Source organism: Canis lupus, chromosome 19, assembly GCF_003254725.2.
Source record: "Canis lupus dingo isolate Sandy chromosome 19, ASM325472v2, whole genome shotgun sequence".
NCBI lineage: Eukaryota > Metazoa > Chordata > Mammalia > Carnivora > Canidae > Canis > Canis lupus.
This window is the reverse complement of record NC_064261.1, coordinates 42,911,503-42,983,591: the sequence shown is the minus strand read 5'-3', so window position 1 is coordinate 42,983,591 and position 72,089 is coordinate 42,911,503.

Genomic DNA, 72,089 nt, shown 5'->3' with positions numbered 1-72,089 from the left:
TTATCTGTACAAAAAGGGTGAAAGCTAAAATGAAACTGATTATTTGTATTTTTCCCGACCCCTAATTTATAAGCTATGATTTGCCTGATGCTATCCTAGTTTTTAGAGAGGTAGCATGAGTTAAAAACATCATATAAACCTAACAATTTTATAGAAATAGTCTGCAATAGAGTTGACATCTGACCTCTTTAGTTTTTAAACTTCTGTAGTCAGTAGGCCAACTACATTTCCCCCCAAAGGAATATAAAATGTATTTTGTGAACTGATAAAGCACACAGGAATAGGTGGCAAATTTTGGGGATACTGTGTTATGTACAACCAAAAAGGGAAAATAATAACAGCAGTTATCTTCCGTTTTTTAATTTTTTTCTTCTGTTTTTTTTTTAAAGAGAAATAAGAAAACATATAATATTTAATGTGCTCCTACAAGGTATTAGGTCCCTTCACATAATTTGCTTCATGTAGATCCTCACAACATTCCTGTGGAAGAATGTTGTCACTGTTTTACTGCTGAGGATGCTCGAGCCCAGAGAGCTCAAATAGCATGAGAAAAGCAAATAAAAAGAAGGAAAAGGAGGAAGAGGAGATGGAGAAGGAAAGAAGAAAAAGAAGATGAAGACAAAGAGGAATAAAGAGAAGAAAAAGAGGGATGGGGAGGGGAAGAAGGAAGAGGAGGAGAGGAAGAAGAAATAAAAGAACAATGAGAACAAGAACAACAAGAACAAGAATCATCACCATTACCACCTAAGTATGGTGTCCAGATGTTATCGCTTGTGAATAACCACACTGCTCTGAATGCCAATGAATTCCCAGTCTTCTATCCTTCATATTTCTTCAAGATCTATTCCTCATTTCCTATTAGCTATTTCCTTTGGATTTATTTTTCACTCCCTATTCTATTGTTTACTCACCAGGCAAGTGGGGTTAAGCCAGTTAACCTTGATCCATTCATCCATTCATTCTCTTTAGAGAGGTGCCAGGTGAGGGGAACAAAACAAAACAAAACAAAACAAAACAAAACAAAACAAAAAGGCAGTGACCAAGTCTAATCTCCTTGTTATCTGGACCTTCAGGTAAATTGACCAATAATATTTGCTAGAAAGAAGAGACCTTAGTGGGAAATGCCCCTAGTAGGATCTCTCTGGGGGCACCTGGGTGGCTCCTTTGGTTAAGCATCTGACTCTTGATTTTGGGTCAGCTCATGATCTCAGGGTCCATGAGATCAAGCCTCGCATTGGGTGTGAAGCCTGCTTAAGATTCTCTCATCCTCTCCCTTTGTTCCCCCTTCCCCTCACCTCCCTTTCTAAAAATAATCTCAAAAGAATAAAACAAAACAAAACAAAAAACAGGATCTCTCTGGCTACCTACTATCTTTAGTAAATAGGATGCAGGAACTAGGAGCACAGCTTTGAAGAGAATGTTGTATAAGCTCTCCAACTTTCTTTAGATTCCTTCTGCTGTCTGAGGGGCTTCATGAACTTGACTTAGAAAGCTCATCTTTTCTGAGTCTGAAGCACATTTTTGATATAGGAAGAGATGATGTGAGAATCTGCCTTTGAAATTCAAGATTTCTTTCTGCTTCATGTGAGCTTTTTTTGTAGCCGATAGTCTGGCATTTTTTAAAGTAAAACAATAAATATTTATAATTTGCATTGAGTTGATAATCTGAACCCATGTGTTAGCTTACTCACCAAATTGACTATTGTTTACATATACCAATAGTTGATAAAGAGTAATTGGGAAAAATTAATAGATTGGGAACTCTAGAGCAGTTATACAGATTCTATAATTATAGATGACTGGTGTGTCTGCGTCCCTGTTTCCATGTCATCCCTTGACACCAAGAGTAGGTCTCTGGAAATTCAATTCATAAAATTCTGTAAGGCAGCCACCATTGGATTGCAGGCTAGGAAGTAGCCTAAGAAATTGGTGGCATATCCCTATCAACAGATGGCAGAAGAAAATGAACATTGTGGAGTTAAACTCCAAGAAAATTTCCATCAGGCACCTTAGATCTGTTCAATTTTATAGTAGTGGGACAGTGCTCATGGTCTTATTTTGATTGCAAGATGCCCTTCAGCATCAACCATCAGGAAATTTTGAAAAAAAATAAAAATATATTACAGAACCTGAAAATTACATAGCACACCTGAAGCCACACAGTGAAGTTGCTAGTTGCTTGGAAGGAGAGAGAGAGACAGAGAGAGAGAGAGAGAGAGAGAGCACAGGCCTGTGGTTGTGCTTTTATTGGGGTGGCGGGTATGGACCTGGAGCTTTGAGGGTTCACTCTTCATTGGTAAATTTAAATTATAAGCATGGCAATTTAACCTCCAGAAGAGAGAGGGGAAAAAAAAAGAAAAACAACCCTCCAACAAAACAGATATAAAACCATTGGTCCAAATGGTCAGGTATCAAAATTAACTGAGATCTCTAAAACAAAGGATCCTCAGTGGACTTGGCTTTCTAGTTAGTTATGTGGTTGGCAATGTGTTCATTTGAGATAACAGTTTTTGAAATGGATGCCTCTTTGAAATAGATGCCTCAGAAAAGAAAAAGAACAACTGTCAGGGCTTACGTTACACTCACCTTCAACAAGTCATTTCTGAAGGTTTTGTCTTTACATCTATTGCTGTAAGCTTTCAGATTTCTAAGCCATGGAAGGCAGTAATAGTTTTGAAAATCAAAAATAGCAAATGCATTATATATAAAGACTGAGACCAGCTTAGCCAATAGTCTATTTTGATGTTTATCACACTATCTTTACCATTCGGATCCTCTGAGAAAGAGATGCCAGGACGGAATTAGATGTGCACAATATTTATTGGGGGAGACACTTGTGGAAGAAGCAGGAGTAAACAGGGAGTGCTATAAGACTACAATAGGACTCTAACTCCTGTGAAGAGAGAAAGGGAGGGAAGGGTCACTGCTGTGAGTTGAATAATGTCCCCCTAAGATTCACATGTTGAAGCCTTACTCCTCAAAGTGGTTGTATTTGGAGGTGGGTCCTTTGGGAGGTACTTAGGTTTAGAGGAGGAGGTCATGACATGAATGTGTGGCCCCATGATAGGATGAACGCCTTTATAAACAGGAAGAGACCACAGCCTTCTCCCTCTATAATGTGAGGATAGTTAGAGAAGGCATCGCTCTGTAAGACAGGAAGAGGGCTTCACCAGGGCACCAAGGTGCTGACCTTGATCTTCAACTTCTCAGCCCTGAAACTGTAAGAAAAAATTCCTGTTGTTAAAGCCACCCAGTCTATGGCATCCTGGAATGGCAGCATAGTATGATCAGGGAGGAAGAGATCCAGGCTGCAGCAAAGTTCTGAGAAAGCTTCACTCACCATGAGAGTAAATCAGGAAGCAAAATTCATCCATTAGCATCTCTCAGAGGCCTGTAATGGGCCAGCGTCGAAACTCTGTTTGGCCCAGTTCGGCTGGAAAGAGTCTTGGAGAAAGCTGGTAATTATTTCTATTGTTTATTTATAATTTCCTGTTACCACATTTCATCTAATTTTTCATTATATGTCAGATATGTGGGTTAGAGAGAAGTTTCCCTAGTCCTTAACCACGGCCCTTCTGGGTTTTTGATTGTTGAGTGCAATGGTCTTTATCTCCTTAGCTGTGAATACTTCCAGATTTGGTTCTGCCTTTTGGGGATTTAGAGTTTAGCTCCTTAGCCTCCACCCACAAGGCTTTTGAATCTGGCACATGTCCCAAGGAGACTGTGTACTTGAAGCAGGTACCCTTGTCTACTGGGGCGTTGATTCCTAAGCACCAAGGCTATGGAGGATTTTACTTTCTCCTTTTAGATGTCTTAGGCCTAGTCTTCCATCTTTCTGCTATACCACAGATCTCAAGAAATCTCTTATGGAACAAGCCAGGTATGTATTTGGGGCTCCTTTAGTAAACGGTCTGTTATGCCAGCTCTTACAACCATCATAGATCCCATTGTTCCTCTGTTCCCTAGCAGACTCCCACTACTTAATGTCATGTCTGATCCTTAGTCCCTGCCCAGATCTGACAAATGCCTCCAGTGTAGAGAGTGGTTGGCTATTGTCATTACCTAGAACAAGTTGAATTTTAATTTATCTAGTCCTTTCCCTAGATGTGTTTTTAAGTGCTTATGAAATTTGATTTTAGTAACATATCCATTTTTTTCTAGTTGTTACAGAGAATCATGGTCTCAGTAAACTTATCAATTTATTATGTTATCCTTTCTGGACACTGAGACATAATTAGAAATAACATCTCTCTGTCCCTCTCTCTGAGATCATAGAGGAATTTCCCCATGTTTTTTCCCATATTTAAAAAGACTTGTTATTTTTACATTTAAATGTTTAGTCTAAGTGGAATTTGTCCTGTGCAAAGTGGGACATAGATCAAAATCAGTTTTCTTTTTTTTTAAGATTTTATTTATTTATACAGGAGAGAAATGGGGAGAGAGAGAGAGAGAGGGAGAGAAGCAGAGACACAGGTGGAGGGAGAAGCAGGCTCCATGCAGGGAGCCGGATGTGGAACTGGATCCTGCGTCTCCAGGATCACACCCTGGGCGGAAGGCGGCGCTAACCTGCTGAGCCACCGGGACTGCCCCAAAATTAATTTTCAAATGGCTATTCCAGTTTGTCAACACTATTTATTAGATAACTATAACATTTTCCTACCTGAGTTGAGTTGCTGATTTATATTATAGTAAATATCTATATATATTTTGGTCTATTTTTAAATTTCTATGCATTTACATGGACTTTTCTGTTTGCTAATGAAAGTACACACTGTGCCTTAATATGCATCAGTATCTTGAAGGTGTATTCTCTCTAGTTTCTCTTCTACTTCAAAATTTCCCAAACTTTTCATATTAGTCTATTTTTCCATGTGAAAAGTAGTGATTTATTGTGGTCTCATTAAACATAAAATAACTTAAGGGAAATTGAGACCCTTATGATGGTGAATCTTCTTATCTAAAAATATTATATTTATTTCTATTTGTTACAGAATTTTTTGATGTCCTTCAGTAGTGCTTTAAAATATTCCATGCGTGTATCTTTCACTTTTCTTATTTACTATGTTTCTAGGAGTCTGATTTTGTCATTGCTGTTATGATAAATGGTGACTTTCATTTTTCCTTCTAAATGGTATATGGAAAGGCTATTGATGTTTGTGCCAATTCAATAGTTGAGTAACTAGCATGTTAAGTTTTTAGGTTCTTCTCTTGGGTGTCACACCTATAGAGTTATAGAATCCATACAAATAATAAACATTTTAATTTTTTCTGCATTTATTTTTAATTTTTAACTTTTAAGTGCTTTGTATAAAACATCATTGATAAGAGGTTAAAAAATAATAGTGTTAGGGTCCTAAGTTTCTTGTTTTTGACTTAGGAAATGTTCTACTGTCTTCTCATTAAGCATGCTGGTTTGGCAAGTGAGATAAATATATTTTATGGATTTAGAAGGATTTATCTATTTCTATTTCTTGAAAATTTTATATTTTTTATTATTGAGTATTACAAATATATAGGAAGTACAAAAGCATAAATATATGTGCTGGTAAAGGGATTGCCACAAAACAAAACCTATATAACTATCAGCAAGGTCAAAGGAAAAGTAACTGCCAACTTTTAAAAGCACTACTCGTATAGTCTCTCAATCACTACAACTCTTTTATTACTGAAGTTGAATACTATTCTTCTTTGTGGTTTAGTATTGCTTGTAAGTAATTTTTAGGGTTTACTCTTTTACTTGATGTTAAATTTGTAGGATTCATCCATGTGGTTGAGTTCATTTTTATTGCTCTATAATATCGACTGTATACATTTACTGGAGTTCATATACCTCATTTACTGTTGATGGACATTGGCGTTGTTTTCAATTTGAAGATATTATAAAAATGCCACCATGATTATTCTTATATACATTGTCTATGTAGATGTGTGTGTTGAGTATATGTCAAAGAGTAGAACTGCCAGACCATAGGGAATACATACACACAGTCTTTAGTTGGTCATTCACATATATATATATATATATATATATATATATATATATATATATATAGTTTCCCTAGGTGGTTATAAAATTTTCAGTCTCACCAGCAGTTTATAAGAATTCCAACTGCTCATCACCATGGCAAAACTTGCACTTGTTAAGTACATTTTAAAAAAGCTGAGGAGAAAAAAGATCATTCAATAATGAAGAAAATAACAAATGGTCAGGAATATACATTTGTCCTGTAAATGCAGTATATAACCATTTAGTCTTAATCATGTGAAGTAAACACTAATGGAATTAATATAATTGATACATTGCAATGATAGGGTGATATTTTTAACATGCTCTTCATAAAATGATAGGTCATAGAGCCTAAAAAGTGAGTAGTAGTAGAGAAAATGTTAATAACATGATTAATGAGGTTGGTCCAATAGACATGTGAAGCCCTGGTACTAAAATATTGACATCCACCTTGTTCTCAAGCCCATTTGGAATACGAACAAGTGAATTTGAGGCATCATATATACATACTTCCAATGTAAATACTAATTAATAGTAAAATGAAGAAAAGCAATTTTAAGTGTAAATATTTCTTATTTGACCAAAATGTAAAATTACATACAGAAGAGTGAAATGTCAGCAGTAAATATTTCCTGATTCTCAAATTCTGACTCTTTATTGCCATGCCTCAGAGATTACTAATAGTGGTAGTTCATACTGTGTTTTTTCTGGAGTTAGTGCAAAATTTTTTATGCTAAGAAACAATATAACACATTGTAAGGGTGTTTTTTAAAGATTTATTTATCTTTTTTATTTTAGAGAAGGAGAGAGAAAGTGAGTGGGTATGGGGCAGAGGGAGAGAATCTCAAGCAGACTCTCCACTGAGTGTGGAGCCCAATGCAGGGTTTGATCCTATGACCCATTAGATCATGGCCTGAGCCAAAACCAAGAGTTGGACGCCCAACCTACTCAGCCACCCAGGCACCCCAACACATTATAAGTTTCTATTGATTCCCTTTGTTTTTATAAAGATGGGTCACATTATACAAATGCTTATTTAGTTTTATATTTTTTTTACCTAAGATATATCTGTTGTAATTATGTATGTGTGCATTGTATATACATATATAATCTCCTCATGTACATTTATTGACATTTCATCTTTTTTTTTTTTTTAAGATTTTATTTATTAATTCATGATAGTCATCAGAGAGAGAGAGAGAGAGGCAGAGACACAGGTAGAGGGAGAAGCAGGCTCCATGCACCGGGAGCCCGACGTGGGATTCGATCCCGGGTCTCCAGGATCGCGCCCTGGGCCAAAGGCAGGCGCCAAACTGCTGCGCCACCCAGGGATCCCTTATTGACATTTCAATGTGAGATCTCAGATTAAAGAAAAGCAATTTGCACAATATGTTTGTGTGTGACACGCATTATTGTTTTTATTGCTGAATAGATTTTCATTACATTTTATGCCATAATCATCTACTGTAGGGTAAAGGATGGGGAACACCTAAATCAAGCTATTTAGAGAGCAGTATATCCATTTTGTCACTTAAAATATTTCTCTCAGAATTCAGGAAATAAATTTTTTAAGGCAGAAAATCAAGGGGAATATCTTTACAAATGAATTCACCTTAGAGCTTAGATAAGCTACTTATCATGAATATATGTGAAGTAGTATTTATGTGGCACATAAGACAGGACAAAACTACAATTTGCTTATTAATTCTCCGCTTAAAATTTCCATTGACTTTTTGACACAACTTGAAAAAATGCAAACGTCTTATAGATTTTTCAGAATTGAATCTGGCATAAGTTTCCATCTAAGTTTGTGTAATTCTAGAACCATAGCCCTACTGCACCAGTGATATTCCCCTGGGTGCATCATGGCTCTGTGACTCTGCATAGTTTTCTCCCCCCACTGATTGGAATGCCTGTTGGAAAAGTTTCCTCTTGACACATTCCTATAAACCTTTCAAGTGACCCCTGTAAAATCACCCGCATTGACTCTGATGTGTCCTCAAAAGACTTTTATTTTTTTTCCAAGATTTTATTTATTTAAGAGGCAAGGAGAGCCAGAGAGATCACAGAGGGAGAGGGAGAAGCAGACTTACCACTGTGCAGAGATCCAGTCGTGGGGCTCTATCCTAGGACCCTGATATTTCCTGAGCTGAAGGAAGATGCTTAACTGACCTCTTGGTCAGGTGCCCCCAATTTCTTTTTATTTGTTCCATCCGAGACCTCCATTGTTATTTCTTTATTATTTACATGGCTGTATCTCAGTATTATCACTATTATAATGTAAATTTTAAACCTGTCCTTCTCCCTTGATGCTGAATCCTTCCTTACAGCGTGGGAATTGCCTCTTGTTAATCTTTGTATCTGTATTGCCTAGCACAGTGCCTCGCTAAAACATTGACAAGACATATGGAATTGGAATGAATAATTGAACACATTTACACTTCTGGTGTAATATTTCATGCTCCCTGATGTTCTGCTCTTTCCTCAACCAGTATCGATTGGGTGGTCTCATTAACAATCCCGTAAAAAAAAAAAATCTCATTTCTTAAAAATGCGTCTTAAACTTCATACTTCAATCATATTAGAAACTCTAAACACTTCTGCAATATCCTCTTTTATTCTACGAACAATCTTCAGTAATTTCCTTCCTTAAAATGCTAATTGGTTTTCACATCCTATAAATCAGAGTTGCTTTTCTCACCTTACCATCAAAGTTCCTCACAGTTTCTTCGATAAGGAATACATTTCCAGCCTAAAAGCATTTGCCACTCTCCAATGTGCATATTCCCTCTCTGCAGTGCCTTCTGATACAAGAAGTATCTTGCGTTTCTCCATTCAGTGAGATTCTTTTTCCTCCACAAAGCTTTTTTTAAATATATATAAGTCCAAACATTCATTTCACAACGCCGATAAACAAAATGCTATGAGCAATGTATATCGTTCAATGATATAAAAGAATGAAAACATAATTTTGATTATTTTATAGAATGTTACTGCCACTTGGCAATACTTAGTAAGAGTCAAAAATACTACCTTAGGGCAATAGTCTAATTCAGGAAACAAACAGGATATATGGATAAAGATGTGTATTTAGATGTTCGGTGCAGTGCTCATTATCATAGTGAAGAATTTAGATACAGCTCAAACATCCAAAATAGGAACAGTTCAATACCATTGTGGTTGTATATGTGTTTGTGTATGTCGCATAGACATTAAAAAGCAGGCTTTGAAAACCATGCATCATATATCAGACACACACAGTATGATGCAAATTTTGACATATTAATATATTCTTAGGAATAAAATCAGAAGTGAACAAACCAAAACATTGTTCATTCTTGAAATATTTACTTGTAGCTTCCCCCCCACTTTTATTTATTTTTAAAATATTCTCTAGTAAAGATGTAATTTTTTATAACTAAAAGAAAATCCAATTGTAATTTTAAAATAACATGAGAAAAAAATATGTCATTAGTAAAAACACACAAAAACAATTTTGCTCATAATTTTTTGGGCTTTGACAGATGCATGATGCTTGTTTATTCGTGGTGTATGAAGTATATTTTTATAGACACATGCGTATCATCTGGGCTATTTTCTACAGTTATTCAGAAATTGCTTCATCTTTCACTTTCATCATGACCTCTTGGGTGTGTAGTGCCAATGACAAAACATCTTTGTAGTGAATTCACTTTACATTAAAAATCCAAACAGGTCACTGTCACCAAAATGACCAACAAGCGTTTCCCAGTTTTCTTTCTTTTTATTTTATCCTTCAAATATTGCTCAGTTAATTTGTGACAGCCTTTGTCAAATCTGTTTTATTTTAGAAGATTCCAAACGTTTAGAGATAATCAATTTGTGGGTTGTCTTTATTCGAAAGATACAAAAGCAGCCAAGGAAAGCCCAGTTTGGTGTCTAGACATGGGTGTTCAAAGTTGAAGCCCCACAGTTTTTGAGATTTCAGAAATCTATTCCTGTGACTTTAAGAAATCTACTTTAAAAAACGTTAAGTGCCTATGCAGAGCTTGCAAGCAAGGTATTTCTCTAGCAAATACAATTCTTATCTTTAGAAATACTATTACTTAGTGATAGCTGAGAGTTAATGGAGGTTAATGAATTATTAAGAGTTATTATTTACTAAAATAAAACCAATCCCATGATGCTCAATTATAAAAGCCATTGATATTTTTTTGCATACTTATTAGGAAGGAGGATAATATGTTTCTTCTCATTAAACATAAGCTCATTTATATTTGTGTACTCTTCTCATTCTAAAATAGGTTAACTTCTGCCTATATTATGTTCCAGCTATGAATTTCTTTGTTAGGATTTTATTGTTTGCTGTAAAATTCTGTAAGATACAAAATTGCCAGGCTGGGATTTGGCCTCCTTGAAGCGGTACAATCCAGATGGCATAGAGGAATTGATACTCAATTATCGAGGAAAAGTAGAAATTTGGTACTCACTGAATATCCTTACAACTAGATTGGAGCTATGTTATTACTCCTGGCCATTGAACTGTGAGCAGAATTAATGTGTCACTTCTTGGCAGGTGTAGTTAAGAACTTCCAACATCTCTCTTTCTTCCCTGCTGCCATAACCTTGGAGGCGGCATGCTTCAGATGGCAAAGTTAAAAAATGGGGAAAGACTGGTTCATCTATATAAGATTTGAGAGGTTTATTTGAATCCATAGTAGACCAAACCTGATCTGATATACCCTTCACTTTAGAATGAATATGATCTCAGCTATTCCTTACCGTAAGGGGTACATATTCAGGTAGTGACAGTCATTAAATTTAACCAAGGCTCTGCCCAGATATCTGACTAGAAAAACACATGTTAAGGTAAGATGGAACCATTTCTCAAAATTGGATGCAAATATACATATCCCACCAAAAAACTATTCAACTATTTTTCTTCATTTTCAACACCTTAAGTCAGTAAGAGTCCCAAATGAAGGAAATATAAGAAAGCAATCCAGTGCATGGATAAGGGTACCAATGGAAATAGAGGAAAACAATAATGTGTCTCTAATTTGAAGTGAAACTAAAGGAAAATACCGAGAAAGGACACTGTCACAACCCAGAGGGAAGGAAAAGCTTTTGCAAAGTAAATTGACATAAACCCCTGCAAAACAGAGACGACTGTTTCCTTTTCACAGATGAAGACCTTCAGGATCAGAGGAGTCTAGAAATTGGCAAAAACCATACAATTATAAATATATCAGTTTGTCCTATGTATTTAAGCTAATTATACCCAGTGCAGATAAGGATCTAGTTGAATCAGAGCAACCAAGCTCCCTCCAAATAGCAGGTAAAACCTCTGGCAAAGTGATAATATGAAACTCAGAGGGAGAACAGATGTGCTGCGGGAGAACATGCTGTTTTTATAGGCACTAAAGTTTTTCTTAAAATAAATACAGTCATTTAAAGTCTTTGAGTCATGGCTGGAGAAGCACCACATGGAGGTGCTAGAACAATTAAGAGTCCTGTGGGAAAAGAAAAGAACCAGGAGAGATTCTCTGTGGAGCAAATCTTGAATACACAAATTAAATTGTCTGTGAATAGTAGATGGAAACTTCTCTGAAAATGGCTCCTTAATAATGCAGGTTTTATAATATATAAATCCCGATCTGTGAGTAAGCTTGATCAAAGGAATGAGGAAAGTAAAAGTCATGTTTTAACTCCCACTCAATAACCATCAGTCTTTCTCAATTTAGTATTAATGGATGGCTTATTTCTAACTCTGCATGGCTAATTTCATCACTCTGTGGGCAGCCAAATGGGAAAAGTTTTAGTAGCCTAGTTTCAAAAATTATAAGGGCCCTTGGATTTGAATCTTATCTCTTTTTGTTATTTGCGTATCTTTGGGTAGGCCTCTTAATTAGGGAAAGGCTGTTTCCTTACCTTCAAACAGAAATAATAATTTCTTACTCACAGAGTATGTATGAAAATTAAAAGCATTTGGCTTCATAAACTATCAGCCACACAGTAGGAGCTCAACATTCGTTGTCTTTTTTCTCATATGCAAGAAAAACAGATTGTATGGTCAAGGTAAATGGCCCCTGGAGCTAAGTTCTGATGTCATTTTACAAATTGAATATTTAGGTTCTATAAATATATATATTGGACAGGTTGTAGAGTTCCTAGTAAGAGATGCTTTGGGGATTGCAATTCTCTTTAGATACTTTAATATTTTATTGAAAATTTAAAACTCTATTTAATGTCAACCATGCTGTTTTGAGAGGTTATTAAAATATTTACTTCTTAAATGGATATGTAACCTTTTCAGGATAAAGTCAATGCACTCTTGTATCTTCACTTACATGTCTAATATCATAAATCTGAAATGTTCCCATACTCAAAAACCTACCCCCTTTCGGTCTTTGTAAATGTGAACTTCACTGTACCAGTTACAACGAAGAAAATTTACTGTTCTTTTTAATCTCATATTCCAAAACCAAACTAAAAGTTTATTCTTTTAGTTGCCTTCAAAATATGTTAGAATCTTACTACTTTTCATCAGATCTGCTGCTCCCATTAAAGTACAAGCCATCAGTGATTTTCATAATTGTTACCTGAGTGGTCTTGCTTCTACGTAGACTCCTTTTACAGTCTATGCGCAAAAGGAAAATCAGGGAGATAGTTTAAAACAGGCCACTGCCCTGTGGAGAACACTTCTTAGCCTCCCACCTTGTTCTGAATAAAAACTGTTGTCATTGCAATGGGCCTAGGGGACCTCTACTGATCTGATTCCTCATTAATTCTAGATCTCATCTACCAAATTCCTTTCCTTACTGGGTCCAGCCATTCTGGCCTTCCTGATGAACCTCAAAACAAAACAAAACAAACAAACAACAACAACAACAACAACAACAACAAAAAAAATAGTCTCTTCATCTGTAAATTCCAGAATGTTCTTTCTCGGGTTTTCCTACAGTTTACCTTCTAACTCACCTACTCAAATACTGTCTTCTCTGTGAATACTTACCAACTACACTTTACAAAACAGCAGCAAAAGCAACCTCATCTCAGGAATCCCTATCCTCCTGACTCTATTTTTCTCCACAGTATTTATTACCATTTGAAATTCTAATTACTTATTTCTTGATTCCACTATATCATTCCCCATATATTTTGTGTCTTACTATATCCTCAGTGTCTAGAACAGTGTTGAGTACATATGTTTTCAAAAAATATTTGTTGAAAGAAGGAAGGAAGGAAGGAAGGAATAGAAGAAAGGAAAAAAAAGATTTTTTTCCTTTTCTGTGTCTTTGGATTTCAGAAGAACATGCTTCAAAGATCATGAACACTTTCTAGCATAGTCTTTCCAAGATTTCTTTTATCTTGCAGAAAGAATATATTCACTGTTCTAAAAGCCTCAAGCTTTTTCTCCCCAAAACATTTAGAGCAACATGAGCCTTGAAGGAATAATATAATCTTAGCAGTTTGCCAAGCTATTTTGCTGATTCTGCAAAACACAACTCCTCCCATGAAGGGAACACTGAAGGTTATAAGTCCGGATTACCTCATTGGGCAATAAATAACATGTCAAGTACACTAGGAGTCTTGTGTCTCTAGAAACATGAGGACCAGTAGTTATTTTCTGTCCTGTGGAAATTTTACAGAGTCCTAGGGGACTTATTTATCTTGTCAACAGTAATCAATATTTGTAGCAAATTAGTGGACACACAGATATAAATGTGATATTCAGCAAAACAATATTGGGAAGAAGGAGCAAGTTTATCTGTCTTCCATGGCCTAAGAGGAGAACCAGCATTGTTGAGTGCCTACTGGTATTATAAATAATTTGCAGGTATTAATTTTACAATGAACCTGTGAGGTAAGTATTAGCTTTCCTACTTAACAGGTAAGGAAACAAGCTGGATAAAGCAAATGTTTGATTCCTTTTTTTTAAAGAAGATTTTATTTATTTGTGATTTTATTTATTCATGAGAGACTCAGAGAGAGAGAGAGGCAGAGACATGGGCAGAGGGAGAAGCACGCTCCTCGAGGGGAGCCCCATGTGGGACTCAATCCTGGGACTCCGGAACCAGGCCCCGAGCTGAAGACAAATGCTCAACCACTGAGCCACCCAGGTGTCCCAAAAAAGATTTTATTTATTTATTCATGAGAGACACAGAGAGGCAGAGACATAGGCAGAGAGAGAGGTAGAGACATAGGCAGAGATCCCAGGACCCCGGGATCATGCCCTGACCCGCAGGCAGACACTCAACAACTGACCCATCCAGGAGTCCCAAAGGGTTTGATTCCTGATTGTACATAAAGTATACATTAGGGCTGGGAATGAGTCCAGATTCAGTCTGAGTTCACAGCCTGCAAATGTTCTGGAACATGCTCTCTTGTTTTGGAAGTCTTGGCTATAGCATCCCCTTTAAACCCAGTGAAACAGGGGCGCCTGGGTGGCTCAGTGGTTGAGCATCAGTCTTTGGCTCAGGGTGTGATCCTGGTCTGGGGATGGAGTCCCGCATTGGGCTCCCCACAGGGAGCCTGCTTCTCCCTCTGTCTATGTCTCTGCCTCTCTGTGTATGTCTCTCATGAAAAAATAAAATCTTAAAAAAAAAACCACAGTGAAATAATCAGCCTCACTTTGCAGGAGACACTCTGAAAGTATAACAGAAAATCCACTGTTGTATTGGTAAAATGAGGGATCCTTACAGTGGTATAAAACAAAATAATCCAGAATAAGATTTCCTTATGTGGTAAATTAGGTTTGGAAGAATTCAATCTGCTGTCAGAGTGATATTTAAACCATCACTTCCATCACTCCTGAATGTAAGATTATGTAAATAAGCTAGGAATTACCTCTCATCATTTTATAGCAGGAGGTTCTGCAGAGTTCATGCTGAATCAAAGAATGAACTCTACATAGCACTCATTAATTTTAAGGGTTATTGCAATCATTAGTTTCTGTCAATTCACAATTGCTTTAAGTGAGTCTAAGGTATTTGAGTTTTTCAGGTGGTGTTAGATTTACATTTGTCTTAAAAATGTAATGCTTTATCATTCTACGTGGCACTTACTTGGCTTTGTCCATATGCAGCCTTTGGCAGTACTCATGACTTAGTAAGTCTCTCTTTTCAAAACAGTAGATTAGCTCTTGATCTTTTCAGTAAGATACTTGTTTCCCTGTGGAAACTTAACAAACCTTTTTAACTAATATGGTTAAAAAGAATAATAAAATATAATAAAAATTATAGCAGACAACAGATTGTGATTTGCTCAGAGTCACATTGCAAACTGACCGAACTCGTATTCAAATCCATTCGCTCTCCTTCATGCAGTCCTTTCATGACTCAGTTTTATTTTTTACCCATCAAAATAAAAATAATGTCTGCTTTGTTTAATACCCAAGACTGTAGTGAGGCTCCAGGAAAAGGAAATGGATCTCCAAGCGTTCTTGTTCATTAGTGTTTGACAAAATAAAAGATGCTTTTGGTCATAAGGAAACTACCAGTAGATTAAAAGAGGAAGCACCAAATTGATTAGGCTGCTTCTAGAACTGCATGAAATGGAGAGAAAAGTCTGTCTGGCTCTGTGCAACACCTTTCATCATTCCCAAAACTGTATGATTGCACTGCAGAGTCTTAACAGAGGATTCCAGGGGGAATCCATATTTGGCAAACGAAACTCCTAGTTAAAATTCTTACTTTTAGAGAACAAACTCTCATTACCTAATAATGCCCCCAGAGCAAGCCTCTTCCCCAAACTTACTAAATTTTGCTTTTTTTTTTTTCAAATTACCATTTTTATGGTTTTCATATAACAGCAGAAGGAAGGCTTCAGGTGATGGAATCCAGTCTGATCCATGTGGCTCTGAATGGTAATTGGACCTGGTCAATGAATATCCATTTCTAGCATATTGCTACTTCATTTCCCCAGGAAAGTGGGAAAGCTAAATCCAGGCAGTGTCACATATCAGAAGCTGCATAAATAAACTTCTTAGCATCGCAGAAGTTTGAAAAGAAAAAAATTGACTAGCGCACATTCAAGCTTCTAACCTGGACTAGTCCATAATTCAGGGCCAAATATAAGGAAGTTCTATGCATAATTTATTGTGTCTTTCTAGTGTTGAGGCTGGGGAAAAGCATGGAAAGAAAAGCAAAGGTTCAAGAGGTAGAAACCCTCTACAGGAGAAAACTCCCAGGGAAAACTAAATTCTGAATGGACTTCAATGAGGTAGGATTTCTGTGAAATGTACTTCATTCATTTAGAGGGCACAGTTTAATGAGTTCTAAAGATGTGTTTTCTCAGGGAACAATCAACATATATAATAGTTTATATGCTCCCAAAAGTTTCAGGACGCCAGGGTGGCTCAGTGCTTGAGCGTCTGCCTTTGGTGCATGGCATGATCTTGGAGTCACAGGATCGAGTCCCACATCAGGCTACCTGCATATAGCCCACTTCTCCCTCTATGTCTCTGCCTCCCTCTCTCTGCGTCTCTTGTGAATAAATAAATAAAATCTTTAAAAACAAAACAAAACAAAAAACTCCAAAAGTTTCCTCACACTCTTTTCAATCCATCTGTCCTTCTGCTCCCAGATACACACACACACACGCACACACACAATCTGTCAATCTGCTTCTTGTCACTCTAGATTATAGTTTTTATCATCTTAAGTAAGTGGAGTAATACAATATTCATTCTCTTGTGTCTGGCTTTTTTCCCTCAGCATAGTAAGTTTGAGATGATGTATTCATATTGTTGTATCAGTTGTTTCTTTTTATTGTTGAGTAAAATTCCACCATGTAGATTCTACACATTTTTCCACTGATCCCTTAATAGATACCGTTTGATGAGTTATTTCCAGTTCTTAGCTGTCATGAGCAAAGTTTTGAGGAGCATTTATATACAAGTCTTCATATGAATATATGTTTTAATTTACTGGGAGAAATGCCTACATATTGACTAGCTTTCAACTTTAAGAAACTGCCAGTTAATTTTCAAAAGCTTTTGACAATCTTCAATTGCTTCCAGCATTGAATAAGAATTCCAATTGTTCTATATCTGTATCACTACTTGGTATACTCAGTGTTTATCATTTCAGCCATTCTAAAGGCTATATGGTGGTGTCTCACTGTGTTTTTCCTTTATCTTTAAAACAATTTATTGCTGCATAACATACATATAGAAAATGTAAAAATGATAAGTGCATAGCTGGATGAATTCTCATAAAGTGCACACATAGTGTAACCACCAGCCAGGTAAAAAAATATAGAAGGGAGAATGTCAACTTACATACAAGATAATTTGTTGAAGTGATAGTGTATAAAGTAAAAAAAAAAAAAAAAAAAAAAAAAAAAAAAAAAAAAAAGAGTAAAGATTTGAAGATTATAGGGAGTGTTATTTTGATTCAGATAGGAGAAGTCTCCTTAAGGCAATAATGAAGGAATAAAGGGTATTTGCATGGAGGGATGGAGCAAGTCATTCTTAAGTCTGAGGTAAGAGAGTTCTGAGCAGGGGGTATGGCACGTGCAAAGGCACAGAGGCTGGAGTGTGCTGGGCATATTCCAAAAGCATAAAAGTTACTGATTCTCTGTGAAGAATCTTTTCATTGTTTTCATCCAATTTCAGAACTGTAGTGGATCATGCAGTTACCATTTCTTGCACTCATCCTTCCTGTGGTATGTCCATAGTTCCATGTAGTAACATTTTTCTTCTGCCTGAAGGGGTTCTTGTAATAGCTTTTGTTGTGTGGGTCTGCTGCTGACGAATTCTTCCAGTTTTTATGTCAGGAAATGTCCTTATTCTTCTTTTACTTTTCAGAGATATTTTTGTTGGGTTAGGAATTACAGGTTGTTAATTTTCATTTGCTGGTGCCTTTAAGATCTTGCTCATCACTTTCTACTTGCAGTGTTTTCCACAAGGAATCTGATGTCACACTTGGTTTTCTGTAACTAATGAGGCTTTTTTATTTAGCCATTTTAAAAATATAGTTTTTCTTTATCACTGATTTTGAACAATTTGATTATGGTATGCCTTACTGTCATTTTCTTTGGGGACATTCATTACAAGCCTATTAAGTCACTTATATCACTATTCACTGATGCTCTGTTTATTATTATTATTATTATTTATTTTACTTTCGTACTTCATTTTATTTTAGATCATTTCTATTGCTATGTCTTCAAGTTCAATAATCTTTTCTTCTTTAATATTGAATCAGTTATTAATCCCATCCAGTGTATTTTTCATCTCACATTTTTTAGTTTTCATTTGTAGAAGTTGGATTTGTTTTTGATATTTTCTATGTGTTATTTAATTTTTTGAGTGCACAGAATCAATTATAATAACTGTCTCAATGTTCTTGCCTATTAATTCTACCATCTGTGGCAGTTATGGGCTGGTTTCAATTGTTTGATTTTTCTCCTCATTATGACTCATATTTTCCTGCTTCCATGTATGTCTGGTAACCTTTGAATGAATGACAGATATTGTGAATTTCACCTTGTGAGGCACTGGGTATGGGTGCATCCCTATAAATAGTTTTAATTTTGTTTTGATACATAGTTAATTTACTTGGAAACAGTTTAATTCTGTTAGATTTTACTTTTAAGGTTTGTTAGGTAGGACTGAAATATTGCTCCAGCCAGAATCAATTATTCTTTACTCCAGAGGGAAGTCTCTTCCATTTCCCTGCTTAGTGCCCCCTAAGTCAGGAGGATTGCCAGTCTGGATGATGAAAATGAACAGTATTCTCAGCTTTTTTATTAAGCACTGAGCACTGTTAACTTCCCTCGCTGGTTCTTTGCCCAAACTTGATTAAGTTTCCTCAAACACACGTGCTACTCTGTACCCAGCTGAATGCTCAAGGTTAGCTGAATGCTAACCTAGAATGAGATATTTTGGGAAATAAAGTTGCTTACCCCTCATTTTTAAAATATCCTTCTCAACTCACACCATGTAATACACAAACATCCCTATATTATATTAAACAAAATTTATAAATAGTTATATGGAGTGGATTTATTTTCTAATGTACTTTAAAATAACTCATTAAATATTTATTAATTTTTTTAACGTACAGGTTTTCTTTTATTAATTTGGGGCCATTTTTTTTTCAAATTCTAAATAGTTTTAAGCTTTTAGAAGCATTTAGGTCCTATCTATATGAGTGGATAAAATAGACTTACTGTGTGATACAAAAGTTTAAGTCACTATCCTCATTATTAAGCAAAAAGACATCCAAGAAAATGCAAGGCATAATGTAATATCGTAACTAAATAACTGATAGAGACTACAAATCAAGTTTAAGTTGAGGATTTCAGATTTACGAGGTCATTTTAGACAAGTGGTTTCAAAAGAAAAGAAAAACATTGAGTGGAGTTTCTACAGAAAATTATCAATGGAAAACTGAGAAAGATAGAAGGAGGAGGTTTTGGTATGGGTTGTGGTAAATAAGATTGGGGATATGGTGATGAGCTAGAGTGGTCATAATAATGAGAAAACTCTGGTCTCATCTGAATGAATAAAATGGATGGCCTGCTTATCCTATTTTAATATGTTACATAATATAAAAATATGGCTATAAATAATAATGCTCTTGGTAGTACTGTCTGATATGATTTAACAGCCTAAGAGGACAGGATAGTACAGGACAGCTAGAGACAATGATGGGTAGGAATTTGCAATCTCTGGGAGTCATTTGGTCCAACTTCACATTCTATGCAAAATATCCCCACCACAACACCCCAGAAAATGAGTCGGCCTTAATCTCTGTCCAATAATAGGGAGTTTACTACCTCACCAATTAGACTATTCACCTCTCCGAATGTCCCATGACTTACAGAACACTTTTACATTCTGACCCATCCTTATAGCCTCTCTCTCTTGGTTCTGTATCTGACACTATGGGGTGTTTCTTCTCTCTCATAGTCCCTCTATGTTTGTTTGTTTTTTTTAACAACTATCATAACTCAAATGTCTTCTACTTGTCAGATAACTAGTCATATAGCTGGTTTCCAAATCTTGATTGTCCTTTTAACTGTCTGCATTTTTATGTCTCTCTTAACATGTAACACGGGCTTTCCACATAACTCTAGGTATAGCCAGATCATTGCACGGTAGAATAATTGCCCCCATTAATGTAGTCACTAAACGCCTATTAATGTGGCAGAAGCCAGCAATAATTTTTATGATGATCACATTCTGCAGTTGATCTTTATTTTGAGATAGCATAATATGGTGGTAAGGCCATAAACTTTGGAATTATGCAAACCGATTTCGTTGTTCTGCTATGCTCAAGATATGGGGCAAGTATTTTAACTGAACTTTATTTCCTTCCTGGTAAAATGGGGATAATACCCCATACCTTATAGAGCTGTTGTAAACATAAAGTTAGATAAGGTATTTATCATCACAATCATACGCTGAATAAATGTTGGTGAATTTCTCTTCTGCATTAATGTGCTACAAACAGCTGCAGTGAGAGCTCAAGCAGATATTGATGAATAGGTTGAACAAAACAAGGCCAAGTACAGAGCATTGGAACATGGCACTCGATGGTTTCCACCTGCCTGACACTGATCTATAAATCACCACCCTGGGTATAGACACATAAGCAGGCTCACGTCCATCCAATGCACTATCAGCTGGCCCACATTGCTCTGGCTTGTCCTCAAAGACAGCTGAGGAAGTTGTCAAATGGTTTTCTAAAATCCAGATGCATTATGCCTAGGGCATTTTTCTCATCTAGCAGTCTGGTGGCTGTATCAAAAAAGAAAATAAATTTAGTTTGTCATGTTTCATTTACTGAGATCATGCTGAGCCCAAATGTTATGTGCTTCCTTTTGCAAGTGTTCACAGACCATCTGTTTTGTAATCTGGACTAGACATTTTGGGGAGTTTACATTAGGTGCCATAATTTTGGCCATCCTCAGTGTTTACCTTTTTAGAAACCAAGGAATTCATCCATCTGTGGTTTCTTGGTTTCCTCTCTTGTTTTCTTTTCAGAGACTTCAGACATTCTTCTTTATAACCTCTGCAGTTAGTAAGAACTTTCAGATTAAAGGTTATTCTCCTTGCAAAGGAAAATGAGAAGAAAACAGAAACTTGGTCCCTCTGCTTGATATTTGTTGGCTATTAACCTTACACTTCAAGCTCTGGTTACTCCTTTCTTGTTCATTTTATTCTAAACAGACTCCTAAACCTTTCTATTGTTCTTAGTGTTTTGTCTTTGTCCATTCTGGGATTTGGAACCCTCTTTGCCCAGTTTTACAGTTTTACCACATGATTTTGTGTTTTTTCCCTAGCTGTTTGATATCCCTTCCTTTTGAAGTCAAAGCTCAATGGAAAGCTTTTTTTTTGTGGCCAAAATGATCCCCTGTAGCTCTACCTTTTCATACTGTGATCACTAGTGATTACAGCACCTGCTTTTTATTTTTTCTCCCCTAGAGTGCAACATATTTCCCCTGAGTCTTGTTCCTTTATAAAGCCTCTATGCAGGAGATTACACCTTCCTTTTCTCCAAGAATCTTGACATTTGTTTTTCTATACTCATAGATACTGCTCTTGAAGAGGAGTAGTATTCCCTGCCTTGGATATTAAGAATTCTCAAATGGCATTGTTTTTTTTTTTTTTTTTTTTTTAAACCAAGGTTACCTTGACTTCAACTATATAGGTGAATGCCTTTGTTCAAAATATCCATGTATCCATTTACACCTGAAACTAATATAACACTATATGTTAATTATACTTCATCAAGAAAAATAGTCAAGTATCCATGTATAAATGCATTGCATCATTAATATGCTGTCAGATAAGGGTAATAATTAATAATTATTATTTTTTATTATTCATGGAATGTTCCCTTTGAGTCATAGATATTTTAAGCATTTAACATGTATTTCTACATACCTCCCCACCAAAGAAAATCCCACCCTCTCTGAAGTATACTTTCGTTAGTTATGTTTTAGTCAACTTAGCAAGTTTAAATAATATACCTCAAGTCATGGGGCATCTGGGTGACTCAATGGTTGTCTGTCTTTGGCTCAGGTCGTGATCTTGGGGTCCTGGAATCAAATCTCACATCAGGCTCCTGGTTGGGAGCCTGCTTTTCCCTCTGCCTGTGTCTCTGCCTCTCTCTGTGTCTCTCATGAATAAATAAATAAAATATTTAAAAATATATATATACCTCAAGCCATAATCAAATAAATGGTGTTACTGGGACTCAAGGTGACATAGCCAGACTTCAAGTCCACTGCTTACATCCCTGTTCAAGAGTTGATCATTTTTTTAGCCCTCTTTTAATTCTACTGAATGAAATACAGATATTTGAAGTTCTCACATAACTCCTTATTTTGTCTCTTCTCCAGTTTGTAAGTTTGGGAAATTTTGCCCATATTTTTTTTCACCTAACTCTGTGTGTGCGTGTGTGTGTCTGTGTACGACAACACTATCAAAATTTTAACACATACAAATAAAGTACATTAGATATATATCATGTATCACTTTGGTTCTAGTTGTCTGATATAAGTTGTCTTATGTAGGCAATTGTATATAACTGGTTTCCAAACTTGGTTCTAGATATCTCCTTCCTAATATGCATCCCACGGAGTTTTATGATGCCTAATGTAGCAGGAGAAAATATCTTTACCTATTGCTTTAGAAAATTAAAAAAAAATTTCTCATATTTTCCCGTATCTCTTCCTAGATAGTTATACATGGATGATATCTTTATTAAATTTTAAAATCATCCTTTGGAGGAAAAAAAGAGGCTAAACTAAGGGCCAATTTTGGGATTAACCCATGAAACTGGAAAAAAAATGTGTATCATATCAACTTATTGTAATGATAATTCAGTTAGGTAAAATGATCTGAGTTATAATTAATTTTATACTATTATATAGTGACCACATTATTTCTAATATTGCTTCTGTTTAATGTGACTTTTGTCTGATATTAATATAGCTAAATTAATTTTATTTTGGTATGTATTTTCCTATTTATATTCTCAATATTTTATGTATATCTCTTAAACATATTAACAGGAGAATTTTGCAAAGTTTACCCTCATTTCTCCACAATTTTGCAAAATTCTGTGTTAAAAGACATACATAAAAGACTTAAAATATAAATAAGAAAATGTATGTCGAACGAAGTTGGCATATTTATTATATTAATATCAGACATTTAAATAATTTAAGGAAATTTTAGATTTACAGAAGAATTGAAAAATATTATAGAGATGTCCTTTATGCCCTTAAGAATCTCCTAATTGAAATCTTATATAAACATAGTATAATTATCAAAACTATGAAATTAACATTAAAACAGTAAAATAATTAAAACAATATGACAACTTCTCAATCTCTCCTTATGTTTCATGACTTTATACTTTTGAGGAGTACTGGTCAGGCATTTTGTAAAATGTAACTCAATATAAGTTTGTCTGATGTTGTCTCATGATTAAATCCAAGTTTAGTATTTCTGGGACAAGTACCACCAAGGTGAATACCATACTTTCTCAGAGTGTCGTCCCTGGAAGTACATGATTTTGTTATGTCTTATTACTGATGATGTTCCCCTTGATCGCTTAGAGTGATATTTGCCTTTTTTTTTTTTTTCTGCTGTAAATTTATTTATATTATGGTTCCATTGACGTTCAAATTCCTTCATGCTGCCTTTCTGTGGTCAAATCCTACTCCCATCTCTTCTCAAATTCTTCTCAATCACAGGCCTTTTTTCTTTCTCTAGAGTTGTACCTTTTCCAGAATGTTGCATAAATATAATAGTACAATTTTGGAAGATTTTTGGCCATTCTTTATTTTTTTTATTCCTTCAATTTTTTCTTTTATTTTACTTCAAAGCTTTTCTTTTACTCTTCTCCTTCTCTGATTCCAATTATGCGTATATTAGACTACTGACTATTACTTAACAGGGCTTGGTTACTCTGTTCTCCATCCTCACCTCTTGTCTTTTTTCTTGGCACTTAGTTTGGGTAATTTCTATTGATCTATCTTTTCAAGTACACTGTTTCTTTTCTCAGTTGTATTGGGTTTACTGATGAACCCATTAAAAGTTTTCTTGAATTCTTTTTCTTTCTTTCTTTCTTTCTTTCTTTCTTTCTTTCTTTCTTTCTTTCTTTTTCTTTCTTTCTTTTCTTTCTTTTTTCTTTCTTTCTCTTTCTTTCTTTCTTTCTTTCTTTCTTTCTTTCTTTCTTTCTCTCTCTCTCTCTCTCTCTCTCTCTTTCTTTCTTTCTTTCTTTCTTCTTTCATTCTTCTCTTTCTTTCTTCTTTCTTTCATTTAAATTCAACTAACCAACATAGTAAGTACACTGTTAGTTTCAGATGTAGAGTTCAGTTAATCATTTACATATAACACCTAGAGCTCATCACATCATGTGCCATGCCCTACTTAATGTCCATTTCCCGGTTACCCCATCCTTCCACCTACCTCCCCTCCAGCAACCCTCGATTTGTTTCCTATAGTTAAAAGTCTTTCATGGTTTGTCTCCCTCTATTATTAATTTCCATTCAATTTTCCCTCCCTTCTTCCCTATGATCCTCTATGCTGTTTCTTATATTCCACATATATGTAAAACCATATGATAATTGTCTGTCCCTAACGGGCTATTTTGCTTATCATAATGCCCTCCAGTTCCATCCTTGTTGATGTAAATGGTAAGATTTTATCATTTTTCATGCCTAAATAATATTCCATTATCCAATATATCACATACATAGGACATATTTTTCTCTATCCATTCATTTGTGATGGACATCTGGGTTCTTTCCACAGTTTGGTTATTGTGGACATTGCTGCTATAAACATTAGTGTGTAGGTGCCTCTTAGGATCACTGCATTGCATCTTTGAGGTAAATACCTAGTAGTACAATTGCTGAGTGGTAGCATAGCTCTATTTTTAACTTCTTGAGGATCCTCCATCCTGTTTTCCAGCATAGCTATACCAGCTTGCTTTTGTCATTTCTAACACCATTTTTAATTTCTAGCATTTTCATTTGATTCTATCCTATAGTTTCCATCTCTCTGTTGAAATTACCTGTTTGGTCTTACAGATTTTCCACTACAGCTTTTTTTTTTTTTTAATTTTTATTTATTTATGATAGTCACACAGAAAGAGAGAGTCAGAGACACAGGCAGAGGGAGAAGCAGGCTCCATGCACCAGGAGCCCGACGTGGGATTCGATCCCGGGTCTCCAGGATCGCGCCCTGGGCCAAAGGCAGGCGCTAAACCGCAGCGCCACCCAGGGATCCCTCCACTACAGCTTTTAATATATCATTTATAGTAACTTTAGCTTCCATATTATAAATGTCCAATATCTATGTCTTTTCTAAATCTTGTGAAATTTTGTTCTGATGTTTACCAATAAGGAGTAGATTTTGTGTTTGGTTTGTGTGTGAATGCATATATAAACTAGATATTATATATATATATATATATATATATATATATATATATATATATATTCTGGAAGCCAAACATCTTGTACAGAACAGTAGAGACTGAGATAAACAATTTTTATTCCTAAACATGGGCATGATCTTTGTTCTAAGCTTCAGGTATAGCCTGTTGAATTAATTGGGAATTGTGCTCTGTTTGAGGTTTACTGTTGCTTATTTACTCAGTTTACCACAAACTTCAAGTGTTTCCAATGATACCTAGTGTTTAGGCTGATGGCTAGTTAGAGTATTTCCTTAGCATCTGCTTCACCTTCAGCTTTATGGACTATAATTCAGAGGGAATCCCTTTCCATGCTCCTTTCTCCACTTTATTCCATGGTTATTTGTTATTTAGCGCTTGTAAGCCTGAAGGTGTGTGTGCGGCTGATTATGTAGGCCCATAGGTCATGGGGTGTGGCCTGCCTAGTTTTCTTGCCTCTCTCCTAGGGATTTCTCCATGCTTACACTTATTTCATTTCCACTAACAGGGAGTAAACTTGTCCCCCTACCCCAGGCTGCTTTTCCCCCTTCCTACTGTCCTTAGGATGATTGTTTTCACTGCCTGTCCCCCCAGAGATGAAAGATTTTGCTCTATAAAAGAGATAGCAGAGAAGGCTCTGGGTGTAGTCTGTTCCCTCCTTCAGTGGCTGCCATTTCCCTCCCCCAAGACAATATGGCCATATAATACCATACGGCACATTTTCTTACAACTTTCTGCAGTCCTCTCTGTGAGTTTCCAGGGGAGTTTGTGAAGAAAAACCCTGAAAAATACTTAAGTTATGTGGCCCTCAGGGGTTCATATCCTCTTACTAATACATGGAGAACCTCTATCAAATTCCCCAATCTTTCCAATTGAACTCTGATTATCAGCATTGATAATTGTGCCTACCCCAAATAAGTCAGTGTGCAGGTTCTATGTCCCTAGATTGAATGCCTGCCTCTCCTTGGATTTTAGATCAACTACCTGCCAATAGAATCAGGTTCAAGAAAATTAATGGCTTTGCATTGGTCCAGCTTTTCTTTCTCCTTTTATGGGGGAAGTGATATTCTTTCCTGCTCTCCAGATCCCTGAGAAGAAACCGGAAATCCTCCCAAATCCCTCGTGTTTGTTTTTTTGTTTTTGTTTTTGTTTTTTCCTATCTCAACAAACTGCTTTGAAGTGTCTTTAAGTTATTCTCTCTGAAGGACTTATGTGCTGTTTTTATCACTTGTGCTCTTAAGAGATGCACTTGGGGAATTATAATTAGTATTTGTCTATCTTAGAACATTTTTTTCTAGGCTATATATGGTTAAGAATTAGGGACAGATAGATAGGTGATAGATATTTAAAGAATACACATTTAGTTGAATCAATGCATGGACTTGAAAAAGGAGACAGGGATAGTACTTACCTTTGTTAATTAACCATTAACTTAGTGTTTGTGCCAAATGATGCAATGAATGAACATTTCAGTGAAAGGTAAAATATTTTCCAGCTTTTCCTGATTTTGCTGGTGTTCACACTTGTTACTGTGTCCATGTTTCTTTAGTTTTTGAGCTTCTGCTTATTCAGCTGTCAAAAGATTGTTCATTGTTTTTAGAAAAAATGTTTTGTTGTTTGGAAATCTGGCTTTAGCAATGATATGACTATAAACCATGCATTGGAGAGCATTTGGCAATATCATTATAATAAAAAGTTTGTTCATTTATTCAGTTATTTAATGAATGTATAATGAATATTAAACTCCTTTGTAGCAGATAACATTCTTGGTAAAGAGTTCAAAAGTGACAAAGACAGGGAAGGCCACTGGGCTGATAGAGCTGCCATTTCAATTATGCAGAATGATTAAAGAAAAAAGCAAATAGAGGGGTACCTGGGTGGCTCAGTGGGTCAAGCGTCTGCCTTCAACTCAGATCATGATTTCAGGGTCCTGGGATTGAGCCCACTTTGGGCTCCCTGATCAGCAGAGAGTCTGTTTCTCCCTCTCCTTTTGTCCCTCCCCACCCCTGCTTGTGCTCTCTTTCTCTTTCTCTCTCAAATAAATAAATAAGAATCTTCTGTAAAAAAAGAAAAGAAGCAAATACATAAAGTTTTCTTTAAAAAGGGGTTAGTACAATTAATAAAATAAAATGTGTAATAATCTTTGGGATTACTATTTCAGTTAGTCACAGAAGGACTCTTGGATAGGATATTTAGATATGTACATTATATATATACATATATATCTACAGTGATAAGTTATAAATCATGACTGATGAGTAAATGGCTTGAAATAAGGGAATTGTTTCTCCATTTCTACTCGAAGTCATTTAAAACTATTTAAATTAATCATTCATCCTAATTCTGGAACATAATATAAATTTGTGTGATCTATAAGAGGCAGTGTTATCTTCACATAATTTTAATGTGACTTCCATAGAGTAAGGTAAATTAGACTCAACTTCTTTGTGCAATTAAGAAACACAGAAAATGTTCCAATCAATCAAGGCACTTGATCACTCTTATTGCAAGAGGAGAAAGAGATGTAACTTCATGGTCCATTGCTAATGGGTTGTTCCACTGTTGTAGTTAATAGCATAGGTTTCTTCTACATCTAATTTAAGGTTTCTGAATTAAATAGATTAAAAGATTAGTGGGATCTCAATGATGTATTAGTGTGTGTGCAACCAATTATGTCTCCTTTTAACTTCATTTTATCACAATCTGAGTTTATATTAAAAAAAGTTTTTGACTTGGCTTAGGAAGGTCAATATTCAATCACATTGCTCAGAACACAACAAAACTATTTTGTTAGATAAGTGTCCTCTGGCACCTTTAATTTTCTGAGTAGGCTGTCAAGAGCAGTAAAGATTAGTTAAAACAAGTAAACATACAAATGCATAAGCATTATTTGTGGAGATTAGAGTTTTAAATTCTAGTCTTATATATTCCCAATGAACTATCTCCAGTCACGTTATTTGATATTTCCTGTTTAATTTCCACATTACTTATTAAAATTACCAGAACTCATTCCCCCAGGAGCCTGCTATAATTTAAAAGATTCTAGGGTTCTAAGGCCTTTTGCTAGTCAAACATTGGGAGTATTTGTCTGCCACATGGAAGACCATAGGTCTTGGGAGATAGTATATTCTTGTCCATACCTGACTTTACACAGATTTTTATAAATTTCCAACTTATAATGAGGTCTCCTTGTTTTTTCCATCTCATCACAATAATTAGAACAACATAAAGGTGGGTGAGTGGTAAAAGATATTAGCAGATAACTCGCTTATAGAAACTTTTTGCGGGAAATTTGGTATTCCACAGAAGCATGGTCAGATTCCTTGGCACCCTGGGCCATAAACATCCATTTTTAATCTTTCCCAATTCATAGTCAATTAGCTCTAAGTGAAACACAGAAACATAGAAAGGCCATTATGCAGATATATCCATTAAGAGTCATCTTTCTTTAAAGACCAGTGTGCATGTGTACTGGGGGTGGAGTGTTCAAAATGTCTGTTCAAATTGCCTCATCTTAAGTTATGTTTATAATTAATGTCAGAAATCTCATTTTTATTCATATTATAACTCAACATCTCAAGATTTGAGACTCTGTGCTAGTACAGTTCTGCCTTTATCATGATCTTTTCAGAGCAGCTATTATATGCAAGCCCCTATATTTATAAAACTTGTACTTGCAATACTCAAATCATAAACAGTAATTCTAGGGTATAAATATCTTAATTTATCCAAATACTTATGAAAGAAATCCAGGTGTGTAATGGTCCTGACGCAGTTGCTTATTTTGTAAACCTCAGTCAGGTATTTGGATCTCAGAAATTTTAGGCAGTTTTAGCTTACAATATCTCAAGAAGTCTTTTAACTCAGGAAACTAGGAAATTCTTGTTTGAGAAAGGATTATTTGAGAAGATAAAACAATTTTAAGAAGAATGACATATAAACTTGCTTAACTGATAACTTGTTTCATACTCCTATAAACTGATGGCATAAACCTGACAAACAGGTTTGGTTTGTGAAGTTAACAGTTCTGCCTTTCAAAATATTAGCTATTATTCAGCCATAGAGTTCATAGAGTTAGGTATTTAGTTAACCTAGATCACGAACTACTTTTTTCCTATGACTTAGTTTTCTCTTTTGAGCTTATTGTTATTCTCAGAGATTCTGAACTTATTTTGAAGGCTTTTCCTTTTTCTACCACCCTGCGATACTAAATATTTTACCAGTTTTCTTTTTTCTCAGTCAGTATTCCTCTTCAGACATTAATCCACTCACATGATTTGACTATCACATATGTTTTAATGACAACCCTTATGTGTTATTTCTCTCAAAACTGCATCTGCAGACTAGACCTCTTTTTCGAGATCCAAGTCTTTAATACTCTCTGTATATCCTTACAGGAATATCCCACAGACATCTCAAAAAGGACTATGCACAAAACTATGCTCATGATCTTTCCCCTCCCCAAACCTCCTTTTCTCCTCTATTTCTTACCTTAGTGATTACCTTCCAACAGCCATCCTCAACTATTATGCTTCACATCCACTCATTGCCTAAGACTTAAAAATAGATTTCCTTAGGCACTTCGATATTTCAACTGTTATTCTGTTTTGAGACCCTAATTTACTCTTGTTTGGACCATTGCAATAATCACCAAATTGGTCTTTTTACTCTTAATAGCTGAAGATACCACAATGCTGCTAAATTGACCTTTAAGAAAGAAAACCTATCTTGTTATTCATCCACTTTAAATCCTTCAGTGGTTTCTCATTTTCTCTTGGATAAATTCCAAACTTTTTCTACAATACCTTGGCTTATTAATTCATTTCTAATAAAAGCAGGCATTTACTATGTTTAGGCACTGTGCTAAATTGTAGGACATAGAAGTGAACAAAGCACAAATCTGCCCCCTGTTCATACCTCTCGACTTCCTGTTCCCATAGTCTTCACTTCAGCCATGCTGAAATCTCTGCTATCCCTGGAAAGCAACATGGCCTGCAAAATGCTTCTTACTCATGTGATATTTTTCTCATTCCCAGCTCCATTTATTTACTCAAAGGTCTGATTATATTCTAAGATTTTGCTTCACTAATGCCTTCTCCAGAGAGTTGTAAAGGATGATAAGTTGTGAAAAAGAAAAAGAAAAAGAAAAAGAAGCAGAAAGAAGAAGAAGAAGAAGAAGAAGAAGAAGAAGAAGAAGAAGAAGAAGAAGAAGAAGAAGGAGAAGGAGAAGGAGAAGGAGAAGGAGAAGGAGAAGGAGAAGGAGAAGGAGAAGGAGAAGGAGAAGAAGAAGAAGAAAATAGAAAAGAAAAATGGTGGGAGAATGAATCATGGGTCTCCCAGGCTAGTCGAATGGATAACTCTGTCTTCTGTTTCTCTAGTGTTATGTATCTTCTTCCATTGTGGTATCTTGTCTAAGGACAAAATACCATTTTAAAGATATTTACAGAATTAAAATTATTACAAAAAATCATGCAGTAATAGTAGGAAAAATCAGAATCATGACATGTCTTGATTTCCAAGAGAATCATTCCTTTAAATGCCAGATGCTTTCCTTACTGTGTACCAAAACCAAAAGTGTGCACATAGTACACTAACGGAACATATCTGTGGCCCTTTCGGATTTTTATCAACAGCTGAGCAAATTCACATTAACAAAAGTGGTGTAATAAAGGCTAATATAAAAATGACTTAGCTTTGAGTATGCATTCTTGATGTTAATTATATAATTTTTTTTTTATTGTGCATTTGCACGTCTGTACTGCAATGTCATTTTGCTGTTCAGATGACTGATCCTAACTAGGCTTCTGTACTTGTGGCTGACCTTAAGAGGCTTTATTGCTTCATCTCTCCTCCATACACCTACAACACTTACTTGATCTTATTTGTTCGCATAAGAACCTATCTTCTACTCTTTTTTTTTAAAGATTGATTTATTTTTTTTAAGAGAGAGACAGCACAAGGGGCAGAGGCAGAGGGAAAGAGAATCTGCAGCAGACTCCATGCTGAGCATGAAGTCCAACGGGGGGCTCGATCCCACAACCCTAAGATCATGACCTGAGCCTAAATCAAGAGTTGGCTGCTTAACCAACTATGCCACTCAGGTACCCCCAACTTCTACTTTTAAGGTGTTCACTCCTTTTAGGCAGAGACAATATCTTGTTTGCTTATGTGATTATGACACTTCGTAAAAGTCTAAAAAAAATACATGAAGCTTGATATTATTATATATTGAATAAATGACTGAAGTAATCTGTGAATATTTATTGAGAGCTTATTATGTGCCAGTCTCTGTATTAGGTACTAGGGATACAACAGTAAAGAAAAATGAAGCTCTTTCCCTCCTGAGTCTTAACATTCTAGTGTTTAAAGAATATAAAAGCAAGGTTGGAAGTTTGTACAAGAGAAGCTTTGCTGCTATTACTATTTCAGAATCTTGTGTGAATTGTCCTATGATCATCCTTAGAAAAATTTGTTTTTATTACTTTAATCTGGGATTGTTTTTGCTTATTTACATTCTACTCCATTTGTGATCTTCCTATGGTTATTTTCTCATTAAGAAGCCTCTTGAGGTGGTGGGGGCACCTGGATGGCTCAGTTGGTTAAGGTTGCCTTGGGCTCAGGTCATGATCCCAAAGTCCTGGGATTGAGTCCTATGAAGGATTCTCTGCTCTCTGCCTCCCCCCTCCCTTGTGCTCTCCCTCTCTCTCTCAAATAAATAAAATCTTTTTAAAAAAGAAGAACCCTTTTGGTTCTTCATAAATATGGCCACTGCTTAGTACTTCACATTCACAAAAACTGTTATGTGATAGGTATACTTGAAGCTATTCAGATCAACAGTTAAGCTCACTAACTTGACAGACTATCAGAATCACCAGGAGAACTTTAAATTACAGATCTCTTGATCTTATCTCTTAAGAATCTGATTTGAGTCTGGAATATAGCCCGATATGTGATATGTTTTAAAGCCACCCCCCCAAATAAATAAATAAATAAATAAGCCATCACCCCTCCTCTCTATCCCTTCAATCCCTCCATCCCTCATCTCATGATTTGGGTGATCCACTATGTCTGGAAACTGCTACTTTAAGCGGTTGATGGTTGGCTTTATGGGGACTCCCATGAAGATGATTGTAACAATTATGTCTATATTGTGTGATGCTCACTCTATTTCAAGTCTAAAATGCCTCTAGTGTGAATTTAAAATAGTTTTACTCTCCATACATCTACCCAAGATAATCTACTCAAAATCAACTTTAACACATTTTTATGCCCCAGTCTCCATATTTAGTCATGAAGCCATTGATTTGGCCACCATCATGAATTTCAAATTTCTCTTTTTTATCTCATTTCTCATAGCTCCTGCCCTAGTTAATTCTGAATTGTGTCTTTTCAGAGCATTTCCAATTATCTCTTAACAGTCCTCTCTGCTCTATTCCCAGGGCCTCTCTAATCCAATTCCTGTATTTCCTCATGAGTGATTTATCTAAAAAAGCAAACCTCATCACCACTCCCAAGCTTTAAAATATTAATTGGCTCCCCATTGTCCATAGCATTAAGTCTAAAGTCTCTGACATGAGTTTAAGGTCAGTCTCAATCTAGTTGAACCTATTTTTCTATTATGTCTCTAAATATCATACTTACCCTGTATTTTGTCTACTGTAAGCTACTAGCTGTTTCCTAAACACATTATGTATTCCCCTCATTCTTTGTTTATATTATTTCCTCTGCCTGAATGCCACTTTCTGTTTTACATTTTTCCCCCATCTACCAAGGAACAATTAAAATGTTACTTCCACTTCTCTGATCCAATGTGCCTTTTCTTGGATTTTTTTTTTGGGGGGGGAGGGTAGTAGATTCATGTAGAACTTGATGGCATGGGAAAATGCTCATAATTTAAGTATTAAAGATAAAGATATATAAAAAGCTAAAATTACCTTACTAATCTAATTTTATAATTTTATACACACAGACACAAATATAGATACCTAGTGTGGTGAACTATGCTGTGACAATTTGGCTAATCTGGGAACTATGTGGTTCTAGTTCAGTATTTAACAAAGGAAGAACTTAAGCGAATTAGGAAAGCAAAAATGAAGTAGCAGTCATTCTTCTCTGAAATTCTTTTTTTTTTTTTTTTCTCTGAAATTCTTTTTGAGGAGTACCTGGGTGGCTCAGTGGTTGAGTACCTTTGGCTCAGATTGTGATTCTGGGGTCCTGGGATCGACCTGCTTCTCCCTCTGCCTATATCTCTGCTTCTCTCTCTGTGTCTCTCATGAATGAATAAATAAGTAAAATCTTAAAAAAAAAAAAAAGAAATTCTTGAGATCATATTCAGTGATTGATAGGCACAGATTACTTGGCAGTTTCAAGTTTGACTTCATTCTCCTCTGCTTTTCATCTAGCTCTTCTGACAGCAGATGTTTGTGAACCTACTACCAACAGGTAATGAATTTATTGCCTCCCATTCTAGACCGTTAATTCTGTACCTCCCTCCCTGTCCTATTCCACTCATACTGACTCCTTTCCAAAACTGATCCAAACTAACTATACATACATGAGGAGAGAAGGAAAAGAGAAGTGCTAAACAGTATATATACAAAAATACTAAATTACATCTCTCAGAAAAAGGCAACAGACACATTAGTTCAAAAGGTGATTATGTGACCCAGGTTGATCTAATCTCTGTAAATTCGAAAAACCTGTTTCCCAGTAGGCAGTCTATGTGCCACTCTTTGTTTCTGACTACTGAAAGGACAATACTTCCATCAGAGGACCACCAATGATTCCACTCAGTGGCGGTTTAGTCAGTTGGCTGGCCGGTTTGGAATCTTCCAGAGACATCATATATAGGCATAAAGGAGATTACTGTGGGTTGAGGTGACTTGATTGTGATCATCAAAAAAATTGTACAGTGAGAGCAGACAGGAGAAATAAGACGTGAGCCAAGGTGACCTTCTTGTGCCACACACACCTCATGCAGTCAAGACTATTCAGTGTCTGCAACCCTCGTCAATTAAAATTTGAGTCACTCACTGGGTAGAGCCCCCAACCCACTGAGACGCTGAAGAGAAGGGAACAGATACATGGAAAACTATGTGGTGGAGTCAAGAAAAGACAGACTCTTAAGACCAGTTGCAGGAGTAACAACTTTTGCTACCACCCATTTTCATTTTATGTCCAATGCATTTTCCCCCTTGCTTCCCAGTCTTATATCAGGTGCGTGACTGATTACTTTTACAATGTGGCCAGCCAATCAGTTGCAAAATTTGAGGTAGTATCATAAGCTCCAAAAAGAAATGGACACCTAGCTGGGAGCTTCTGAGCACTCAGTTGTACAAATGATCTGATCAGATTTCAGTTTTTGTTTCTTCGGAGATATGAAATATTAAAACATCTAGAGGCTCCCATCAAAGTAAAACTGTTTCCCCAAATTAAATGTTAATAATTACAATAGGAAAAAAGGCATTTCATAGAATAAAAAAAAGAAATGTTTCAACTTAAAAAAAATAACATCTCGTTATGCAATTACAGTTCCATTTAGGTTTCTTTTAATGTAATCTTTGAAGAATATTTTTATACTCTTCTAGTATTTGTGACTGTTAACAAAACTGCCATTTTCAGCTCTCTCCCTTACCACATAAGTATTGTCTTGGGATTTTAAATTATTTCTCTAGTCTACTGATACTTAAAACTCTATCCTTTCACTGGCAGCAGAGACTGGATTAAAATACTTTGGGTTGTAAAGCTGCTTTTATTTGTCTCATTCCCCAGGGCTGAAGACTCTTAAGATTTTTCCTAGTCTTGCTGGAGAGATGGTTGGGAATGTTTTAGCAGCTTCAGTCCTGGGGTAGATGACACACCCTTCAGCAGAGAGGCCAAGCCCTGGCCCTATAAAGGAAGGGACCAGCAGTCACGTAAACTAAACTAAGTCTTTTGAAAGCTGTATTGCTGAGCAAATAATTGTTTTAAAAGAGGTAGCAGTTGAAGACCCTTGAGAGTAGGTCCCTATCTGACCTAAAGAGAGGAGGAAGATGTGGCCCACTAAGAAATGGAAGACCACAATCTCAAAAATAAATCTGACCACGTTTTATTTCTTTGAATTGAAACATCATTAATATGTAATGAATCCTAAAAGTACGTGTGCTCCAAAATGATGAGATCCTACCTAAGCTTTTGTGTAACACGTGTGTTTCACAGTCCCGACAGAAGGCACTGCCCTGGCTTGGAAGTCTGGGGCTGGGAAAATATGCAGTCATTTGATACCATCACCTTTTCTGAGTTTGCCAAGACATTTCTTGTTAAAGGTAAGTGCATCATATATATGGAAACAGAGTTTTTTTTTTTTGTTTTTTTTTTTTTGTTTTTTTTTAGTGAACTTAAGACAAGAGTCAATTGGACGCTTCTGCTTTTTATTTTTATTTGATCTTATTCCTATTTCTGACCCTTATTCTTTACTTATTTACTCAGCTCCAGGGAAAACAAGTTTGGGAGCTAAAGTTGAAATTGCACTAGTCAAGTCACTGGGACCTTAGGGCTTAGACAGGGATACTGACGGTGAGTGTCATTGGCTTTGGATTTACCTGTGTTCCCTTTTGTGTATTTTTGGAAGTGCTCGATCTTTTTTGAGGCTTTCCCTTGAAAAATGCTTTCCTGCTTCTCCTATTCTCTTATGCCATCCTCAAGTATAATTACACAACTCCACCATATTAGAAAAATATGGCCATGAAAATTGGCCATGAAAATTACTTTTGAATCATTTTGCCAATCCTAAGTATTATAGAGGTTTACTTGAGCACTGGGAAGTGGCATTTGCTGTGGCTGCTCTCAAGCATAGGTCTGATTATTTTCAGTTATTTAAAAGAAAAAAATTCCTTCCAGACAAGGGCAGATTCTCTTTCAAATCCTACCTGCTGTGCAAGCATGACAAAAGATTGAATGGATGGGAATGCACTGAAGCAGTCCAAATTCATCCTTTGACCTCTGAGCTCAACTGGCTGTCATGCACAAATTTGATTTTTGCGAGAAAGATCCATTTTTCCATCCCTCAAAGGAGAAAACTAATGAGACTGAATGAGTTGAGGAATTATTTCTTGAAATTTTTTTCACAAGTGATGTATAGCAAATCTAGAAGTTTTCTTCTCAATACATATTTTTGGTGGACAATTTGGGGACGGAGGACAAGCCAGAGAACTTTCCTGATTTAAAAAATAAAATATATGTTATAGAACCCAACCATGTGAGCAACAACATGGTATAAACTCTGAGTTTGAAGATGTTGGCTAAAATGCTAGCATGCTGCCTGTACCAGTTCATAGACAGGTGCCATCTTTTCCTCAGTTTGTTTCCTTTTTTTTACCTAAGCGAATGTAAGCATTCATCTTGCACAATCTCTCTCTTTCCTGTAAAGTGATTTATTCAGCTACAAAGGAGTAAGCACAAACAAGCAAGGCTCTTGCTTTATTCTAATGAACTTTAAATTGAGTTAAGCATTGACAACATGCACATATGAAATGTGTTGAGGTTGTCATACAGTGTTTACTTAAATTCCATAATGAAGAAATTTATTTGCAAGGTACAACTGTAGGAAAGGGACAAGCTTGGTCTCAATATATGGGGGAAGATTTTACAAAGGAACAGGACTTGGTCTGCTTTTTGAGTTCTTGGTAGAATTTTCTGAGGTGAGAGAAGAGGCCACTGTGATATGCTGAAAATTACACTGACATTGAGGTAAAAACTGGTTTGAAGCCAACTTCACCATTTGCTAGCTACAAAGAAAAATCATTTAAAACTATGTGATATTCAGTTTCCTCATTTATTAACAGACATAAAGATAGCTACCTCACAAAATAATTAAGAGTGTTCAACAAGATGATGTATATGGAAGAGACTAGTGCTGAGCCTGGCACTTATCAGGTACTCACTTGATGCTTGGTTCAGGTAAGGGGAGGCAAAACATAGAACCAAAGACGTGACAGTGACAACAAGCACATCATGCTCAGAAAAGAGTACAGAAACCAGGCTGGCTAAAGAAGAATCATCACTTTAGACAGTGAGCAGTAAATAGCGAGAAGAAATCATTTTCCCTTGTATCTTAAAAAACCCAATGTGATCTGCTTAAGCTGATGCTCACATCTTAGTGGAGTTGCCAATGGAATCCGGGTTTCTAGATCTTTCTATTTAATTGATTTTGATTCCTTAGTTTCTCACCTGTTGAGTTCACATGAGTTGGTTGTGGTGATGCTGGCACAATGCCAGACCAACAGATCAGTCTAGACAAAATATTAATAAAGACAAAGAAGAAAAAATACAAATAGCAATTGATTATGGCTGGTTGAATGAATAGATGGGTGAGTTCAGTAAGATTACTTGATACATTAAAGGCATATGTTGGTTAAGTATACATTTGTTTTCATTTTGAGATGACATATTAATTAGCTTTTGCTAAATCATGCTGTGGTGACATATGACCTCCAAATCTCTGGATCTGCAACAGTATTTATTTCCCACTCACATCTACCTACTGCAGATTGATTTTAGTTCACTTTACTTGTGTTCTAATTCTAGGACGCAAGTTGAAGGAGCAGTCTGGTGACAGAGGGCAAGGAGGTAAGGCCATTCAGTACAACTGTTCTTAATGTTCTGCTAGCAGGGGTGATTTTTTGGCACTTCTACTTATATTGCACAGGCCAAAGAAAGTCATATGGAGCAGGGACATGTACTCCTGCCACAAGGAGATACTTCAAGTCAATGGAGTGTGAAGTATGATCCTCCTACAGAGGAGAAAATGAACAATCAGGAGCAAAAATACAATCTAGAAAGACCACAGATTTCTGAATTAAAGTTCTCTAATATGATTATTTTGCCCCAGTTCTCTAATCGAAAACAGCCGAAAGCCAACATGTCATTTTCAGTTTGCTCAGGCCATCTTTCTTTCACAGATGTACAAAATTACAATTACCTTTCTTACCTGCTTGCTCTTCCATGAGGCACACCAGAGGCTAATGCCCATTCCTAGTCCATCTCTCAGTCAGACAAGGGGGCAGGTATGTCCTCATTCCCTGATATCACACTCATGGACATGCCTATTGCTGTTCAGAAAATTGAATGGGCTTCCACAGAATCCAGATTTATTAGTAAAATTCTAGATGGTTCATCTAATATATGTTAAAAAGGCATTGTGGCTTGCATTGTAGTGGCCTTGCATTTAAAGAATTGACTCAAGTAAGATGCAAAATGTGTAATGGATAAATCAGTAAGTGTCTAGGGTCTTTGGAAAGTGTGACTCTCATTACTGCCTGAGCAATGAGCGAGCTGGGTTTGTTTGTATTTTCACATATCCTTTCAAGCAGTCTCCATCTGTAGCTAATGTTATAAAGCCAGTGTCTGAGACATCTTTGTTTTTATTGTGGCAATATATCTAAGCCCTCTCTTTATCGTAAGTAATCCAGTACCCCTGAAAGATGATGCTGGGACTCAGAAAGAAAAAAAATCTGATAAGATAACAGCTTACAGTGACATTTATATAATTGCCCCAGTCAGAACTCATTTCCAGCTGCCTATGTGGGAGCTTACTTCAGTGTTGTAGCTAGGAAACCGGGAAAGCAAACATTGCTTCCTTTTGGCTCCCGCCTTCTGAACCCTTCATGCTTAAAGGGAAGCTTTTCATCCAGGAATCCTGTACTTAAGGTCATACATAGATTTGCCTCCTAAGATCCCAATTTTCTTTGAAACATAATTAGAGGGACTTGTGACTGGAGACTAAATTGTCTCTTTTTAGACCCCAGAAAGTTTCATTATCCAATACAATCTCCCATATGTTTTTCCCTCAATTTGTGTAGCACAGAAGTCCTCAAACACTCTATTTTGACTGCATTTTTAAATTTTACGTCAGTTGAGTTCATCTAGAATGGTAGCTGGCATGTTCCCTCACTAGAGCCAGCAGGTATTTTCTACAATTAGCAGGACTCATCTAGAAACGTTTGCCATGAATACCCATCCACAGATTTGAGGCAGCCTGTCCTTGTCCCATTCTCCAATCCATGCTCTCTCGGTTCATATTCCAAGGACCTCAAGACTCTATAGAAATTGAGAGTCTGCCTCAGTGCTGTACCTTTGAGCTGGAAAGATCCATCTATGCATTGTATGGGAGATAACCAGTAAGGAGAAAAAGGATCTGCTCAAAACTGTTCCTGATATTTTATCTAGTTAATTCTGATTTTATTCAGTATAAAGTTCAACTTCATCCCAAAGTTTTGTTTACCTTCTTATCCCCTTATTGTTTGTTTCCATGGCTCTTGCTGGAATCAAGGTCTACTTACCTCTGGCTTTCTGTCCTTAGAAGCCTTGGAGAAAGCTGTCATATTTATCCTAGACTCTGAGATACAAATCCCAGCACCAATCCACATAGCATTGGGCCAGTAACTTAGGCCAACTGAGAGCAAGGCTGGACAATATCTCCTCTTTAAAAAGTTGGAGTCTTGAAGAAAAAAGAAACTCACTAGCTTTCATTCATTTGATCATCACTTCGTCACATCAAGGTCAGCCAAGTAGTGAATTACTCAGGGCAATCTTGCAACCTCTGTAAGTGACTTAGACTAACTTAGCTTTAAGAACTTTCACTGCACTTTGGAAGAATATATTTTGGAGGTCATCTAACATGGCCAAAGAATGCATATTGGTAATGTAGTACCCCCCCATGAAGCATTTTCCACTGTGATGAGATCTCAGAGAACAAAGACCCTATCTTACTCATCTTTATATTCACAATCTATAGAACACTTTCTGAACCAAGCAAGTACTCATTAAATATCTGTGGTATGAATAATGGATAAATGAATAAATTAAAAAAGAATACATTAAACATTACTATAATACTATTAATATTTATCATTTATTATTTACTAAGTTAACAAACTGAAAATAGTGCGCAAAGCCTAAAATCCATTATTCTTCATTTCATTGAATATTTTCAACCACCTTACAGGATGAGAACTATTTTACCTTCATTTTGTCATTGATAAAAATTTAGGCTATGAGATTTTTGACTTGCTTGAGTAAAACAGTACAGATGTACAAAATTACATATATTTGAAGAGATTTTTCTTACTATATTCTAATGGGATTTTTTGTTACATATAAGTACTTTTTTCTTCTCCTCCAATGCCTGTTGGCATTCAGTGAAGTAAATATTTCTACATGGAAAAAAAAGGGGGAAGCAAGGAAGCAGGGAAAAAAGGAAGGAAGGAAGTAGTAAGTAGCAAGGCCAGTGTACCACCCCAATCTATGTTTCCAAAAGCTTCTCTTCTCCTCCCCCAAGGATGTATATTGACTCAATAAGGAGCTTTCGATACATATTATTTGTATAGAATCTAGGAATTGGCATTGTAATGGTGTAGAAAACAGAATCTCTACTTTCGAGGAACTTCTAATCTACTAGGAATTACCATCAATGAGCAAGACAAAATATATTCAAAATATATTCTTGTATTTTGGAATACATAAGAGTATATAATAACATTGTGGTGATGATATAGACATAAATATTTAATGTTAGCACCATTTTTATGGTTACAAATATTTGATAATATGAGCGTATAGTTAATTTATTTAACTGGTCCTCAACTGATGTTCTGTTAAGTGATTTTCTCAATTTTGCTCATAAATAACATTGAAATGAACATCCTTACTTGTGAATCTGCACACATGTGACTTATCATTTCTTTGACATAAATCCCTAGAAGCAATTCTCTGCAACACTTTGGTTAAAACTAAAAATTATTTCAAAATAAAAATTAAAGAATTTATGTCAACTTACATGTATGTACATATGTATGTATGTACACATAAAATTACTTAGATGTTATCTTACACTTTTCTGATGATTTAAGTGTCAATAGGTATGTATCCCTATTTTTGGTGGCATAATATAAAATAACTGAATTTCATGACAAGGTCTATTACACCAGGGACCCTTCAGCTTTGAAACCAAATCTGTATATTCAACACTAACCAGTCTGTTGGATGTTGGTTTTAAAAAATGTTTGCTAAACTACTCAGGTAGGATTCATTGTATTAAATGGCCTTTGGATCTGAAAAGCTTTATTAACCTCTTGCTTAAAATGGGTTTCCTTTTGATAAGATGCTTCCAACGGACTCCAAAAGTGTAGATCTGATCATTTAAATAAACCTGTATGTATACTAAAAAATTGTACTTCAATAAATGCACTTAAAAAATAAATGTACCTAATGTCCCACAAGAACAATCTTAAAATAAATAAATAATGTTGCATTTGGCTCACAGGATATATTCAGAAATATGTGAAGAGCACTGAATGGATATATAAATGAAAGAGTTTTGTTCACAGTAACATGGCCAGAAATTCATACTATCTCGTGTTTCTTCTTTCTGTCTCCTTCTACATCCACCTGTACTGATGTAAACCTCCTTTGTTTCCCCACCTGCATAGCATTTAAGGTTAATAACCTGAGGAATGTTTCCTTTCTTTTGGCAACCCAGCTCCCTGTATAGTTCTACTAATCAAAAACTAGTGACACAAAATTCCTCCTACTGAAGCAATACATCAAAGCTATTTGGCTCCTCTGTTCGGACAAAATCCTGTGTCACATGTTAGATTTTCTCTGTTCTGCTTCAAGTTCCTATCTGAGAATTTCTTATGTTCATTTTATATTAAAGACGATTTAAAATAGAACCTCTGGCTTATTCTATAAGAAAAAAAATCATGTATTATAACAACCTCTGTAATACTTTCCAAACTTCTCTGGGACTCCAACATGTGAGTAGCCTGCAAAACACTTAAAAATCTTTCCGACAGTGTCAGATGAAAAAAAGCAAAACAAAACAAAAACCACCTAAGCAGTAGCTCTAGAAGCCAAAGGACAAGCCTCATGATTTCAAAGTCTGTCTCACTGGCTCTTGAATGAAAGCCCTTGAACTCTGAGAAATATATCATTTTTCCTCCTTGTTCCTCTCTGAATCGACGCTGTTGAATTTGCAGTCATTACACAACTATCTTTCCTTCTTTCTTTTTCCTTTCGTTGCTAAAGAACCAGTTACTTTTCATGGGAAGGAGGTTCAATGAAATGTGACTCTTTACCATAGAAAAGAATAGGCTATATACACATTCCCTGTCCTTTTCTTGCCTTTTTTAGAAGAGAGTCAGAATTTCAGATGCTCTCAAACCAGATACAAGTCATTGACTTATTTAATTTTTCCTGTGAAGAAACTGTTCTTGTAGGATCAGAGCAGCTTCTTTCATTTCTGATGACTATCAGGCAGCAGCAGCACAAATCCAAACAATAAGGGTGCCTGAGTGGCTCAGTTGGTTAAATCTCTGACTTTTGATTTCTTCTCAGGTCTTGATCTCAGGGTCCTGGGATCAAGCCCCACATCTGCTCAGTGTGGAGTCTGCTTGTCCTTCTCCCTCTGTTCCTTTTCTGAACTGCCCCCCACCACCCCCTGCTACTCTCTCTCTCTCTCTCTCTCATATCACAGAGATGTGCTGTGATATATTTGAAGAGATTTTTCTTCCTAGATTCTAGTGGGGTTTTTTTGTTACACATATGTACTTATTTTTTTCCTCCTCCAAGATCCAAAGAGCAAAAAGTTACCCCTCTCTCAGTGAGGTTAATAGTCCCAGAGTGATACTACATAAGAAACCTGACTGAAAAACTTACCTATTTTTTCTTTCTGACATATCACTGCCTTCTCATATTTAAAGGCAGTGCTTGACTAGAAGTCCTGAATTCTAGTCCCAGTTGATCTGTAATTCACTGAATATATGATCTTGGAAAAATCACTTAATTCCTTCAACCTTGATTTTCAAGGTTGAAGATACCATTAATCATCTTTAGTGTTTATTTCTATTTTATGGTGGTTTAATTTAATGTAATGGTACCTTTAGTAGTTTTTTGTTTTTGTTTTTTTTTTTTTTTTTTTTCCCTGCCCAGAATTCAGCCACTCTTCTGATCACCATATCTAGCTTTCCTCTGGAGAACCACTCCTTTTCTTTCCCTTAGTTTATACTTACCCTGGTCTTCCAGGGAAGTTTCCTCTACCCCTACCCTTTGCTTCAGAGGTAGCCAGTTGACTATCTGAGCAGCATATTTTCCTATTTGCACTGATTGTACAGTGATAGGTACAAGATGCAATCAGAGTAGATGAGAAACAATGAGGTATTGCCTAGGAATTCTGGGCAATGTCCCATGACATTGTCTTTTCCATGGGACTTGAGACTAAGAACTTATAAAATCAATAGCAATTTGCTGAGTTTCCAGGGTCTACTCATGAAACCAGAAAATGAACCCAACTAAATAAAAGACTCAACAGAGACAAAATAAATCCTAATGTGATCATTTGAGTTCCTGTATCCAGTCATGCCTAAAGATACAATACTTGGAAAAATCTCAGTTGTGCAAGCCAAAAATTGTTTTTTTTTTTTTTTTTTTTTTTTTTTATGCTGAAACCTGGGTATCAGTTGCAATATTTTGGATGGGAGTAAAAAAATATTGCTACGAATTGCTTAAATAATAAATATGACCTATTGACTTGTGTATCTTAAGAGTATAAAGGTAGGAAGAGCATTTGATTTATTTCACTTTGGTAGTCAATGCTGTCATCAAGACCCACTTGCTTTCGATTTCTCTTATCTAATTTCCATAATAACAGCTTTATATGAAGACTGTCTTTCTTATAGTAATAAGATGGCCAGTGAAATCTAATTTACATGTTTTCTTGTCCAAGGCAAAAGTGACCCATCTTTCTAGTAAATCTATAAGAGAAACATTTTTTAATAAAATTCTGCTTCTGTGCCCTATTGATCAAGTTTCATGCAATACTCATTCTTACATGACCCCTGTGGCCAGAGGAATACCAAGTCTGGCATGCTTAGAAATAGATTTTCTAAAGCATTAACTAGTTTTGTGGTTTAAACAAATCTGAGTTCATCCACCAAGATGCTGGAGTGGATCAATGTACCTTCCCTGCATGAGTATACACGATGAGATGGGAGGGAGGTGAAAGAAGTGTCAGAAAGACAACCACAATGCCCACAACAGCCAGGTTCTGAGTTCTGTCACTTGCAGTTCCAGAACACCTTTTCAAAAGCCGTAGACAAAGTCTAGGGGATACACTGGACACCCACACTTGCTCTATATTCGTATTCTCCTTCTTCTGACAAGAAGCCTCAGGGAACTGAGATAATTTAGATGAGACAAAGGGGGATGATTGTATACAGAAGGAGGCTTTCTGGATAATGGACTGGAAGACAAGCAGGCAGGAAAAGTTCCTGGAATCTGAAACCTGAGGTCAGCCTGGAGGTCTACTCTTTACCCTATCTCTTGGCCAGAATCTGATAGATCTTGATGCTTCATCAGGGTTTCAGACAGTTTCAATCCTAGTAAGAGTTGAAAGTGAATTATTTCATAGAGATATTAGCTTTTTCCTTTGGAACTAAATCATCTTCTATGGCACTGCCGTTGAGATGTAGATTGCCCATCTGGGGCCGTATTGTACCAGTTTACCTTGACTTCCTTGAACAAAGAAGGACAGCACACGAATACTTTCTCCAGCTAATAAGAATTGGAACTAAGGGATGAAGGCACTCTTATTCTATGCCATTAGAAACCAGATTTGTAAGTTATACCAATTAGAGGTGTAGAAGAGCTAAAGTCATGGTAGAACAGAAATTACAAGCTGCGTGGAAGAAATTTACCTATCAAGAAAACAATAAGGAAGAGACTCATAGAAAAACAAGAAGAAGGGATCTTGTTATCATGGAAGGAAAAGATGAGGAAAGGGCCAGGAATATAATCTCTAAATTCTGAAAAATAACTCCACTCTTACTTTATACATATTTGCTAAGACTCTTAAGCTAAATTGGATGATTTTTCTTTTATTAATGAATAATCTGAATCTAGACAAACCTCCTGATGATAAATTCTGAAAGTAAATATATAGGGGATTGATGCCTCCTGGTGACAGTTCTTGGACAATCCTAAAGAAAAAAAAAATAATAATAACACTGACAGAATCCTAAGAGCCTTGGTGGGGAAGAAAGTCACAAAGCCATATAATTGATGGTCTGAAACGAACACAAAAACTAGTATTTTCTTTGTTTATAACATCTCATATGACCTTATCTTATCCTTGTAACAAGCATATGACACACATATTATTATCTTTCTTTTACAGATGAAAGACTAGGCTTGAGAGGCCTAATAGCATGCACAGAGGAAAGACGTGAAGTAACAATTCTCCATAACGTAGGAGGGAGCTGACTCTGTACCTTTTCTTTTTCTTTTTCTGTTTTTCAGATAAAGAGTAGGAATCTTCTTAATTCTAAGTCTCTTTGTTAAAGTAGACACATTTTGTGATTTTATTATTCATACAGAAAGTATGAAGTTTTCCAGGCAGAGGGAATAGCAAGTGGAAAAGCATATTGGTGTGTGATGGCCAAGCATTTGAGAGAACTATGTAAAATTCAATTTCCAAAATACACAGTTCAAAAAAAGAGTGGTTGCTGATGAAGCTGGAGAGGTGAGGAGGAGGTTCAGTTCCCTTTTATGGGATTCTAATGTTCTTAGATCTGTCTGTAGATGATAAAAAAACAAAACAAAACAAAGTTTTTTTGAACCCAAAGTTCAAAGTTTTTAGAAAGGTGTAGTTCTGGATATCACCATTAAGAGCACGTGTGTTGTTTTTGAGCTATAATCTCACATAAAATAACCGTACATACATATGGAGAGACAGACAAGCAAACCTATGCGTTGGAAATTTGAGGTAAGACAGAAGAAAGCTAAAATGGTACAACACTGTTTCGGTGCACTGAACTTTATTTCGATACACAGCTTTTGGGATGGAAGCCCATACACGTGTGGTAACTGTAATCTTTACAAGTGAATCCAGGCCTTTCTTGGGACAAATGCTTTGTATAATTCCAATAAATTTCCCAGTAATTTTACAAAATGAAATTGCTTACAGAACAAGCATCCACTTGATGAGCACGTGTGAAAATATCTTGCTCCAAAGACCCAGGTAACCTGGGCATTCAATTCCCATTTAGTCGGCAAGTTGGTTCCTTGGGCTCTGTCTCTCTAGACACTTGCCAGTATGTAGATGGATGGCATTAATTTCAGATGGGGAAATCCAGTAATGCTGTCCTGAACTCTGCAAACAAGGTCAGACATTTATAAGAGCTGTAGCCCTCCAGGAAAACATGTGCCTCTTTATTCTGTCTAGGGTATTCTCCTTTTGTATTCTGTCCAGAGATTTCTTTAAAGAAATGTTATATGTCTCAGGGAATGTAGTAAATATTCCCATGTCTAAATTTTCTATGATTCTCAGCAACTGGAAAAGCAGAAAGCTTCCTTGGTTTGATGAGAGAACAGATTGTCATCGGGCTGGAAAGTGTCAGCCGTCTGCAGTAGAGATGAAATCGGTCTTTCAGGACAGTTGGGCAGTGTGGCAAGTAGGATCTTTAAGAAGATCTCATTTCGATAAAAAATTGCAAAATGGTTGGCACACCTTTGAAGACCTCCTAATTGCTTTTCACTCATCCATCCCCCATGATGCTGCTGTCCCCTTCGTGTTTTTATTCTCTTACATAACCGAAGGATGCCTGCCCTCACATTATCATCATCTAGTCAAAATCAACCCGTGTTTCTTAAGGAGTAGTTATGCACAAAACTGTCCTAGTTACTGTGGGAAAATAACATAGCTTCCCTTAAAGAACTGTCAGTTTAGATGAGGAGACAAGATATATACAAAGGAAAGCAGGAAGTATAACACTACTCTCAGGTAGCGGGGTGGCAGCTTGGTTCTTGCCCAGAGTTTGGATGATGTCCAGGGAGAAATGACAATTTAAAACAATCAAAATTTCTAACTAGCATCGCATGCCCTAATCCCACTCTCACCGACATGGAAACAGAGAGAGACAAGATTTAGAAAGGACCCCAGGGTATTGGGCTCGGATGAGAGTCAATTATTGCATTCTTCACAAAGGCAGGAAGTAAACAAGGGAGCTATTTTTGAAGGGAAAATGAATCACTAAAAAAAATCCTGCTCGAACTGTGTTTCTCACTCGTCTACTCAAAAAATGCCCATGATGTTTGCTGCCTGCTTATTGACTCTGGTAGGGCAAAACTATTACCAGTATCCGCCATTATGCTAAGGAATGGAGACACAAGATTTAATAAATCATTTTTGGCCCTTGAACCCAGCAGAGAAGAAAGTCATGAGGGCAGATGAATTCCTTGAGGAAAGAAATGTTGTGGATCAGGCAAACGTGAATTATCAAGAAGCCAACACAGCAACCTTCTGGAACAGCATCAGTGGAGAGAAAACTCACTGAAATGAGCGTAGAAGCTAGTGTGCAGGCCTCTGTGGCATTTTGCATTCTGCAGCAGCACACACAGGTCTGAACAGGCTGGGCACTAGAGTCCTGGAGAGGGAGTTGGCTGGTGGTCTAGAGGGCTTTAAACTCCTTGCCGGGGAAGGTGCCAGCATTGCTGTGGTGTGATCTGGACTGAGGTTCAACAACCGTCTGATATAGCAGAACCCTGGCTCCAAGCCTCATCTAACATCTGGGTCCTGGTTGGCTGAGAAAGTCCTCGAGCTCCCTTCTTCTGGGGTGATGAGGAAAGAGAGGATCTGAACCTTGAGGATATAGCTGTACGACTAGTAGAACTCTGTTCTATCACTCCAGTGTTTGTGTTCGCAGGGATTTTAGCCCTTCCCCAGTATGATCAGGGACTGAATTCAAGCCAGTGAGCATGTATATGGTCATAGGTCTTCACCTTGGCAGAACCGTTGCCGTGAACTTACCTGGAAGCTCTCTTTCAAGATTGATTGCCAGTGTAGACAGTTTCTGTGAAGTTTGCAGCAGCCAGCCTAGAGAGAATCCACCCAGTAAAGGTGAACCCTAACCTTCAAATTTCAAGGGGATAGAAATCTGATTGGGGGAAACGCTAAGTTTAGAGGTCAGGAGAGGCAAAACTACCCAAAGACACAGAAAGATGTTCCAGAGTAGGAGAATGGCAGTGTTGGGAGCCACAGAGGCAAAAAGATTAATTTCAAGCAAAGAGATATTTAAAATGCTAAGTGCTACTGAGCTGGTAGGGAGAATGAAATATAAATGGAAAAAAGACTTAGAAAGGGAGATATTAGTGACTGTATTTCAGTAGAATTGTATAATCTGAAACCAGATTAAAAGTTACCGAGAAATGAAGACATGATTAGAAGAGTGGACAAAAGCAGAGGAATGAGGGGGGTCTTTGGCTCAGTTCTTGATCTCAGGGTCCGAGATTGAGCCCTGGGTGGGGCTCCGTGCTCCTGATCTCCACTCCTTCTGTTTCTCCCTCGGCACCCCCATCACCTGTGCTCTCACGCTTTCTCTTAAATACATAAATAAATAAAATGTTTTTAAAAAGCAGGGGATTGAGAAGACAATAGCTTGAGATATGAAAAGGTCGCAGCAAAGACTTTTCCCTTCTAACACAGCGGGGTCCTGAGTATTACGAAAGGAGCTTCTGAAGATGGAGAAAGTTAAGATGGTTGGAAGGAATTTGGGTTCTCTGCCAAATGATTTCTAGTTCTTCTTATGAATTACTATCTGCCGGCTGAAGTTCAACGATATCAATAAGGACCTGTACCAGGTGATTGTCTTCATTTGATGAAAGCTAATTTTATAATTCTGTTCTCTAACTCCTGGGAGTATCTCTAGTGGTGGCTTTTCCATCAGTAGGCCAGGCTATGAGGCTGCATTCTGGCGAAGGCACTTTTCCATGTCCCCTGACATTTCAGCTTCCTCTCCTTACACATCAAACAGTTCTGTGTTTCAAAAACAGCGCTTGCATGCATCTTCCTTCTCCTCAAAGTCTCAGTCAGAACACTTGTGGCCAAAATTAGTGCTAAATAAACTAGGTGGTAATTTCCCTCTCTTTCTAGAAAATTACAGATCTAACTTCTATTAGTTACAAAGGGAAGACCCAGGAGAACAAAAATTCACTTTTTTTTTTTTTTTCTTGCTAGAGGAAGGAAATACAGATGTATTTTGCCTTAGTAGTACTTTTTGAGGTGTAACATTCAGGTACCAAATGAGGAAACCAAAGTACAGAAAATGTGAGAACATTTTCAAGATCACAGGAAAGGTGACTGACTATACCCACACTAAAGAGCCAGGTGTGATTGATCTTTTTTCTTTTTTACTTTTTTTTTTTTTTTAATTCTAAACCTCTATGTTGATATAATGTAGCTCAGAGTGGCTCATTTGCAGGATGCAAAACCATCTTATCCCAATGTTTGGACATGCTATATTTGGTGAATTTTATTTTCCATTCTCTATATTTCTATTTTGACTCTCAAAGGCCATCTTTAGTATATGTCTAGACAATGTGATAAACAACTAGTCAGCCCAGGTAACTGAGTGCCAGTGTCACTCCAAATAATAGCCTAGTCTCATGTACAGACTTTAATCAGTTGAATGACTGCTTTTTCTTTCTTTTCCTTTGCAAGTCATCATTCAGTAACACAAGTACACCCCAACAGATCATCTTAAAAGTAAGATACTTATTCAATTGCATCATATTGAACAGAGAGAGAGAGTTAAGGCTCTTTCCTGCTTCCGGATTCAGATCCTTGGTTACATCATTGGAAAGGTTCTCAGCACATACTGAGGCTGTAGATCTTCATTATTTTGTATCTAAGACCAGGCGAAATTAGCTAGAGCCAGTAATAACTGTACTGAGAGAACAGGCATATGGTCTAATTCACACCATAATTTTTTTCCCTCAAGACTGAAAGATGCTGGGTTTTTAAAATACATGACCATTCATCTTATTGTGGTTTGTCTTGCCAGTTTGAAGGTGACAGGCTCTTAGCATGCTAAAGTTGGAACTCATGAATACATTGTGGGACATCCTTTTGGTGGTTAAGATGAGGGTGCCGGGGCCAGATGGGCTTTTATCATCATGAAAGACTGGACCAGGAAAACCATCCACACTCTCTCTCCCATCCTATGACTCTAAGGAGCTCTTCCCTGTTAACATGAAGTGCTAAAAATAAAGAAATTCTGTCCTAAAGAGCCCATTTGATGAGTTGTTTTTTTTCTTTTTAAAGAAAAATGTTTATATTGCAAGGAAAATTATGATTTCAAAAATTCAAACATCTGTTCTCTTCAAATGATTGCTGTATCACACTGATTCTACCTCAAAAATATCTTTCCAGTTGGACTGCTAGTATAGACCGTCAACACTTCCTGCATGGATTATTGTGATCCTGCGCTCCCTGTGCCCTCCCAGTCTTGCCTCTGCACAAGTGTGTCAAGGTGTCACTCAAGTGGGCTCCCTGCCTGGGGCAGGCAAACATCTTTCTTGGGTTCAGATTTTGTGTATGACTAAAATGTTCATTTTCCCTCTTTCAACAGAGAAGTTTTCTATTAACTCTTTAGAAATCAGTTTGAATATTGGGAAGACAGTTGTAAGATTTTATTTATAAAAGTATATATAGTACCAACTCCATTTTAGCGTTTGGTCCCAGAAGAATTTGTTTTTTCCTATTTTATTTTGTGATTTGGGGAACTACTCAGATAATGTAATATAAACTAATTCTTGGATCTAGAGAAAATAGTTCTGATACCTATGTCCTTATCAAGTGATTGGACACCTGCATCTCTGCTTTAGGCCATAGAAAACCACATTCTTGGAAAACACCATGTTCTGCAATGCCATTCCTTCCCCTTGTGCACCCAATAAAACTACTCCTGGATATATTGTCTGAGAGCTGAGGCAGAGACAATTACCTGTATTCTAGGCACATAGGGTATATTTTTCATGCCATAATTATAATAAAGTAAATAATCTTTCTGAATTTTATTTTTTATTTTTTTAAGATTTAAAAAAATATTTTATTTATTTATTTATTTATTTTTTATTTATTTATTTATTTATTCATTTATTTATTTATTTATTTAACAGAGAGAGAGAGAGAGAGAGATAACAGAGAGCGCACGAGCAGGAGGAGCAGCAGAAGGAGAGGGAGAAACAGGCCTCCCACTGGGCAGGGAGCCCAATGTGGGATTCAATCCCAGGACCCTGAGATTATGACCTGAGCTGAAGACAGATTCTTAACTAAGCCACCCAGACATCCCTTTCTGAATTTTTAAAATCAAAATTTGTCACTCACTTCCCTCACCATAGCCTACAACTGTTATCTTATGATTCTCATATTGTGTCAGGTACACATTTGTTTTGTAATAAAATGTCAGTCATTGTATTAAATAAATCTACAAACTGATATTATGGTACAAATTTGTAGCAGTTCAAACTTTAGAGAGGTCATTAGCACTGAATAAAAGTTTAAAACACTGCATATATGACAATATAATTAAAGATTTAGACCCATCTTTATTAGGAAGGCCAATGAGAACCTGGAAACTGAAAACAAATTGTGAAGTTAAATCTATTGAGGTTGATGAGGCAATGCTTATTTTCTTGATAATACCAAAGGCTTTTGTCCTGAATTTGCAAATGTGTGTATACATGCATACATACACCCACACAGACACACCCATACCCACACACTCGCTGCAGATAAAGACCGTCTCCTTCACTGTTTTTAAGTCTTTTGTGTTCATACACAACCCCTATATCAAAATGTTCAGATGCAGGGAGACAGATCTGCATAATGGTTAAAAGTATGGATTTTGGAGTCACAATATCAATGTCCAAATTTGGTATATAATTTCTTTGCTTTAGATACCTTAGGTGTAAAATGGAACAGCAGTAGCAATTACACCAGGGCATGTTCTTAGGATTAAATTAAATAACATATAAAACTAGCCATTCTTGAAAATGAAGGACAGGATTGGAGGACTTACACTACTTGATTCCAAAATTTACTATAAGCTACATTATGATATTCACATAATGACAGATACCAAAACCAATGGAACAAAATGGAGTGACCAGAAATAGATTCATACTTAACATAATCAAATGTATTTTGACGAAGGTGACAAGGCACCTTCGTGGACACAATGGGGCACAATGGGGAATGTATATTCTTTGCAATAATAACCAAATATCTGTAAGGAGAAAGAATAATGAACCTTGACCCATACCTCAAACCATGAAATTGATCATAGACCTAAAGAAAAGAAGTAAAGCCATTATACACTTAGAAGAAAGCATAGAAGAAAATCCTAAGGGGTTGGGAAAAAAATTAAACAATACACACAATGCAAAACATAAAGAAAAAAAATGATTAAATGGGATTTATGGTAGCTATCCAGATTAAAACTCTTTGAAAGACACAGTTAAAAAATAAATAAAAAGGCAAGGCACAGACTTGGAGAAGATGCTTGCACAACATATAAGTAAGTGATGGGCCTGTATCCAAAATATAAAAAGAACTTGTACAATGTAATGTTAAAAAAATAGCCCAATGAAATAATAATAAAAGAACAGGCAAAAGATGAACAGATAATTCACAAAGAAGACATATGAATAACAGGTTGTCAAATATATAAACAAATTGTTTTATATCCATACTATGAAATACTATTTGATGATAAGAAGAGCAAAATATTAATACACATAATCTGGATAAATTTTAAATTCGTTATGCCAAGTGGATAAAGTCAAATATAATAAACAATATACCATATGATTACATTTGTATGAAGTTCTAGAAAAGGCAAGATTATAGTAACAAAAACAGAGTAGTGGTCATCTAGTACTTTGCATTGGGAGTGAGGAATAAACGCAAATATACCCAAGGGAACTTTTAATAGTGGTGGAACTATTCCATATCTTGACTTTGGCAGTAATGACAACCAAATTGTATGCTTAAATTTTAAAATGTGCACTAGGGGGATCCCTGGGTGGTGCAGCGGTTTGGCACCTGCCTTTGGCCCAGGGCGCGATCCTGGAGACCCAGGATTGAATCCCACATCGGGCTCCTGGTGCATGGAGCCTGCTTCTCCCTCTGCCTATGTCTCTGCCCCTCTCTTTCTCTCTCTGTGACTATCATAAATAAATAAATAAATAAAAATAAAAAAAAATAAATAAAATGTGCACTAGAACTTTATGTGATATAAGTTAAACCTCAATAATGCTGGGGGTGGATGGGAAATGAAGTATACGTGACAGTGCTTGGCACATAATAGGCATGCAGAGTGAGTTCTATTTACCAGCTCAATATGCTAGTTCAGAATTAAAAGTCACAATGTCTTGTAAATTTCTAATGCCAGCAAAGTAGATGTAGCAACAGCTTTGAGAAGAGAGCTGAGCAGTCTATTATGGTCACACAACCACAAACATACATGCAGTAAGAAACGTATACATACCACTCCCTTTTAAAACTAAAGTCCACATATTGGTAGAATGGCTCCTTTCTTCAATAGTAATTTAAAAGTATTACGTATTAGTGGATTTTTTTCATCAAATCAACAAATGGATCTTGATTTTTTGCAGTTGGCAAATTTTGAGTTAAAAAATTAAATCTTGGCATATACCTTGTGTGGGGAGTACACATATAGGAGAACAGCCATTCTTAATTAAGGAAATATCATGTCAAAACCAGAGCAGATCCCTTTGAAATATTCCTTTACGTGCCAGCATAATATAAAACCATCACCAAGTTTTCTGCATTCTGCATAATGTGCTGATAATTAACCTTATAAACTTATTTTCTGAGCAACTCTCATAGTTGATAAATGCAGTTAAGGGCAAAATCCAACAAGGTTATTGAATAACAATCAGTGCATCCAGAATGAAAAATAACTCACCTTCTTCTGAAATAAGATATGAATAGACTTTACTCTTATAATTAATGTTGCTGCATTTTGCATGGAGATGGGGTATTTTTCATTTAAAGCCCATGTGTTAATTTCCCTTCACATATAAGCCAAAAACCTTGACTCTGTCATCAGACCTTTGGCATCTCCTTCTGTTTCAGTCTTGGGCCTTTGCCAATGCACAGCTATTCTGTATCTGGACTTCCATGCTGGGGTTGAGTGATAGATATTCAGAGACACTAAATTTGTTTTCAATCAGATCCAGATTTTAGAAAACCATATAAAAACCAAATGCTACTCCTATTAATAAAACATATGCCAAATATTCATCTGAAAGACTAGAACCTTAAAAGCCTGCGTTAATGAAACCTAAATAAGAGCTATTGTAGAATCATGATGGTTGGGAGCAATCAGTACCAAAGTTTGCTGTTTTGCAAAAATCTTCCCAAATCACAGTGATTTTTGAATCTCCAGGTAACTCTGGGCAATTAATTGAGGAACCTGTGTTCTAGTTCAGATCTGTATCTGGCCAGTGGTAAGAACTTAAAAATTTCATTTAGCTTGAAAGAAGCTTAATTTCTTTAAATACACAAAGTGGAAGTTGGCCTTGAAAATCCCTATGGATTTCCAAAACTAAAATTTATATGTGTTTGGGAAGATTTAGTTGTTTTCTTCTACTCTTTTGAAAATCTAAATTAAATCATGTGTTTTTTTAAGTGTGTGTGAGGTGTAACTTATGTGACTGGTTTTACCTCGATTTCTAGCTTTAACTATTTCTCAGTGGCTTGCCATCAGCCACATGATGATAGTATTAACATGGGCCACATGATCCAGTAGAATCAGATCATGTCTACATTCCAGACTCATCTTCCCCTTTCTGCTGTAAATCTGTATTTTGCATTCCGGGTTGTTGAACGACATATGGTTTCCTGAATGGCTATTCTACTTGTCTACTTGTCTCTGTTGTCAATACCTATTTTTCAACACTCACATTTACCTGAAAATTTTCTACTTATAATCAAAAGCCCAGTTGAAATAAATTTTGTTCACAAAGACTGTCTTGTCTCAAGAATAATTAATCACTCCCTCATCTGTCTTATTTCTTTGTTTCATTACTCTTTTCTGTCATTTGTATTTATCATACTTATCATATTTTATTCTCTATGAAGAAGGCTTATATTATGTTCTCCTTTACATTACCTAATACCATGCCTTATACATTGAAAATATTCAGTAAAGGTGACTGAATTTAAATCCTTAATTTTTTTTAATGGCCACACTTTAAACATACTAATTGTTGTTCTATCTAACTTAATAAACTGGCTTGAGAATGTGCATAGGATTTGCATTGGTCAACTTAGTAAAAAAATGTATTAAACAATCAATTACTGTTTGTTATTTATCAGCGGTTAGAGTAAAAATTGCAACACTGGTAAGTACACTTCTGTACTGTAATAGGATGACATAATATATTTTCTCAGTAACCTTAAAGTGTAAATAAACAACCCGAATTCTCAATTAATGGTCAAAAATTTACAAATTTTGTAAGCTACTCATAAATATCAGGTCAGTTGTTTTAGGTCCCATAATTTGTGGAAATCCAAAGTGTTGGCTCATGACCAATGTGCCCAATTAAATTTCTAGGTTCCTTTTGTTTTATCCTATAATCACTGAGTACAAATTTCATATCTCAAAAAAAAAGAAAACAAATTTCATTCCATCATGTTTCTAAAAATAATGGATAGGTAAGTAGATACAGAGATAAGTAGATCTATAAGACATACATATACATACACACGCACATACATATTCTAAAGATTAATACTCCATTGTTAAATATCAATGTGCCTTTTTGGTGAAAGTACTATGAAATACCTTTAAAGCTTTTCTTGATTTATATGAGAAACTATAGTTGTTTCTAAATTGACATCATAGAATCTGAACCTATAATTTTTTTCATTTAGAATGAGTATGTCTTCCAATAATTTTTTTTTTTATAGTGTTCCATAAGAGCACTGAATACCAAGTGTAATGTCACTTTTCTTTATTATTTGTGATATTGGATTGGCTAAATCTTGTTCTTTTTTTTTATTTATTTATGATAGTCATACAGAGAGAGAGAGAGAGGCAGAGACACAGGCAGAGGGAGAAGCAGGCTCCATGCACCGAGAGCCCGACGTGGGATTCGATCCCGGGTCTCCAGGATCGCGCCCTGGGCCAAAGGCAGGTGCCAAACCGCTGCGCCACCCAGGATCCCTGTCTTCCAATAATTTAAAATTTAACATGAAAACTTCAAAGGTTTATTCAAAGTCAATAGTCTACATCATATTCTTTAAAAAGAGTCAAAATTTCACAAAATTCAGTGACTAAAAGTGTGCCTTGTACATCATTGGTGTTCAGCATATACTTATGAAATGAACTGTATTGTGGAATGAAGTACTGTATTGTGGTGCAACTTTTAAAATTTTAGTTATTTTTTCATTTGATCTTTACTTATGTACATATTTTCCCATTTTAAAAATATGTCCAGAATCAATTCATACCCTCTTATAACCATAGGTATAATTTCAGAGAAAGCAAAAGAAAGTAATGATTTTGAAAGAGTTACAAATTTTTGTTTCCTTTTTTTTTTGGACTACAAGGTAAACTAAGTGGAACTGATCATCTTCCCTTCAGTGATTTTACTGAATACCAAATTTTTTTATATTTGTTCTTAAAACACATGATTGTGCTTACATATTTTAAGAATCTACCTTCTCCATAAAGAAGGATAGTAGGAGAAAATTATTTGTCTTTTATTACTACCAACTAGCACAGAGCTAGATATAGGGGAGATACTCAATAAATGCTGGTTTTCAGTGAATAGATATATGGATGGATGGATGGATGGATGGATGGATGGATGGATGGATTATTAAATTTATAATGGAAGAAATAAATGACCGCTTAGATAATTAAGGCACAGGAGTCATTTAGGGGTGGCTGACTAGGAGGTAATATGTATAGCATCCCAAAGTCTATGTGTTTACAATATCTCAGATTTCATTTTTAAGTTTCTCAGTCTTTTCCAGATGCTCTCATTTAGTGAAGATCATAAAAACTGATGCAAAACTGAATGCTAATTTAATAACTTACAAAAAGAAATATAACTGCCAAACAGAAAAAATTTATGGTTTCCTTGACCAACTTATTTTCTTTGCAGGAAATCACATAGGAAGCCAAAATATATAGACAACCTTGCTTATTAAATATAAAGAATTAGTACAAAGAGTATAAGGTGAATGATTATACTGTCAGATCATTTATCATGTTCAGAGTTGGCACTGCCAGATTTGCTTTGTGTTAAAAACTCATTTTTAGGCTAACCAATGTTATTCTGATCAACTCACTTCCTTATTTCTGTTAGTATCATATGTCACTTAAGCATTCATTTTCTTCAATATGTTGCTCAGAAAAAAAATGTTGCTCATATATTTATTATTTTTTGTCTGAAAAATGACATGGCAACACAAGAAACATTTTTAAAATGGAAATGAAGATCAATAAATTTAATTATTTGATATCGCCAAAACTTGAATACATTGATTTCATAAGTATTTGGAAAAGAAGAGTCTGAAATAATAATAATAAGGATGGTAAGTTTTTGCTTATTTTTATTCTCTAGAAGCATGAAAGAAAATCATGAAGATTACATTGAAGGAATAATCGAAATGCTATCTTTTAAATTGTTATTTAGAATTGTTCTGACAATATGGCATCCTTGATGTTATAAAAAATATGCACTATTAAACATCTACAAATGAGGAATAAATTGAGAAACATAATGTGTAAGAGCTCTCAATAGACTAAAGTGAAATTTAAAGAAAGCAAAAATGAAAAGAAACCTTAAATCAAAGTGATAAATAACAAAAATGAAGCCACTATTATCTTACAGACATATGATACCTGGAATCTAAGAGTGCGGATTGATCATCATGTTGGGAAAGGAGAAAATGCCTTGGCAAACAGAAATGAGATCTAAGTTCTTACATATGTCTATAATCCTTAAATCCCTATATTTTCAATGAAAGAGTAGACTAAAACAAAACAAAACAAAACAAAAACAAAAACAAAAAAGTAAGATAATAAGGAATTTTTTCTTTAAATAATACATTTGAGGGGCACCTAGGTGGCTCAGACGGTTAAGCATCTGAGTCGTGATTTTGGCTCAGGTCATGATCTTCTAGGTCTTGTGATTGACTCCTGCTTGGAATTCTTTCTCTCCCTCTCCCTCTGCTCCTTCTCCAACTCATGCTTACTTTCTCTGTCTCTAAAATAAATAAATCTTAAAAATACTTGTAGGAAAGTATATACAATTATTGGCCTAAATTAAGAGTTGGGGATTGAGGGACATCTGGGTGGCTCAGTGGTTGAGCATTGGCCTTTGGCTCAGGTCATGATCCCAGGGTCCTGGGATCAAATTCTGCATCAGGCTCCCCACAGGGAACCTGCTTCTTCTTCTGCCTATGTCTCTGCCATAGACATCTCTGTGTGTCTCTCAGGAATAAATAAATAAAATCTTAAGAAAAAGAGTTAGGGTTTGAATTAAAAATGAATAGACTAGAAAACTACAGGCCAAAAAAATCACTCAGAAAGATAGAGAAACAGACACAGAGAAAGGAGGGAGGGAAAGAAAACAAATGTGGAAAATGTTAGTATTTTAACATTTAGGGAATGGTGGTGAAGAGGAAGTGGAATTCTCTTTTCTATTTGTATAAGTTGTCCCAAGGTCTGAAATTATTAACAGTATAACAACAACAACAATAACAAAGGTCAGATCTTAGGGAACCTAGCAGAAGGAAAAGAAAATCAAGAGCATTGGCTCTAGAGGGACTTGTCTCCAGCCCAGGCATCTCAGGATAATGCTTCCTTAGTACTATGAAAGCATGAACTAAAATATTTTAAAAGTACAAAGTAGACTGGATCTCAGAGTTAAACCCCTCAAAGATATAAAATATATGAATTATCAGATATGCTACAAAGTAAATTTCTAACATTTTAAATTCAAGAATGGAAACTTTTATTGCTGCCTAATGTAGAGTAAAAAAAGATTGGATTTTTGCTTCCATCTGAAGCAACTAGAAAGGCAAGATAAATCTATGAAACTATGGTTCTCATAGCATCAGATATCAGGCAGTGAACAACAGTGATCCCTGATCAACAAGAAACAAAGTGACCACATGATTTCCCCAGCTTACTGCCCAGAACGAATTTTTAGTTAGCTATGTGGAGAAAGAAAATAGAAGTTCAGCAATCTCCCTGAGTGAGTTGGGAGTCTAGAGACGTTAAACGATAAGGAGGTCAAAAAAAGATAAAGAGCTCAAAGGGGGAAAAAAATGGAGACATAAGAGTTATCTTATGAGAGAACTCTGGATATATTCAGATTCTCCTACTCAAGTCCCCAAAGAAGTTCTGATCAGTGCATCAATCAACAAAGAAGGATTAGGAGAAACAGTTGTTGGAATTCAGACATGGCCAGAGATAGTTCCCTTTTCTCAGTAGGTAGAGTGGAAAGCCTAGCAATTTATAGGGCATTAGGTAGAGTACACAAAAGGGTATTGACTCAGTAGTAAGAAAAAAGTAAGCCCTGAAAGAGTCAGCTTAGTCTCACCTAACAAATCTTAAGAGCAAAACTTGAAGAAAAAATAAAATACATGAATACCTGTTTCCAAGGAAGATATTTATAGGAATAGAAAAATGTGCAGCACCCAACACGGTAAAATTCATAATCACTGGAACCCAATAAAAATATACAGGAATGTAAAGCAGCAAGAAAATACTTCAGAGAGAAGGAAAAAGACATCAGATGGGATCCACAAAAAGAACTTAAGAGCACTGTCAGCAGTAGTTACGTGAGTAAATAGAAAAGATTTTCTTTTTCTTTTTAGTTATATAAGTGCCTTTAAAAGAACTATGAGTTTATTCACTTATTTTTTTAAAGATTTATTTATTTGAGAGAGACAGTGTGCACCTATAAGTAGGAGGAGGGGCAGAGGGAGAGGGGATCCTCAAGCTAACTCTTTAATAAGCGTGGAGCTAGATCTGGGGCTTGATGTCACGACTCAAGTGATCATGTCCTGAGATGAAAGCTTGAGTCAGATGCTTAATCAACTGAACCACCCAGGCACCCTAGAGTTGGCAGTTTAAATAAAATTTATATCAGTATAATTTGGGGCAATATAATTCTGCTTAATATGCATAAATAAATCATAGGGCAACAATAGCACAAAGTTTAGGAGAGAAGAAACACAAGTATATACTTAAGTTCTTATACCATACATATAACACTAAAATATAGCTTGAAAATAGATGATGAGAAGTTAAAGATGTATACTATAAATCCCAGAGTAACACTAAAGTAACAAAAAAAAAAAAAGTTTTAGGTAGTAAACTAACAAAGGAGAAAATAGAATCATAAAAATATTTAATAATTCCAAAATATGGATGATAAAATGCAAAAGATTTAAACAGAACTAATGAAAAATAAATACTAAGAGGTAGTTTTAAAATCAGCTAAATCAATAACCACACGAGATATAATACATCTTAATACTTCAATTAAGAGGTAGATATTGTCAGGTGCACCTGGGTGGCTCAGTTGGTTAAGCATCCAACTCTTGATTTCGATTCAGGTGGTGATCTCAGAGTGGTGAGATCAGGCCCCACATTGGGCTCTGAGTAGGCTTGAGATTTTCTCCCCTCTCTGCCTCTGACCCTCCCCTCTTCATACTCTTTCTCTTTCTAATATATATATATATTGATCAACAGAGATCAATAGAATAAAATAAATATATATATATTCTTTTAAAAACAGGTAGACATTGCAAATTAGATAAATAAGGGAGGCCAACTCAATGTTACCTACCCAAGATTTATTTTAAAGGTGAAAAAAAAATACATTAAAAGTAAAAGGAATGATAAAGATCTAGCATACTAGCACTAAGTAAAGGAAAGCTGGAGTGACTATGTTAAAATCAGACAAATTAGATCTCAGAACAAAGCAAAGAATATTACTGGAAATAAGAGGAATTATTTCATAATTTGATAAAACTCATGTGTATTCCTAATTATAGTCACAAAGAACTAAGAATAAAAAGGAACTTCCTCAAGCCCATAAATTACAGCTACAAAAATAAAACAAGCATAGAAAACAAAACCCCAAATTATTTATAATATCACACTTAATGGTGAAAGACTAAGTGATTTTTCTATGAAATTAGGTGAGGAAAGGCAAAAATGTTCTCTCTCACCAGTTTTTTTAAAAAAAATTTTTATTGGAGTTCAATTTGCCAACATATACCATAACACCCAGTGCTCATCCCGTCAAGTGCCCACCTCAGTGCCGGTCACCCAGTCACCCCAACCCCCCGCCCACTTCCCCTTCCACCACCCCTTGTTCGTTTCCCAGAGTCAGGAGTCTCTCATGTTCTGTCTCCCTCTCTGATATTTCCCACTCATTTTCTCTCCTGTCCCCTTTATTTCCTTTCACTATTTTTTATATTCCCCAAATGAATGAGACCATACAATGTTTGTCCTTCTCCGATTGACTTACTTCACTCAACATAATACCCTCCAGTTCCATCCACGTCGAAGCAAATGGTGGGTATTTGTCATTTCTAATGGCTGAGGAATATTCCATTGTATACATAGACCACAGCTTCTTTATCCCTTCATCTGTCGATGGACACCGAGGCTCCTTCCACAGTTTGGCTATTGTGGCTGCTGCTATAAACATCGGGGTGCAGGTGTCCCGGCATTTCATTGCATCTGTATCTTTGGGGTAAATCCCCAGCAGTGCAATTCCTGGGTCGTGGGGCAGAACTAGTTTTAATTCTTTGAGGAACCTCCACACAGTTTTCCAGAGTGGCTGCACCAGTTCACATTCCCACCAACAGTGCAGGAGGGTTCCCCTTTCTCTACATTCTCTCCAACATTTGTTTCCTGCCTTATTAAATTTCCCCATTCTCACTGGTGTGAGGCGATATCTGCTGAGCTCACTCCATATGAGAGGTACCAGCCAGTCAAGCCCAGACCAAATTGCTAAGGTACAGAAACTTGAGCTAAGTACATTATCATTCCAAGCTCAGGCTATTTTGATCAATAGTAAAAGCAAACTAATATTCATGTGAACAAATTACACAGAATATAGCACAGAGAGACGTGAAGACATAGAAAGGGAGAATATGGGATATATATATATACATATATATATATATATATATATATATATATTATGTATGTATCTTAGAAAGAGAAAGAGTATGAAGAGGGGAGGGTCAGAGGCAGAGAGGGGAGAAAATCTCAAGCCTACTCAGAGCCCAATGTGGGGCTTGATCTCACCACTCTGAGATCACCACCTGAATCAAAATCAAGAGTTGGATGGGATTTATTGTAAGACTTCAGAGATGGTATAAAAAGATTCAGAACTCATTTAATTGAAATTTCAGAGGGAAAGGATAGAATAAGGAAGAGATAATATTTGAAGAGATAATACTTTTTAAAAAATATTTTATTTATTCATGAGAGACACAGAGACGGAGACATAGGCAGAGGGAGAAGCAGGTTCCCCATGGGGAGCTCAATAAGGGACCAAATTCCAGAACTCCGGGATCATGACCTGAGCCAAAGGCAGATGCCCAACCACTGGGCCACCCAGATGACCCAAAGAGATAAGACTTGTACTGGGTTGAATGATGTCCCCTGCCCCTGAAGGTAAGTCCACTCAGAATCTCAATATGTGACTTTCTTTGGAATGAGGATCTTTGCAGATGTAATGAAGATAAAGCTCTTGAGAAAAGACATTTTAGAGCAGGATAAATCCAATGATGGCTGTCCTTATAAGAGACAGAAAGCAAGAAGCCACAGAAGGAAAGGGCATGTGATGCGACAAACAGAAACTGAAGTGATGTGTCTACAAGCCACAGATCAAAAATTCCTGGGTTCTACCAGAAACTAGGAGAGGCATTCAACAGATTTTCCCTCAGAGCCTCAAAAAAAAAAAAAAAAAATCTGTTGGTATGTTGATTTTAAACTTGTAGCTTCCAGAACTGTACGAGAATACATTTCTGTCATTTTAAACCACCCGCTTTGTGGCAAAACCACCCTAAGAAACTAGTACAACAGTTAAGAAGTTTTCAATCAATGAAGGCTATGAATTCTCAGATTTCAAAAGCATGAAAAATATTAAAAACAATAAAAAGAAAAAGGAAACTTTACCTAGACAACTAGACAAACCTGTATCTAGAGAAACAGAATGGTTAAACTCATTATTCAAAATAATGGATAATGCATTATCCAATACAACAAAAAGTGTGTCTCCTAGCCGCCCACCTCTTCTCCTGGAGACAGTTACTTTTATTATGTTGTGCGCACCTGTATGTATCTTCTCATTGATTTCATACTTTGTACTATGTCTTCAAAGATGCATTTAAGTACTAATTATTCAACTTTGAAAAATGTAAATTTCCAATAGGCTAAAAACAGTTTTAGTTCTTAGGAAACACTCATCTATTTTGCCTCTTATTTAGGGTAAAGTAGGGGAATCTAGGCATTCTGTACCTGATTAATGTTGTTCAGCAGTCTTTTATCAATCTAAATTTCCAGAATTAGTTCCTTAGGTCACCTTATTGGGTGACAGAGTAACAGTCCTTTGGCAACATTCAACCAGAGATAAGCTTAGTTCGGCTGGCACTGTGATTTTTGTTTCTGTTTTAATTTTAAATTAAAGCTAAAATCCAATAGACTACATTTGTGTTCTTTGTTTCCCAGGCCCCTACTGACTTATTCAGAGATTTAAGTTGTCCTCTTGGCCCCTCCTGGGCATTTAGATTTCTCTCTCTTACAATTAAATAACTCATTATTAATTCACAAACAGATTAATAAAACACTTTACAGGTGATAGTGGAGGGTGCTTCTGTAATATGAAAACATATTCTTGATATATGGTTTAGTGGAAAAAATAATCTTTCCTGATCTTATAAAAATATATATTTAATTGATAATATATCATTTACAAATTAGGGAGAAACTGCTAAATGATAAAGATAGTTATCTTTAGGAAAGGAATATTAATATCCCAATCCTTTTTAGCTTATGTAAATTTTCCAATTTTTATATAATGAAAATGTATTACTAACACAATTAGCTATTGGAGGAGTTAGAGGAAAACTGAGATAGCCATCTTTTCTTTCTCCAGTGAACTCTGAAATGTATTTATTTTTATTTAATTACTTTCCATTTTCTACTACGGATGACACATCGATAATTAAAACAACCAATTAAAAAAGAACTGCACACTGAAATATAATACTACTTGTATCATAGAGGACAGATACATTGACTGACTCAATTTTTTATTCCTGATTGATATCAAATGAAGAAAATCTGAGTGTTATAAGATACTTCAGTTTTCCTGGATTTTTAAAAAGTAATTATAATTCTGGGTGATAGATGAAGGCAGTTCTTAAATGATGATCACAATGACATTAGTATATATTGCGGTTTTATTTACTTTTTTTATGTATTTTCGTATTTCCAAAGATTCCAAAGACCATGTTTCTCTTTTTTCTGCTCTCCTACACACTTTTTGCACATTAACATAAGGGAAATCTTTACCCATACAGTAGGCATTCTATTGATATAGCATGTAGGTAGCTCTTTAGGGTAGGACTTGGAGAATTTTTGTCTCCTTTTATTCTTTGTATATATAAGAGATATATACCCAATCAAGCAAAACCCTTTTAACCATGCAAACATTTATTCACCTTCTTCTTAGCTCTATCTGTCTGGACTTTTCTTCCCTTCTTGAATTTAAAGATGGCATATTTGGGGCATCTGCATGGCTCAGTGGATTAAGCCTCCAACTCTTGGTTTTCAGCTCAGGTCATGATCTCATGGGATGAGAGATCGAGCTTCACATGGGACTCTGTGCTCAGTGTGGTGTCTGCTCCAGATCCTCTCTCTCTTTCTCCTTCTGCCCCTCCGTCTACTAGTTCTCTATTAAATAAATAAATAAATAAATAAATAAATAAATAAATAAATAAATAAAATCTTTAAAAAAATATCTCATATTCATTGCAAGGCATCAATATTTTGAGTCATACTCAGAGAAAAATCAAGAAGCTCATATTCATTTATATGTACACCCTGGTTATTGGAATTCATAAACACCCATTCATTAATAATTAAATTGAATTCTCTCTGGCATAATAAGGAATATGTGTTTGGGCTCTGTTCCTGGTTCCTGGCATAAAAGTCCTAAAATCCTTAGAATTTCCTGAGTGATAGGGGTGAGAAGAATATTTTTTTCTTACTCATAAGGAGCCCCTTCCAACAACATCTGAGTTTATGTTATCAAGGTGACTGTTGGAAAATGGGGACTGGTTTCCAGAGGAATCAGCCATGTAATTAGAGGGTTAGAACTTCCAGCCCATTCCCTGACCTCTGAGGAGTGGGGAGGGAAGAAGGGCTGAGATTGAGTTAATCACTGATGCCCAAAGATTTAATCAAGTATACTTATATAGTGGAATCTCCATAAAAACCCTAAACAAGGAAGCTTGAGAACTTCAGGGTTGGTGAGCCTATCTAGCTGCTGCTGGGAGGAGAGCTACCTGGAGAAGGCAGCAAAGTGCCATATTTCTTCCCCCATGCTTTGCCCTATGCATCTTTTCCATTCAGATCTTTCTGAGTTGTGTCCTTTACAATAAATCAGTCATATTAAATAAAGTGCTTTCCTGAGTTCTGTGAACCACTCCAGCAAACTACTGAATCTTAGAAAAGGGTTTTGGGAACCCTTTATTTATAATTAATCATTCAGAGGTATAGGAGTCCCAGACTTGAGATTAGCATCTGAAGTGGGGGGCAGTTCTGTGGAACTAAGCCTTTAACACGGGGAGGGAGGGGTTGTGCTAAGTCTGAGTAGTTAGTGTCAGACACGTGAGCACAGAAAAACGTTTTCCTTTTAGCCCCTCACAGCTGGAAATAAAGAACTGTACTAATATATAGTTCTTAAATTTTCACCTTCCCTATTATACTAATTTGATTCATGCTGTGTTTGACCTTCTATGATTTGTTCATAGCTTGGGCATTTTATTGTACAAAGGGCTAAGCTATAAGTTCCTATTAAACGCTTGACAAATTCATCATTTGATGAAGGCAAAGATGCCTTAAACAAAACCCTTGAAATAATTGATAACCTACATAGTTTTCATTCTACCTCTACCTTACTAGGTAAGTACCAGAACCAAGAGAGGAACCATCAATATGTTTTCTCAAATAAATGAAACTACATAATAGTTTTAATGGTACCACCAAGAGTAATTGAGATTTAGTAGCACATTATGGTTTGAACTTTTATTGACTTTCCCCCAACATAAACTGGCAGAGATATTTCTTCATAATGTTCAAATATGATGGTTTTTTTTTTTTCCAATTTTACTCGGGACACTGATTTTGGTATACAGACAGTATGTTGGTAGCATTTATGTTATTCAAACTATTTTAGCTGTAATAAATAAATCTGTAATCTGTCACTCTTTGTACATAACCCTGAAAGAATTTCATTCCTTTGATTTGAAAGTCCTAGCATCCTTATGTCTTATTTATATAGTATTGACAGAGGTCATTCCATTCCTGGAACCATGGACATCTATAAATTATAGTAAGCACAGAGCATGCAATGAGTTATGCTGAAAATAGGAAACTGAGAAGAGTTTGCTGAGAAAATCAAGTCAAGCATTTATATTACAAGAAATAATAAATACTTTCTTAAAACTATAAATGTATTTATATTTTCTCTTGAATTCTCACTTTCACTGCTTTGTTTTCTTCCATTTTGTATTTGTAATCCAAAGTTGAATGGCAAGATCCTAGTCAGGACAGCATTTCAACATCTTCTCTTTTCCTTTTGATTTAAAAGGTTTATTATAAATGAAAGCAGTCAGGACCAGAACTTTGCAATCTCAATTTGAATCCTTACTAAACCATATACTTGCAGTATGGTTTTTGGCATAATTTCATATTCGTTAACTTAGCTTCCTCATCTGCAAAATAAAGTGTACAGTCTCTTCAAGAAGGGTTAAAAAGACAGTGTTGAGAAAATGTCAGGCATATTGCAGATGCTCACTATGACTCATATGCTAAACTAACTTTCCTCCGGGTTGATTCATCTCAGGTCAATTAGGTTTTGTTGAGGACATGGAAAAGATTGATTTCCAATCATATCAATCAGTAGTCATTCATTTGTATCCCCTGAGGCTTACCACTCTTTGCCTGACTTAGCCGAACCAATTTTTTAGTTCAACCAGAGTGTAAGTTTTGCCCTTTAAATGAGGAAGTCTGCAAGGCTAGCAACTGTGCCTTTTTTAATTCACTACTGCTACTCTGAGATCTATCAATAGTGCCTGATACATAGTTGGCACTCTTTATTTAATTATTTATTCATTCTCTATCTCTCCTTCTCTCTGTCTCTCTCATTCATTCTTTTCTTTTTCATTCATTCTTTTTTACACTCTTCTCTTACCAAATTAGGGATTCATGATAAGTACTTTGATAGCACTAAGACTTCAGTGGCACAATGCCATGTCTTTATTAGATTATAATCTTAGAGCAGCAATTGAACTTTTATGGTATTGCTGTGTTGAGCCCATTTGCTCTGTTGAGCACATGGTAGACATTCAAAACATAGCTACTGAGTGAATGGAGAAGTAAATTAAAGAATGATCTATTCATTAGTAGGATATCAGAATTCAAGGAAGCTTCAGGCACTAAAGAAAACATGTAACAAGTTTGGCAATAAACTAGAGATGGGGAAATGATTGTTCTTGCCATCCAACCATCCACCCATCCACCCATCCTTCCAAGAATCAACCAGCAGGCAGTCATTGAGAATCTGTTTATGACATTACCATTGGCTCTGGAAGATACAAATAACATCTATGAAATACATGAAAAATAATTCCTTACAGAAAATTGTTCATGATACAAACAAATATAAATAACATTGCATCACTTATATGGACTTTTGAGGATTGCAGACCATTCTTCTTTTAATTTTTTATTATTTTTATTTTTATTTTTTTTATGATAGTCACACACAGAGAGAGAGAGAGAGAGAGAGGCAGAGACATAGGCAGAGGGAGAACCAGGCTCCATGCACCGGGAGCCCGATATGGGATTCGATCCCGGGTCTCCAGGATCGCGCCCTGGGTCAAAGGCAGGCGCTAAACTGCTGCGCCACCCAGGGATCCCCCTTCTTTTAATTCTTAAGTAAGCATTAAGAAGTCACATCAGATTTGTGCTTTAGCCCTTGGGTTTTATTGCAACAAAATGCTCCTGATTATACTTATTTGAAGTGATAACAGAACTGTCCATAAACTAAGATCAATTTTAACACCAATGAGAATTCCAGTATTCATCGCTTATAAAAAGATAACATATTTATGAATAAATAATATGACTAAGTCAATGTGATTTGAGATAAATAATTTACTAAATTTACTAATTAATGAATAATTGCTACCCATTTGCTTCAGAGATACCATCCCTCAGAAATGTGCCAGGTCAGTTCTGACTTCAATTCCAAATGTCACTCTGCTGTCAGAATATGACAGTCACCAGTGTTAGATGTTCCTTCCAAGAACAAATTATTTCCGGCAATAAAAGCCCATCTGTTTATCTAATTTGTGGATGTGCTCTGCCTACATTATCATTTGCCCAACTAGCCTTGAAATGATCCCTCTCATATGACAAAGCATTACAGGCACTGCATGACACCATTTCTCTACAGAGCCATTGGAAGGGACCAATATCTTCAGTTTAGAGAATAAACTACCTTCTGAGACTAACAAACAATTCACTCTTCAAATAATAGGTGTCAACTTTGTCTGAAATACTATGCTAAGTAACCTGGAGGATTTCAAAGGTGAAAGATATCGTCTGAGCCCTTAAGAAAAATGCAGTTTTCTGAATAATAGTAACAATAGTAATAATGACATGTAAACCCTTCAAGTAATTCAACCCTAAGAAAATGGTCCCATAGGGATTAAAAAACGCTAAATATAGCAAATCTTTATGTACATTATACATAATAGTAAAAAACTAGAAATACACTACTAAATGACCAATAATAGTGGTAAGTGGTTAAGTCCACAAAATGGAGCCTTTTGAATCATGGCTATAAAGGGTAATTTACAACAGACAAACATTTCCCTTGTTTATAATACAAACTAATATATACACTCTACCTATCATTTATCTATCTATCATCTATCTATTATCTATCTATATTTGAAAAATCCAAAAAATAGCAAATGGGAAGGAAGATTTTAAAAAGCCACATTATCTTTTAGTTATAAGTCTATAGATCTATGAATTATTTTTAAATTTCCTTTCTTCTGTGTTCTCCAAAATAGTTAAAGTGTTCTATATAATCTATATAATAAAAAATCAGAATATTATGCCTCACATGACTTTGGGCTTGACCAGTCTTCATTGACTTCTCTATAATCTGGGACCAAATGCCTCCACACTAGCAGAAATGTATGAAAACAAAATGATTTATATAATCATAGATGGAAATTTTCTTGCAGGGCTCCTCAAATAAAAAAAAAAAAAACCACAATATCTAAGAGTGCTTTATGTTTTACCATATGCTTTGAGAAATATTACACCATTTTCTTCACACAATCACCTGAACTATAGGCCTTATCCTTGTTTCACAATAAGGAAATTCTGATTCAGAGAGTTTAAACCACTTGCCCCAAACCAAAGATTTAGTAAATGTCAGATCTGAGCCTCAAATCTCCACTTTATAACTCAGGGCCCAAAATGTTTTTTCTGCACATATTGTCTTGCACTACAAGAATAGTCTCTGACTTTACTTGAATGTTGAGACAAGTATTTTGGGAAAAAAAAAAATATTAGTTAGCAAGCATGCTTTTCATCACCAGTTGTATGCAGACAATTTGCTTTCCTTTAAATAAAATTAAAAAAAAATGCTTCATTTAAAGTAATACATCATAAAAATAATATGAATATTATAAAGAGGCTGAAAGGCAAAAAGCAAAAGTGAGTGAATGTTTTCATAACTGACAAAGCCCAGTCTTATATAAGGGTATGTATAATAAAACCATATCCACTCACTTCCAAGCCAAACAGAAATCATCTTCAAACAAATTCAGATAAGGTGTGTATTTTAGGTCCTAATAATTAATTACTTCTGTATCTACATCACCTTATGCCTGTACCACAGAGAATAAAAACAGCCAATTAATTTTACATGATTTAAATGATATAGCTTTAATCGAAAGAAGTTGCTCAGTGACCAATATGCAGCTAATTTTCTGACTTTGATTTTCCAGAGCTCTCTCTGGGCCAATGATTAGCAAACCTTTCCAAACAAAAGACCTGAATGTCACATATAGCTATAAAAAGAATTAATAGGATCATTTATTCAAGTTTTAAGAAAATATTAATGATGCTGAGTACCACTAGAAGAAATGGTACAAAAGCTGACTGACATCACTGTGTGTTTCTGATCTCCACCCAGTGTGTGTCTTCTGGGCCATAGTCCAGCCATTTATTTGTCTTTGGCCAGTTTTCTCCAATATCCCTTCATCACAGTTCTTTTTTTTTTTTAATTTTTAAAATTTATTTATTTATTCATGAGAGAGAGAAAGAGAGAGAGAGAGAGGCAGAAACACAGGCAGGGGGAGAAACAGGCTCCATGCAGGGAGCCTGACATGGGACTCGATCGTGGGTCTCCAGGATCATCCCCTGGGCTGAGGGCAGCGCTAAACTGCTGAGGCACCCGGGCTGCCCTCTTCATCACTGTTCTTAAACTCTATCTCCCCACCCTTCTTCTACACAGCAGAGAGAAAACTGAGTCAAAGATATCATATTTCTTAAATACAAAGCCTCTCACAGATAGTTTTCTATATGTTTTTCTCTTAGTAACACTTTTCTCCATTCCCAGATGTTATTCGAAGGAAGTCTGGCCTTCTTTATCTAGAGTACCTGACTCCACTTCCTAAGTCTTGCTTTAGATCACTCTCTCTCATTCCAGTTTGTAAACATCCTATAAAATTGTCCTTCCTGGGGTGCCTGAGTGGCTCAGTTGGTTAAGTATCCGACTCTTGGTTTTGGCTCAGTTCATGATCTCAGGGTCATGGGATCAAGCCCCATATTGGGTTCCGTGCTCCGCACAGAGTCTGCTTGGGACTCGTATCCTCTTTCTCTGTGTTTCCCTCCACCCTCTCCCTCAAATAAATTAATAACTGTTTTTTTTTTTTAAATAGTCCTTCCCTGAGCCAAAGTCCTGCTCCTGTAAGTAAATCTCTATTCTGTGCTTTTCATCTAAACTTGTCAAAGACTTGTCTATTCTCATTGTTACCCCTTTTCCACCTCCTATTTACTCTGCAATCCATTGAATTCCAGCTTCTTCTCATGACTTCATTAAAGTTATCTCTCTGAAAGCACAAATTTCCAAATGCAATGGGCAATTAAAAATCTTTTAAGGATTACTTGAGAGAGAGAGAGAGAGAGCATGAGCAGGAGAGGAAGGCAGTAGAAGAGGGATCGAATCTTCAAGCTTTATCCCAGGACCCCAAGATCATGACCTGAGCCAAAAATCAAGAACCAGGCACTTAACTGACCGAACCACCCAGTCACCTCCTTCTTTGTCCTCTTCATGTTATTTAGGTATTATTTTCTCTTAGAATGTCAAAGCCTTTGTAATTACTAAGAAATAGTTTATGAAGAGCATCTCATTAGTACCACTAAATAAAGATCTATTTAACCAAACAGTATAAAAGTCTTTTAGGAGTTTAT